We start from the raw sequence: 72,089 nt of genomic DNA on the forward strand, positions 1-72,089 counted from the left end.
AGCTTCTGTCACTCTAGCAACCCATCATCTACTTATTACTTCCCTATGCCTTCCTCTAGGCCCAAATAATGGTCAAGTGTCATGTAGTCGACATTCATATAACACCACTAGAGGAGAGACAACATACATCTCATCAAAATATCGAACGAATACCAAATTCACATGACTACTAATAGCAAGACTTCACCCATGTCCTCAGGAACAAACGTAACTACTCACAAAGCATATTCATGTTCATAATCAGAGGGGTAGTAATATGCATAAAGGATCTGAACAAATGATCTTCCACCAAGTAAACCAAATAGCATCAACTACAAGGAGTAATCAACACTACTAGCAACCCACAAGTACCAATTTGTGGTTTTGATACAAGATTGGATACAAGAGATGAACTTGGGTTTTGAGATGAGATGGTGCTAGTGAAGATGTTGATGGAGATTGACCCCCTCCCTATGAGAGGATCGTTGGTGATGACGTTGGTGATGATTTCCCCCTCCCGGAGGGAAGTGTCCCTGGCAGAACAGCTCCGCCAGAGCCCTAGATTGATTCCGCCAAGGTTCCGCCTCGTGGCAGCGGAATTTCATCCCGTAAGCTTGCCCACGATTTTTTCCAGGTGAAAACCCTTCATATAACAGAAGATGGATGTCGGAGGCCCACTAGGGAGCCCAGGAGATAGGGGCGCGCCCTACAGGGGGGGCGCTCCCTGTCTCCTAGACAGGGTGTGGGCCCCCTGGCCTATTTCTTTTGCCCAAAAATTCTTATTAAATCTGAAAAGTTGTTTCGTGGAGTCTCAGGTCTTTTGGAGTTGTGCAGAATAGATTTCCAACGTTTGCTCCTTTTCCAGCCAGAATTCTAGCTGCCGGCATTCCCCCTCTTCATGGTAAACCTTGTAAAATAAGGGAGAATAGCCATAAGTATTGAGATATAATGTGTAATAACAGCCCATAATGCAATAAATATTGACATAAAAGCATGATGGAAAATGGACGTATCATCCACATACTCAACTATCATATAGTCTTCTACAATTGCTAACACTCACGCAATACTTATGGTTATGGAGTTTTAATGGGACACTAAGAAAGATAGGGGCTTATATTTTCTCTTCCCAACGTATTCACCTTTGGGTGATGTCAACAATAATAATGCATGCTAACTTACATCCAATTGGATATATGTATCAGGATCTTTCCAACACGAGGTGCTTGCCAAAGGATAAAATGAAAAAGGGAAAGGTGAAGATCACCTTGACTCTTGCATAAAGTAAAGACATAAAGTAAAAGATAGGCCTTTCGCAAAGGGAAGCAGAGGTTGTCATGTGCTTTTAGGGTTGGATGCACAAAATCTTAATGCAAAAGAACGTCACTTTATATTGCCACTTGTGATATGAACCTTTATTATGCAGTCTGTCGCTTTTATTACTTCCATATCACACGATCGTATAAAGATTATTTTCTCCACACTAATAAGTCATACATATTTAGAGAGCAATTTTTATTGCTTGCAACATGACAACTTACTTGAGGGATCTTACTCAATCCATAGGTAGGTATGGTGGACTCTGATGGCAAAACTGGGTTTAAGGATATTTGGAAGCACAAGTAGTATCTCTACCTGGTGCAAGGAACTTTTGGGTAGCATGAGGGGGAAAGGCAAGCTCAACATGCTAGGAAGATCCATGACAATATACTTTAACTGAGATGTGAGAAAACATAAACCATTACGTTGTCTTCCTTGTCCAACATCAAATCTTTAGCATGTCATACTTAATGAGTGCTCACAATCATAAAAGTCCAAGATAGTATATTTATATCTGAAAACCTCTCTTTCCTTTTTACTTCCTATTAATTGCAACGATGGCCAAAACTACGTTTGTCAATTCTCAACAACTTTTATGCCTCATACTCTTTATATGTGAAGTCATTACTATCCATAAGATCAATATGAACTCTTTTTATTTCTTTTTGTTCTTTCTACTTTCTCAAGATCATAGCAAGATAGCAAAGCCCTTGACTCAACACTAATCTTTATTATAGATAGCTCACGGACTCGATTACATAAAGAGATCACAAAGCAAAACTCAAAACTAATTCATACCAAAACTTTATTCTACTAGATCAAGATACTACTAAAAGGATTGAACTAAGAAAAACGGTAAAGATAGGAGTGTGATGGTGATACGATACCGGGGAACCTCCCCCAAGCTTGGCGGTTTCCAAGGGGAGTGCCCATACCCATGTGATTATGTCCTCGGAGGTTGTGAAGGTGTTGTTGGTGATGTAGGCTTCCTCCTCAACTTACGCTTGAGAATGGAATTTTGCTCCCTTAGAGCATCGATCTCCTGCTCAAGGGTTAATATCCTTTTGCATAGTTCCTGTTTGTTTTCCTGTAAGAGATGAAAAGGGATAAACTCGATCTTGGGCTTCTTTGCCCTATCAGGGAGGCTTGACTTTTTAAACTCCACATGCATGTCCCAGGTTGAGGTAATGGGGCTTCGTCTTTGTCTAAGCTCGTCTCCTCCTTTCCTTTAGGCTCGTAGTCTTCTTCTTCCTCAGTGCTCAAGCCGCCATGCTCAAAGTCCCCATAGACCTTAGGGTCTGCAAGGAACTTAGCCACATAGCTTTCTCCCTCTGAATCCTGAGATGACATGTTGCTCTGATATGCGGCAGAAACAGCTCGAAACGAAAACAGAGGATTTTTGCGTGATACGGTGGTCAAAACCTTCGGGAGTTTATATAATGATTTTTTACTGACCAAAAGAAGTAACGTGCAAGAAAACGGAGCCCGGGAGGCACACGAGGTGCCCATGAGTCAGGGGGGCGCGCCCAGTAAGGGCAGCCGCGCCCTCCACCCTCGTGGAGGCCTTGTGTCCTTCCCGGATTACTTCTTGCTTCCCAAAATTCTTAAATATTCCAAAACGGAGAAAAATTGCCATTAGAATTGTTTTGGAGTCAGTTTACTTACCGTACCACATACCTATTCCTTTTCGGAGTCTGGAACATTCTGTAAGGTGTCCCTTATGTATTCCTCCGGGGTTACGGTTTCAATAATATTGGTTTTAACATTGATAAGATTACCTGAGATATAATGTTTGATTCTTTGACCGTTCACCACCCTCGGACTTGTGCCTTCGAAGTTGTTGATTTTTATGGCACCGGAATGATAGACCTCCTCGATAACATAAGGACCTTCCCACTTAGAGAGGAGTTTTCCTGCAAAAAAATCTTAAACGAGAGTTGAATAGCAACACATAGTCACTTACGTTAAACTCACGCTTTTGTATTCTTTTGTCATGCCATCTTTTAACTTTTTATTTGAACAGCTTGGCATTCTCATAGGCTTGGGTTGTCCATTCATCAAGTGAGCTAATATCAAATAACCTCTTCTCACCGGCAATTTCAAAGTCATAGTTGAGCTATTTAATAGCCCAATATGCCTTATGTTCAAGTTCAAGAGGTAAGTGACATGCTTTTCCATAAACCATCTTATACAGAGACTTACCCATAGGATTTTTATATGCAGTTCTATAGGCCCATAATGCATCATCAAGTTTCTTGGACCAATTCTTTCTAGATCTATTCACAGTCTTTTGCAAAATTAATTTGAGCTCTCTATTGCTCAACTCTACTTGACCACTAGACTGTGGGTGATAAGGAGATGCAATTCTATGATTAACATCATACTTAGCAAGCATCTTACGGAAAGCACCATGAATAAAATGCGAACCACCATCAGTCATAAGATATCTAGGGACTCCAAACCTCGGAAAAATAACTTCTTTGAGCATCTTAATAGAGGTGTTATGATCATCACTACTAGTTGGAATAGCTTCTAACCACTTAGTAACATAATCAACAACAACAAAAATATGTGTGTAACCATTAGAGGCAGGAAAGGTCCCATATAATCAAAGCCCCAAACATCAAATGGTTCAATAACAAGAGAATGGTTCATAGGCATTTCTTGACGTCTACTAATATTACCAATTCTTTGATATTCATCACAAGACAAGACAAACTTACGAGCATCTTTGAAGAGAGTAGGCCAATAAAAACCGGATTGCAATACCTTATGTGCAGTTCTATCTCCAGCGTGGTGTCCTCCATATGGTTCGGAGTGACACTTGCATAGGATCTGTTCCTATTCATGCTCAGGTACACAACGTCTAATAACACCATCTACTCCTTTGTAAAGGTGTGGGTCATCCCAGAAGTAATGTCTTAAATCATAAAAGAACTTTTTCTTTTGCTGGTATGTGAAACTAGGTGGTATAAATTTAGCAACAATGTAATTAGCATAATCAGCATACCAAGGAGCAGTATGAGAAGCATTAACGACCGTTAATTGTTCATCAGGAAAGCTATCATCAATAGGCAGTGGGTCATCAAGAACATTCACTAACCTAGAAAAGTTTTCTGCAACGGGGTTCTCAGCTCCCTTTCTATCAATAATATGCAAATCAAATTCTTGGAGCAAGAGAACCCATCTAATAAGTCTAGGCTTACCATCTTTCTTTTCCATAAGATATTTAATAGCAACATGATCAGTGTGAATAGTAACTTTAGAATCAACAATATAAGGTCTGAACTTATCACAAGCAAATGCAACTGCTAAAAATACTTTTTCAGTAGTAGCATAATTTCTCTGGGCAGTATCAAGAGTTTTACTAGCATACTGGATAACATTCAATTTCTTATAAACTCTTTGCCCTAGAACAACACCTACAGCATAATTACTAGCATCACACATAATTTCAAAGGGTAAATTCCAATCAGGTGACTGAACAATTGGTGTAGTGATCAAAGCTTTCTTAAGTATTTCAAATGCTTCTACACAATCATCATTAAAGACAAAAGGAATATCTTTTTGCAATAAATTAGTCAGAGGCCTAGAGATTTTAGAAAAGTCCTTAATGAATCTCCTATAAAAACCGGCATGACCTAGGAAACTTCTTATATGTTTCATGTCCTTGGGACATGGCATCCTCTCAATAGCATCAACTTTAGCTTTATCAACTTCAATACCTCTCTCAGAAATCTTGTGCCCCAAGACAATGCCTTCATTAACCATAAAGTGGCACTTTTCCCAATTCAAGACGAGACTAGTGTCTTCACATCTCTGCAAAACTCGATCAAGGTTGATCAAGCAATCATCAAAAGAGGATCCATAAACGGAGAAATCATCCATGAATACCTCACAAATATTTTCACAAAAGTCATAGAATATAGCCATCATGCATCTTTGAAAGGTAGCAGGTGCATTACATAAACCAAAAGGCATACGTCTATAAGAAAAAGTACCAAAATGGCAAGTAAAAGTAGTTTTTGATTGATCCTCCGCTGACACAGGTATTTGAGAGAAACCAGAATAACCATCTAGAAAGCAGAAATGTGTATGTTTGGATAGTCTTTCTAGCATTTCATTAATAAAAGGTAAAGGGTAATGATCTTTCTTAGTAGCTTTATTTAATTTACGGAAATCAATTACCATCCTATAATCTGTAATAATTCTCTGCGGGGTCAATTCATCTTTATCATTACGAACGATATTAATACCTCTCTTCTTAGGGACACAATGGACAGGACTTAGCCAATCACTATCAGCAATGGGATAAATTATACCTGCCTCAAGGAGCTTTAGTATCGCCTTTCTTACCACTTCTTTCATCTTAGGATTTAACCGTCGTTGAGGATCTCTAACTGGTTTGGCATCTTTCTCCACTTTTATTTTGTGTTCGCATAGAGTGGGACTAATGCCCTTAAGATCATCCAGAGTATATCCAATAGCAGCACGGTGCTTCTTCAGAGTTTTCAATAATCTCTCCTCTTCTTGCTCTAAAAGGTTAGCACTAATAATAACAGGATATATTTTCTTTTTATCAAGATAAGCATATTTAAGATTATCAGGTAATGGTTTGAGCTCAAACACGGGATCACCCTTGGGTGGAGGGGGATCCCCTAGGATTTCAACAGGTAAGTTGTGTTTTAGAATAGGACCCTGTTGAAGGAATACTTTATCTATTTCCCTTCTTCCATCCATAAACATATCATTTTCATGTCTAGCAAATATTTTTCTAACAGATCAGTAGGAGGCACGGCAATAAAAGCAGGACCAATAATCTTATCCTTGCTAGGTGATTCTTTATCACGGGGTTGTCTACGAAACTTAGCAAAATTAAACTCATGAGACACATCCCCTAAGCCGATTGTTACAATATCCTTTTCACAATCAATCCTAGCATTAATAGTATTCAAGAAGGGTCTACCAAATATAATGGGACAAAAGTCATCTTGTGGGGAACCAAGAAAAAGAAAATCAGCAGGATATTTAACTTTCCCCCACAAGACTTCAACATCTCTAACAATCCCAACTGGCTTAATGGTATTCCTATTGGCAAGCTTAATAGTAACATCAATACCTTCTATTTCAGCGGGTGCAATATCATGCATAATTTCTTTATATAAGTCAAATGGTATTGCACTAGCACTAGCACCCATATCACATAAGCCAGGATAGCAATGATCTCCAATTTTAACAAAAATAACAGGCATGCCCACAACAGGTCTATGTAGCTTAGCATCTATTCTAGCAATATTAGCAGTTTCACCACAGAAATAAATAACATGCACATCTAAATTATCATCCAAGAGATCCTTACCATAGCAATATTAGGTTCAACTTTGATTTCTTAGGGGGTGTATTAGTTCTAGTATTACTCTTACGAACAACAGTTGAAGTTTTAGCATGATCCTTTATCCTAATAGGAACAGGTGGTTTCTCAACATAAGTAGTAGGAACAATAGGATCATTATAAGTGATAGTCTTTTCTTCAACTGTAATAGGTGCAACTACCTTTACTTCAGTGGGAGGGTTATATTTAAACCACTTTTCCTAAGGGAGATCAACGTGAGTAGCAAAAGATTCACAAAAAGCAGCTACTATCTCAGAGTCAAGTCCATACTTAGTGCTAAATCCACGAAAAGCATTGGTATCCATAAAAGATTTAACACAATCAAACATAGGTGTTATACCTAACTCCTTACCATCGTCGGAACCCCAATCTTCAGAGTTGCGTTTAATTCTTTCCAATAAGTCCCACTGGAATTCAGTAGTCTTTAGCATATAAGAGCCAGCAAAGGAAGTATCGAGCATGGTGCGATCATTGAGAGAAAGCCGAGCATAAAATTTTTGAATAATCATTTCTCTTGAGAGCTCAAGATTGGGGCATGAATATAACATTGAATTAAGCCTCCCCCAAGCTTGAGCGATGCTTTCTCCTTCAGGAGGCCAGAAATTATATATGTAATTACGATCACAATGAACAAGATGCATAGGATAGAACTTCTAGTGAAATTCCAACTTCAGTCGTTTATAGTTCCAACATCCTGTATCATCACATAGCCTATACCATGTCAATGCATCTCACTTCAAAGATAAAGGGAAGACTTTCCTCTTGACAACATCATCGGGAATACCTGCAAGCTTAAATAATCCACAAACATAAGGTGTAAATCGGGATGCAATGTTCCATCTCCCGCAAAGGGATTAGCTAGCAGTTTCTCTATCATACCCGAAGGAATCTCAAAGTAAACATTTTGAGTAGGTTCAGTAGGTTGATGAGAAACTCTTTGCTCTACTAGTCGGGGCGAAGATACCCCAAACAAGCCCCTCAAAGGATTAGTTCCATAGTAACAAGTGACAGAAAATTTCAGCACACTATATAAATGTTTCCTTACCAAGTTCCACTCACCAAAAGGCGCTTCACTCCCCAGCAATGGCGCCAGAAAAGAGTCTTGATGACTCACAAGTATAGGGGATCTATGGTAGTCCTTTCGATAAGTAACAGTGACAAACCCAACAAGAAGCAGAAGGAAATGACAAGCGGTCTTCGGTAAGGTATTCTCTGCAAGCACTGAAATTGTAGGTAACAGATAGTTTCGTGATAAGATAATTTGTAACGGGTAACAAGCAATGAAAGTAAATAAAGTGCAGAAAGGTGGCCCAGTCCATTTTGTAGCAAAGGACAAGCCTGGACAATTTCTTGTAATGAGAAAAGCGCTCCCGAGGACACATGGGAATTATCGTCAAGCTAGTTTTCATCACGCTCATATGATTTGCATTCGGTACTTCGATAATTTGATATGTGGGTGGACCAGTGCTTGGGTACTGCCCTTTCTTGGACAAGCACCCCACTTATGATTAACCCCTATTGCAAGCATCCGCAACTACAAAAGAAGTATTAAGGTAAACCTAACCATAGCATGAAACTAGTGGATCCAAATCAGCCCCTTACAAAGCAACGCATAAACTAGGGTTTAAGATTTTATCACCCTAGCAACCCATCATCTACTTATTACTTCCCAATGCCTTCCTCTAGGCCCAATTAATGGTGAAGTGTGATGTAGTCGACGTTCACATAACACCACTAGAGGAGAGACAACATACATCTCATCAAAATATCGAACGAATACCATATTCACATGACTACTAATAGCAAGACTTCACCCATGTGCTCAGGAACAAATGTAACTACTCACAAAGCATATTCATGTTCATGATCAGAGGAGTATTAATATGCATTAAGGATCTGAACATATGATCTTCCACCAATTAAACCAATTAGCATCAACTACAAGGAGTAATCAACACTACTAGCAACCCACAGGTACCAATTTGTGGTTTTGATACAAGATTGGATACAAGAGATGAACTAGGGTTTTGAGATGAGATGGTGCTGGTGAAGATGTTGATGGAGATTGACCCCCTCCTGATGAGAGGATCATTGGTGATGATGATGGTGATGATTTCCCCCTCCCGGAGGGAAGTTTCCCCGGCAGAACAGCTCTGTCGGAGCCCTAGATTGGTTCCGCCAAGGTTCCGCCTCATGGCGGCGGAGTTTCGTCCCGTAAGCTTGCTTCTGATTTTTTTCCAGGGTAAAAGCCTTCATATAGTAGAAGATGGGTACCGGAGGGCCACTAGGGGGCCAGGAGAGAGGGGGGCACGCCCAGTAGGGGGGGGGGCACCCTCCTGGCCAGGGTGTGGGCCCCTCTAGTATTTTCTTCGCTCAATAATTCTTATTAATTCCAAAAATGACTTCCGTGGAGTTTCAGGATTTTTGGAGCTGTGCAGAATAGGTTTCCAATATTTGCTCCTTTTCCAGCCAGAATCCGAACTGCTGGCATTCTCCCTCTTCATGATAAACCTTGTAAAATAAGAGAGAATAGCCATAAGTATTGTGACATAATGTGTAATAACATCCCATAATGCAATAAATATTGATATAAAAGCATGATGAAAAATGGACGTATCAGGGGGTTCCGATAACCTCCCGGTACTCCGGTATATGCCCGAACTCACCCGAAACTATCCCGGCGTCCAAATATAGTCGTCCAATATATCGATCTTTATGTCTCGACCATTTCGAGACTCCTCCTCATGTCCGTGATCATATCCGGGACTCCGGACTAACTTGGGTACATCAAAACACATATACTCATAATACGGATCGTCACCGAACTTTAAGCGTGCGGACCCTACGGGTTCGAGAACTATGTAGACATGACCGAGACTTGTCTCCGGCCAATAACCAATAGCGGAACCTGGATGCTCATATTGGCTCCTACATATTCTATGAAGATCTTTATCAGTCGAACCGCATAACAACATACGTTGTTCCCTTTGTCATCGGTATGTTACTTGCCCAAGATTCGATCATCGGTATCTCAATACCTAGGTCAATCTTGTTACCGGCAAGTCTCTTTACTCGTTTTGTAATGCATCATCTCATAACTAACTCATTAGTCACATTGCTTGCAAGGCTTATAGTTATGTGCATCACCGAGAGGGCCCAGAGATACCTCTCCGACAATCGGAGTGATAAATCCTAATCTCGATCTATGCCAACCCAACAAACACCATCGAAGACACCTGTAGAGCACCTTTATAATCACCCAGTTACGTTGTGATGTTTGGTAGCACAGAAAGTGTTCCTCCGGTATTCGGGAGTTGCATAATCTCATAGTCATAGGAACATGTATAAGTCATGAATAAAGCAATAGCAACATACTAAGCGATCAAGTGCTAAGCTAACGGAATGGGTCAAGTCAATCACATCATTCTCTAATGATGTGATCCGGTTAATCAAATGACAACTCATGCCTATGGCTAGGAAACTTAACCATCTTTGATTTAATGAGCTAGTCAAGTAGAGGCATACTAGTGACACTCTTTTTGTCTAACTATTCACACATGTACTAAGTTCCCGGTTAATACAATTCTAGCATGAAAAATAAACATTTATCATGATATAAGGAAATATAAATAACAACTTTATATTGCCTCTACGGCATATTTCCTTCAGCCGTGGCAGGCTGGTGCCCCACCAGCCTTTTTAGTACCGGTTCATGCCACAAACCGGTACTAAAGTGTTTTAGTTGCAGCGGTTTTTTAGTCCGACCTCTCTCAGCTAACAGGGTTTTTACCACCTTAAATATGTTATTTCTCAAACTATCACAACCACTTGGTCTTCATTGAACTCTATGTGTAGGATCTGTGGCCACAATAGGAATCTTTGTTGGTTCTTAAACCAGCTAAGATTCCTATTGACAATTCAGATTCTGCAAAAAAAGATCATTGATGATCAATGGTTTTTTGATGTATATTTTTACATTTTACACGGACGAAAACTCATCTGTTAAACCGGCACTTCTCATTTTTTTAAATTATTACAACTATAGACTTTTTTGCATTCAGTATTCACCATTCAAAGTCACGTCATCAACTTTCAACCCTTTCCGCCTTCATTTTTTATTTTTCGTGCATATACTGATTTTTTTGAACTAAATGACCCCGATATTGAAAAGCACTACAAATGAAATCTGAGAAGGTTGAAAGTTGGCATGGTGTCATCATTTCGCCTGCATAGCATGTGTGAAAAAGTACACAGGGTTACGGCAAAAAACTGGATGCACCTCGTGTACAAACTGGACAATCTCTTTTGAAGTATCAGGGTATCGGACAAAAACTCATCTGTTACAGTGGCACTTCATTTTTTTAAACTTATTACAACTCCAGACTTTTTTTGCGTTCAGTATGCACCATTCAACGCCACGTCATAAAATTTCAACCCTTTCTAACATCATTTGTTATTTCTCATGCATTTAAAGATTTGTTTTGAGCTAAATGACCATAAAATTGAAAAGCACTACAAATAAACTCTGAAAAGGTTGGAACTTGGCATGGTATCATCATTTCACCCACATAGCATGTTCGAAAAAGTAGAGAGGGTTACGGCAAAAACTGGATGCACCTCCTGTACAAACTGGACAATCTCTTTCGAAGTATCAGTGTGTCGGACGAAAACTCATCTATTACACCGGCACTTCATTTTTTATACTTATTACAACTTTTTTTGCGTTCAATATGCACCATTCAAGGCCAGATCATAAACTTTCAACCCTTTCTGACATCATTTGCTATTTTTCATGCATTTAAAGATTTGTTTTGAACTAAATGACCCTGAAATTGAAAAGCACTACAAATGAAATCTGAAAAGGTTGGAACATGGCATGGTATCATCATTTCACCCACATAGCATGTGCGAAAAAGTAGAGAGGGTTACGACAAAAACTGGATGCACCTCGTGTACAAACTGGACAAACTCTTTCGAAGTATCAGGGTTTCGGACGAAAACTCATCTGTTACACCAGCACTTCATTTTTAAAACTTATTACAACTCCAGACTTTTTTTGCATTCAGTATGCACCATTAAAGGGCACATCATAAAATTTCAACCCTTTCTAACATGGTTTGCTATTTTTCATGCATTTAAAGATTTGTTTTGTGCTAAATGACCCGGAAATTGAAAGGCACTGCAAATGAACTCTGAAAAGGTTGGAACTTGGCATGGTATCATCATTTCACCCACATAGCATGTGCGTAAAAGTAGAAAGGGTTACGGCAAACACTGGATGCACCTCATGTACAAACTGGACAATCTCTTTCGAAGTATCATGGTTTCGGACAAAAACTCATCTGTTACACCGGCACTTCATTTTTTTAACTTATTACAACTATAGACTTTTTTTGCATTTAGTATGCACCATTCAAGGCCACGTCATAAACTTTCAACCCTTTCTGACATCATTTGCTATTTTTCATGCATTTAAAGATTTGTTTTGAGCTAAATGACCCTGAAATTGAAAAGTTCAACAAATGAACTCTGAAAAGGTTGGAACTTGGCATGGTATCACAATTTCACCCATATAGCATGTGCGAAAAAGCAGAGAGGGTTATGGAAAAAACTGGAGGCACCTCGTGTACAAACTGGACAATCTCTCTCGAAGAATCAGGGTTTCGGACAAAAACTCATCTGTTACACGGGCACTTCATTTTTCTAAACTTATTTCAACTCCAGACTATTTTGGCATTGAGTATGCACCATTCGCGGCCACGTCATAAACTTTCAACCCTTTCTGACATCATTTGCTATTTTTCATGCATTTAAAGATTTGTTTTGAGCTAAATGACCCTGAAATTGAAAAGCACGACAAATGAACTCTGAAAAGGTTGGAACTTGGCATGGTATCATCATTTCACCCACATAGCATGTGCGAAAAAGTAAAGAGGGTTACGGCAAAAACTGGATGCACCTCGTGTACAAATTGGACAATCTCTTTTGAAGTATCAGGGTTTCGGACGAAAACTCATCTGTTACACCGGCACTTCATTTTTTTAAACTTATTACAACTTCAGACTTTTTTTGCGTTTATTATGCATCATTCAAGGCCACGTCATAAACTTCCAACCCTTGTCTGACATCATTTGCTATTTTTCATGCATTTAAAGATTGTTTTGAGCCAAATTACCCTGAAATTGAAAAGCACTACAAATGAATTCTGAAAAGGTTGGAACTTGGCATGGTATCATCATTTCACCCACATAGCATGTGCCAAAAAGTAGAGAGGGTTACATCAAAACTGGATGCACCTCGTGTACAAACTGGACAATCTCTTTCGAAGTATCAGGGTTTCGGACGAAAACTCATCTGTTACACCGACACTTCATTTTTTAAACTTATTACAGCTCCAGACTTTTTTTGTGTTCAGTATGCACCATTCAAAGCCACGTCATAAACTTTCAGCCCTTTCTGACATCATTTGCTATTTTTTCATGCATCTAATGATTTGTTTTCAGCTAAATGAACCTAAAATTGGAAAGCCAATAAATAAATAAAACATCTCAGAAATAAATAAAAGAAACTCTAAATACAGCATAAAACAACTCAGAAATAAATTGAAGAAAATAAATAAAGCAGAAAAAAAGCAACATCAACAAAAACTCTGCGCGCTGCCCAGTGGACCTGCCTGGCCTTGGGCCTGAAAGCAGGCCCATAAGGCCGAGCAGGCCCACAGGCAGCGCGGCAAAGTTAGGCCCAAAAGCCTGCTAAAGAGAGGAGCCTGAGAGAGCTACCGCACTGGGGCTTATAAACAAGTGCGGAATCCTCTCGGCTAACGAGGTGGGACTAAACTTGCCGCACCGGACCTAAGCCTTTAGTACCGGTTCGTGGCTCTAACCGGTACTAAAGGTTTGTCTATAGTACCGGTTCTAGCCACGAACCGGTACTAAAGGTTGTCGCTTCCCGCTGTTTGGTCTAGCCAAATTTGACCTTTAGTACCGGTTTGTGTCACGAACCGGTACTAAAATCCTCTCCTATATATATAACACTTACCAAATTTCAGTTACATTACATCCATCTGCTTCTTCATCTCTTCGTCGTCGCGCCCGTCCTCGCCGCGCCCGTCGCCCCCCGTTGCCGCCCCCGCCATGCCCCCTGTCGCCCCGTCGCCGCCCCCGGCCCCCTCCACGCCCGGTCATCCCCGTTCGTTGCCCCGTCGCCGCTCCGTCGCCGCGCGCCCGTCGCCCTGCCGCGCGCGCCCGTCGCCGTATGTCCCCGCGCCGTCGATCATCCCCGGCCGTCGCCGCTGTAGTACATCATATACAACTCTTATATATTCTTTTTTCTGTTTATTATTTTTTATACTTTTAGTTTATATAAATGCATGTTAGATTAATGCATGTTAGAAATGTTAGATATTAATGTCATAGATGATATTAGATAGAAAATAATGTAGATATATTAATGTCAAATGTTAGATGAATTAGCTAGATATATACATTTGGGTATATAGATATATGAGATTTGATGATCTAATAATTAATTAAAAGATGTAAACGTTTACTATATATGAGATTTTAGTAAGAAGCTTAGAACTAGTTTATTTTTAATAAGTGCTTAGTAGTTGAATTAATAGAACTAGCTAGTTGAATTAATAGAACTGCTAGTATATCAATTCTTTTTATTCCAAGGCGAAGATTGAATCACTTAGCCAACATCCAGAAGCTATTGGCACATTGTTGAATCGAAATAAAGAATACCACTTTTTGATGATTTTGTTGGCATCCAACTGTTCTCGAATTGGTTTATTCAAGAATTCAAAACATCCCAATGCGATAAAAGAATGGAATCCTAGAATTCCTATTCGAGAAATTTTTGGTCCCTTAGGCGCTATTGTAGCTAGTATATCGCATTTTTTCTTCATCTTACTATTTACTAACACATAATAAAATCATGTTAAAAAGATATTTGTTCGTTGACAATTTAAAACAAACCTTCCAAGTACTTCAAGAACTTAAATACTCTTTAATAGATGAAAATAAAAGGATTTCTAATTTCCATATTAACATAATGTTGGATCCATTCCTTTTGAATTGTCACTTTGTCCATCATGATTCTTGGGAAGAGACATTGGCAATAATTCACCTTAGACAATTTATTTGTGAAAATGTATGTCTATTTAAATCACACAAGCAATTATATCAATTAATGTTTCAACTATATATGAACATAGGAAATGTCTGACGAGAATGGTTTCGTTATGTGCGAATACTGCGAAGACAAGTGCGGCACGTGTGACAGAAATTTCCTAGTTGATGGTAGGCGCTTCAGCATCAAGCTGGATGAGACCTTCAAAGTGAATGCAGTAAATCACAACGACAAGTCTTTTTTCGTAATTAAGCATATGCTTCATTTGCTTCAACTTATAATTTTAATTTTTTACTATTCTACTATAGCGTATCCCCTGCCATGCAAGAATTTTTTTTATTGGTTAAGATAGGTTTCAGTACTATGGAAACTATGGAGGTAAAGAGAGTTTACTTGAAGACCAAGCATGGTTATACTTTCCATGCAAAATTATACAATGCAGACACCTACACCTATTTTGAATGCAAAACTTGGCAAGCACTATGCAAGGCTTATGCATTTGAGTCTGATATGGTTATCACCTTTGATATTCGTTCGGAAGATGACATTGAAGGTAATATCGATATCTGGGACGATGTGCAGACGCCTCCAGTTCTACCACTATGTGAGTGTTCCTCAACCATATTTATGTCTTCAATATTGTTTATTTGAAAAAAAGTTGACAACTAATTTCTATTGACAGCTTATTTCCATTCAAGCAAACATGTTCGACGCTTGGTAGACAGGACCTTCCACTGTCCCGGGGCTGAACTAAACTGCGAGGAGGTAAGTCAATATGTTTCATGACTTGAGGATCTTGATGCTGTCAAAAGAAATTATCGTCCTAGACTTGCAAATCTTAGTACTCAAAATGTGCGACCAATAGTGTTCGTATTGAACTAGGGTAACATGTATTTAGGAAAGATGATAAGATATTTACTATTTGTCCTCAGTGCATCTTTTGCATACATTATTTTTTAAGCCAAACTTCATTGCTACTTATGTTACTATACGATGTTCTTCAATAGCGACTCTCGATGATAGTTCTGCCTCAGTGGATCTCGACTAACGGTCGCATGTCAATTGTTAGCTTACGGCCAAGACATCCTTCATTGCACACGAGTGCATTCAGGATTTCTAAAACCGAGGAATGCTTAATACTAAAAGACTGGAGCAAAATTGTGAATGATTACTAGGGGGTAACAATCAGAAGTGCAACCCATGATTAGGAGAGAGGTTCATCTGCATGCTCCAATATAATGAATCAGGAGAGCTACACATGTTCTATGCCATTTGACCGGAGAGAGAGCAGCAGGAGTGATATTAGCTAGTTCCTGCTATTAGTACTTGTTGTCTCATCTCCGTGTTTCGTCCTAAACTTAATTATTAGTGATTTGCTTTTGTGGTCTTAGTTATGAACGCTTATAAATAATCTCATGACCATGTTGAACTCGATGATATCTTTGCTTTTTGTACAAGTGACTGTTTCTTCTTTAAGGTACTGTTGGTGGTGATTACATAATGATGATAAAAATAGTGGTAATGACTATATATATATATATATATATATATACATATATATATATATACATATATATATACATATATATATATATATATGATTATTAATTAGCTAGTGTTGTTGTTGGTGATGATATGAGATGCAAGAGTTTTTATATTAAATAAATAGAAAACAATCTCTAAATTAAATGGAAAACACAAAATTAAAGGGGACATAATTAATAAAAGCAAAATCCCCGAAACCTTTTAGTACCGGTTGGTGTTACCAATCGGTACTAAAGGGATCCCCGCCCCCGGCTGGCACATGCCATGTGGTGGCCCTTTAGCAGCGGTTCGTGCAGAAGCGGTACTAAAGGGGGGGACTTTTAGTCCCCACCCTTTAGTGCCGGTTAAAGAACCAACACTAAAGTGCCTTACGAAGCGGTGCTATAGCCCGGTTCTGCACTAGTGATCGCCGCCGCTGCAGCAGGCGCTAGGTTAGGTTGGGGAACGACCGAGTGGGGACTATGGAATGGATTCGGGTCAAGGTCGAACGAATCAGCGAAACGAGGTGCCGAGGTGGTCGGCCGTGTTGGACTCGCTATGTGGGCTGCAGTACTGGTGGGTTGTAGGCTTGTGGGCCGCTCAATAAGACATATATTGATTTTTCTGGATCAAATCTTGGGTATTCACATGAATATAGGAGAATACCCTTGGCGCCGCCGATGCATGCTTAGCATAGGTTGCTAGTACTTCATCAGTGGCCCTACATTTTTGTCCGTCTGCCATGCTATACTATCAGGCCGTGATCACTTGGGAGGTGATCATGGGTATATATTATACATACTTACATACTATACACATGGTGACTAAAGTCGGGTCGGCTCGTAGAGTACCCGCAAGTGATTTGGATATGGGGGCTGAAAGGACAGGTACGGTGATTCCATCAAGGTAGTGGTGGACCTGGGTTCCCGAAGGCTCCCGAGTATTACTTTGAGGCGGAGCGACAGGGCAGGATGTGACCACCTAGGAGACAGGTGGGCCAGATCCTGGTCAGCCTCCGTGGTTACTTCATAATAACACACTTAATGAGATCTTGGTATTTGATCTGAGTTGGGTCGTTGACCTTATACGCACTAACCGCCACGTGGGATAAGATATGGGCAACCGGCGTCGTGGTAACAGCCGAAGCGTCCTAGACGTCAGCGACTGAGCAGCGCGCGCCGGGTTGGACCGTGTAACGCAACTTCCTTTGTAATGGAGGCTGCTAGGTCTGCTCACCTGTCGCGTTCGCAACGTGCATGTATGCAATGAGCGATGGGCCCAGACCCATGCGCACATAGGATTTAGACCAGCGTGTTGACCTCTCTGTTAGGCCTAGGTAGGGCTGCGGCGTGTTGATCTCCCGAATCCAGACATGTCCCAGGAAAGTGTGCCCGGCCAGAGGGATCGAGCGTGTCGGGTAATGTGGTGCACCCCTGCAGGGAAGTTGATCTATTCGAACAGCCGTGTCAATGGTAACAGGACGACCCGGAGTTGTACTTCGACCTTATGACAACTAGAACCGGATACTTAATAAAACACACCCTTTCAAGTGCCAGATACAACCTGGTGATCGCTCTCTCACAGGGCGACGAGGAGAGGATCGACGGGTAGGATTATGCTATGCGGTCATATTGGTGAACTTACCATCTACTCTCTTCTATATGCTTCAAGATGGAGGCTGCCAGAAGCGTAGTCTTTGATAGGACTAGCTATCCCCTTTTTATTTTGGCATTCTGCAGTTCAGTCCACCGATATTGCCCCTTTACACAGATACACATGCATATGTAGTGTAGATCCTTGCTTGCGAGTACTTTGGATGAGTACTCACGGTTGCTTTGCTCCCTCTTTTCCCCATTTTCCTCTTCTTCTCGGATGTCGCAACCAGATGTTGGAGCCCAGGAGTCAGACTCCACTGGTGATGACGACCCCCCTACACCGAGGGTGCCTACTACTACGTTCAGGCCGCCGACAACCAGGAGTAGTTTAGGAGGATCCCAGGCAGGAGGCCTGGGCCTCTTTTGATCTGTATCCCAGTTTGTGCTAGCCATCTTATGGCAACTTGTTTAACTTATGTATGTACTCAGATATTGTTTCTTCCGCTGAGTCGTTTATGTTCGAGCACTTGTATTCGAGCCCTCGAGGCCCTGGCTTGTAATATGAAGCTTGGATGACTTATTTTACTTTTAGAGTTGTGTTGTGATATCTTCCCGTGAGTCTCTGATCTTGATCGTACACGTTTGCGTGCATGATTAGTATACGATTGAATGGGGGGCATCAGATAATTTGAGTGTTAAAAAATGATTAGGAGATCTAGAGGGATCGCATGAAGGCCACCAGCACAGCACCGCAATGAACTCCTAGTTATAGTATGGCTTTTAGTTTGGTTGACATTGATGTGACATCAATGGGATAATGCCAGCCAGAATACAATTGCTTTGCCGTGCTTGTATCGGATGAGATACTAACACACGCATGCATTTTATTTTTTGGCAACTGGGTCGATATAGGTGCCATGCATCTTGGCCCATGTTAATCGTTCTTGGTAATTTCTACTTTTTGTTCTATTAAAAATCAAATCGGAATAGATGACTTATCCACGTGATGATGGTATTGCACGCCTTGTAGGTGTCCTTCTCCAACACGATTGTGGTTGCACTTTTCCATAATATAGAACATGTACGTGGCAGACATAATATTTGTATGTAATATTACATCTTTAAATCCGAGCCGTTTATATCTAATCTTAATGGTTCTGATAATTTAATCGGTGTGGACAAATGTGACGGTTTGTTTGCCTTTTGTCTTAAGTATATAATAGATGAGAGGTCAGTGAAATCTTGATGTTGCAAATGTGTATGGTGTTTGTTGTCTACTCATGAGTATCCCTACAATGTTGCATATATGTCACCAATATTCCGGATTTATGCTTCCCGAGGATTTTCTCTTAATACAAATGTATTTATTTGTCTTTGCCAGTGTTTTCATATATTGCATACATAGATTTTTCATGTTGAAGGTGTTGTGACACATTTTCAACATTTTTGTTTCAACAATGATAATTTATTGCATCACATAATGATTTGTTGCATGGCCAGACACTCTACAACACTTTTTGTTGTGATGAATAGAGATGCATCAAACGGTGGAGGAGGCGGCTCATTTTCTTTTCCTCGGTCAGCCGGCTAACGTCTGGGGGTAAACATTTGATAACATATGTGTCGAAGAGTACATCATGACACTATAAAAGTTAAAGCACCGAGAATCTACTGAGTATCAAGAAATGTTCAAATCTAAGGCACTACAAACAGTGGTCCTAGTACAATGCACAGTTTCAGCTGCCCATCCCTCACTTGGCAGGTATCGACAGGCTCGACAAGGCTAGGAGAGTAACTCCTATATGTTGCTAGCTAGCCGACAGCAGCTTCTCCAGATGCAGATGCAAATTAGTGGCTGGTGTGATGCATGTCTAGTTTAGATACTACTTGCTAAACCCCAATTGATCAAATCACTTGATTATCATACTGCTTGAACATTGGAAGAAATTTCTCATGTTTTTCTTGCAGATACAAAAGTTTATATGATACATGAGTAATGAGTTACATGTGTATCATAGCTTGATTATTAGCATAAAAATTTAATAATTTTCTCTATATATGATTTACATATATAGAATCTACTACCACTTTGAGAGCCCGTGGATCAGTGTATGCATCTTTATCCTTGTACAAGAAGTCCAACATGCGTGTCGAATTCAACACGGCCTCTAGGACCGGTGTTGTCGGCCGCCCGACAGCTTCCTTGAGGTGCTCCTCAATGATGTCTATCCATGACTCCTCTATGAGCTCATTGAGCTTTCGGTATGCCTCTTCCTTCGTAGTGTAGTTGTTCTCCTCCATGCACGCTTCCACTGTTGACATCACATTCCTCTCGCTAGAGCACCGCTCTTGTTCTCTCTGATTTTTGAGAGAAAATAGAGGGTCATATTAACAAAGTAATCATACCCTTCTATTAATATGGCTACGACCATCAATGTATCAGTTGAATAACTTTTTTATCAATTGAGGCAGAGACCGGGGTATCCTAGTCGAGTTAGATAACTTTTCTATTAGTTAATCTATATTTTATGGCAAGCGGTTTGCATGGCCAGCGAACTATTACCCTCGTTCCAAACTAGATGGCGTTCTAGAAAATATTTTGCCAAACTTCGCTGATTGGGACCGTCGTTATATATGAAATATCATTAGAGTTACGATGTAAAATATTTCAAAGTTCAGTAAGTTTATAATTTATAACAACATATACATATTCATGTTTAGAGTCTTAGATACTATTTCAGAATGGAGGGATTACTTCAGTTTACTTAATTGGCTTTTAATTGGCATGGAGATCGACGATGATGCACGCAACTAAGATTTATTATACTTTAGCATAATACTCGGTGCCAAATAATAGCGATGAGCTACAAAATTAAAAGGATCAAAAACTTATCAATGAAATGAAAACTGCAAATAAAATAAAATATGACATATATTTCAGTTGTAAGTATGTAACCTCATGCGAAGCCACATCATTGATAACACGACCGATGATGCAAGAAGCTTGTATGATTTTGGGATAGGTCATGCCCCACTCAATGGTGTCTCTGCTCACTCCTATGACAACGAAGGCAAGGCATGCAACATGCATGCAGCAAGAGCTAGGCACCGAGAATCGTAGGTGCTCATCGACAGTGACTGGTGTGTCGCTTTCCTCACGCCATTTCGCCTCGTTGTAGTAGCATTTCGTAGCATCGATTAGCTGCACAAGTACAATGATATATTTATTTCTCATGGGGAAGTTGATTTCCTGCATATATACACATATTTCTTCCACATATCAGATTTTTTAACGAGCCAACATTAAGAATACAAAAGCTTCATAGGTATAGGGGTTAACTTTAAGACAAAAAATATTTACAGGTCTCGTGAAGCAAAGCCAACATTTAAGATGAATCACATATCGAATATACTGTTTATGAGTTCAAATATTTTAAATTTCAAATTTATGAAGAGTCTTGATGGTTTCATCATGTTTATCTACTTGTGCACGCATCAAGTGGCTCTGCATCAATTCCTGCATGCGAATCAGGTGCTTTGCACCATAGTTCTAGTTACATCCCTTACATAATGATCCTATGCGAGTATTTATCGATTTATTTTTCTTGAATTGAACATGTTCATGAGACATCAACTTACTAGCTTTTTTACATAGTCTGCATGCTTGTTTCCTTGGCTATCCAAATCTTTTTCAATGGCCTTCATGGTAGCGAGTACTTTGCTGTATAGGAACTTCATGTAACCTGGGAGCTGTTCAGCGGCTTGTTCATCCCACCTAAAAAGAATAGATAGTTGTTCTAGAATTAGCATCAATTAACACATTAAAATTGGTTGTTAAAACATCATAGCCCACATAGATATATAGAGACTTTTTCATTGCCATGGTGAGGAGGGTGCTTTCTTCTAAGGTGCTGTAGCTGTCGTATATGTCATCGAATATTGATATAAATGTAAAGAACTTTGTGAGCACGATTCGTCCATATGAATATTGTGGCTCAAATAAAACTCCTAGCATCCAAAAGTGCATCTCCACCATCCTGTCTCGTGCAAAGCTCAAATGGTCTTGAAGTTGCAGTTCTTTCCACCACCTGCAAACAAACCATGACCTCAGATTGTAATGGTACGACGGACGGATGAAATGAAAACCATTTCAAGAGTTAAGGGGCATAGCATTGTGTCTGGACTTAGAGTTTAGTGGCGAAACATAAATTGCACCTAGGGTTAGAAGCTGAAATGTTGCCAATATACAAGCATATTTCATCATATACAGCCACTTACAGAGTAAGAGCCCTCAGCTCCTCACAGTAGAGAGCTTGCAGTATACTGAAATCCAGCTGTGCAAGCTCCCAAATGGTCTCATTCCTTGTACTCATTCTTTCATAAACAGAGATGAAGTGCCGAGCTTCAACTCTTCGAGGCCTCCTGAATAGAGGCGTTTCCAGCGTGCGCCGCACCTGATCGAGCAATATTGATGGTGGAATTGTTTCTTGCTCCATGGCATGCTGGAGATGGTCTTTTGTGTAAGCGATCGCGCTGCTGAGTGTTTCTTCACCATGGGTTCGAACATGGGCAGCGTTGTACAGTGCCAAGAGGCTTTTTGTGTCATTGCAGATAATCTTTCCTTCGGCATCTATGAACTTGAGGAATACATCTGCGGTGTTGTCATGTATAGTACATGGTTCTATTAGGACAAATGTTTCTAGAAAATATTACCTTCCTACTGTTGGAAATATGCCCTAGAGGAAATAATAAATTGATTATTATTATATTTCCTTGTTCATGATAATCGTTTATTATCCATGCTATAATTGTATTGATAGGAAACTAAGATACATGTGTGGATACATAGACAACACCATGTCCCTAGTAAGCCTCTAGTTGACTAGCTCGTTGATCAATAGATGGTTACGGTTTCCTGATCATGGACATTGGATGTCATTGATAACGGGATCACATCATTAGGAGAATGATGTGATGGACAAGACCCAATCCTAAGCCTAGCACAAAGATCATGTAGTTCGTATGCTAAAGCTTTTCTAATGTCAAGTATCATTTTCTTAGACCATGAGATTGTGCAACTCCCGGATACCGTAGGAGTGCTTTGGGTGTGCCAAACGTCACAACGTAACTGGGTGGCTATAAAGGTACATTACAGGTATCTCCGAAAGTGTCTGTTGGGTTGGCACGAATCGAGACTGGGATTTGTCACTCCGTGTAAACGGAGAGGTATCTCTGGGCCCACTCGGTAGGACATCATCATAATGTGCACAATGTGACCAAGGGGTTGATCACGGGATGATGTGTTACGGAACGAGTAAAGAGACTTGCCGGTAACGAGATTGAACAAGGTATCGGGATACCGACGATCGAATCTCGGGCAAGTATCGTACCGCTAGACAAAGGGAATTGTATACGGGATCGATTGAGTCCTTGACATCGTGGTTCATCCGATGAGATCATCGTGGAACATGTGGGAGCCAACATGGGTATCCAGATCCCGCTGTTGGTTATTGACCGGAGAGTCATCTCGGTCATGTCTGCATGTCTCCCGAACCCGTAGGGTCTACACACTTAAGGTTCGATGACGCTAGGGTTATAAAGGAAGCTTGTATGTGGTTACCGAATGTTGTTCGGAGTCCCGGATGAGATCCCGGCATCACGAGGAGTTCCGGAATGGTCCGGAGGTAAAGATTTATATATAGGAAGTCCTATTTCGGCCATCGGGACAAGTTTCGGGGTCATCGGTATTGTACCGGGACCACCGGAAGGGTCCCGGGGGCCCACCGGGTGGGGCAACCTATCCCGGAGGGTCGCATGGGCTGAAGTGGGAAGGGATCCAGCCCAAAGTGGGCTGGGGCGCCACTTCCCTTATGGCCCATGCGCCTAGGGTGAAGGGGGAACCCTAAGGAAGAGTCCCAAGGAGGGAAGGCACCTCCTAGGTGCCTTGGGGGGGAGGGAAACCTCCCCTGGCCGCCCCCCCCCCCCCCCTAGGAGATTGGATCTCCGAGGGCTGGCGCACCCCCCCTTGGACTCCCTATATATAGTGAGGGTAGGAGGGCCTCTTGAGACACACCTTTTGCCTTTGGTGCAGCCCCTCCCTCTCTCCCAAGTTCTTCTCCTCTCCCGTGGTGCTTGGCGAAGCCCTGCAGGATTGCCACGCTCCTCCATCACCACCATGCCGTTGTGCTGCTGCTGGATGGAGTCTTCCTCAACCTCTCCCTCTCTCCTTGCTGGATCAAGGCGTGGGAGACGTCACCGGGCTGTACGTGTGTTGAACGCGGAGGTGCCGTCCGTTCGGCACTAGGATCATTGGTGATTTGAATCACGACGAGTACGACTCCATCAACCCCGTTCACTTGAACGCTTCCGCTTAGCGATCTACAAGGGTATGTAGATGCACTCTCCTTCCCCTCGTTGCTGGTCTCTCCATAGATAGATCTTGGTGACACGTAGGAAAATTTTGAATTTCTGCTACGTAACCCAACAGTGGCATCATGAGCTAGGTCTATGCGTAGATTCTATGCACAAGTAGAACACAAAGTAGTTGTGGGCGTTGATTTTGTTCAATATGCTTGCCGTTACTAGTCTTATCTTGATTCGGCGGCATCGTGGGATGAAGCGGCCCGGACCGACCTTACACGTACTCTTACGTGAGACTTGTTCCACCGACTGACATGCACTAGATGCATAAGGTGGCTAGCGGGTGTCTGTCTCTCCTACTTTAGTCGGATCGGATTCGATGAAAAGGGTCCTTATGAAGGGTAAATAGCAATTGGCATATCACGTTGTGGTCTTTGCGTAGGTAAGAAACGTTCTTGCTAGAAACCCATAGCAGCCACGTAAAACATGCAAACAACAATTAGAGGACGTCTAACTTATTTTCGCAGGGTATGCTATGTGATGTGATATGGCCAAAAGGATGTGATGAATGATATATGTGATGTATGAGATTGATCATGTTCTTGTAATAGGAATCACGACTTGCATGTCGATGAGTATGACAACCGGCAGGAGCCATAGGAGTTGTCTTTATTTATTTATGACTTGCATGTCAACTTAAACGTCATGTAATTACTTTACTTTATTGCTAACGGTAGCCATAGAAGTAGAAGTAATAGTTGGCGAGACAACTTCGTGAAGACACGATGATGGAGATCATGATGATGGAGATCATGGTGTCATGCCGGTGACGATGATGATCATGGAGCCCCGAAGATGGAGATCAAAAGGAGCAAAATGATATTGGCCATATCATGTCACTATTTGATTGCATGTGATGTTTATCATGTTTATGCATCTTGTTTACTTAGAACGACGGTAGTAAATAAAGATGATCCCTTACAACAATTTCAAGAAGTGTTCACCCCTAACTGTGCACCGTTGCTACAGTTCGTCGCTTCTAAGCACCACGTGATGATCGGGTGTGATGGATTCTTACGTTCACATACAACGGGTGTAAAACAGATTTACACATGCAATACACTTAGGGTTAACTTGACGAGCCTAGCATGTACAGACATGGCCTCGGAACACGGAGACCGAAAGGTCGAGCATGAGTCGTATAGTAGATACGATCAACACGAAGATGTTCACCGATGATGACCAGTCCGTCTCACGTGATGATCGGACACGGCCTAGTTGACTCGGATCATGTGATCACTTAGATGACCAGAGGGATGTCTATCTGAGTGGGAGTTCATAAGATGAACTTAATTATCCTGAACATAGTCAAAAAGACCTTTTGCAAATTATGTCGTAGCTCGCGCTTTAGTTCTACTGTTTAGATATGTTCCTAGAGAAAATTTAGTTGAAAGTTGATAGTAGCAATTATGCGGACTAGGTCCGTAAACTGAGGTTTGTCCTCATTGCTTCATAGAAGGCTTATGTCCTTAATGCACCGCTCAGTGTGCTGAACCTCGAACGTCGTCTGTGGATGTTGCGAACATCTAACATACACGTTTTGATGACTACATGATAGTTCAGTGCGTAATGCTAAATGGTTTGGAATTGAGGCACTAAAAACGTTTTTGAAACATCGCAGAACATATGAGATGTTCCAAGGACTGAAATTGGGATTTCAGGCTCGTGCCCACGTCAAGAGGTATAAGACCTCCGACGATTTTCTTAGCCTGCAAATTAAGGGAGAAAAGCTCAATTTTTGAGCTTGTGCTCAGATTGTCTGAGTACAACAATCGCTTGAATCAAGTGGGAGTTGATCTTCCAGATGAGATAGTGATGTTTCTCCGAAGTCATTACCACCAAGCTGCTAGAGCTTCGTGATGAACTATAATATATTAGGGATATATATGATGATCCTTGAGATATTCGCGATGTTTGACACCACAAAAGTAGAAATCAAGAAGGAGCATCAATTGTTGATGGTTGGTGAAACCACTAGTTTCAAGAAGGGCAAGGGCACGAAGGGATACTTCATGAAACGGCAATTTAGCTGCTGCTCTAGTGAAGAAACCCAAGGTTGAACCCAAATCCGAGACTAAGTGCTTCTGTAATAAGAGGAACAGCCACTGGAGCAGAATTACCCTAGATACTTGGTAGATGAGAAGGCTGGCAAAGTCGATAGAAGTATATTGGATATACATTGTGTTGATGTGTACTTTACTAGTACTCCTAGTAGCACCAGGGTATTAGATACCGGTTCGGTTGCTAAGTGTTAGTAACTCGAAATAAAAGAGCTACGGAATAAATGGAGACTAGCTAAAGGTGAGATGACGATATGTGTTGGAAGTGTTTCCAATGTTGATATGATCAAGCATCGCACGCTCCCTCTACCATCGAGATTGGTATTAAAACCTAAATAATTGTTATTTGGTGTTTGCGTTGAGCATAGACATGATTGGATTATGTCTATCGCAATACGGTTATTCATTTAAGGAGAATAATGGTTACTCTGTTTGTTTGAATAATACCTTCAATGGTCTTACACCTGAAATGAATGGTTTATTGAATCTCGATCATGGTGATACACATGTTCATGCCAAAAGATAGTAATGATAGTACCACACAAATGTGGCACTGCAATTTGAGTCATATTGGTATAAAACGCATGAAGAAGCTCCATGTTGATGCATCTTTGGGCTCACTCGTTTTTGAAAAGTTTGAGACATGCGAACCATGTCTATTGGTGTATATGCATGAAGAAACTCCATGCAAATGGATCGTTTGGACTCAGTTGTTTTTGAATCACTTGAGACATGCAAATCATACCACATGGGCAAGATGACTGAAAGCCTCGGTTTCAGTAAAATGGAACCAGAAAGCAACTTGCTGGAAGTAATACATTTTGATGTGTGCAGTCCAATGAGTGCTGAGGCGTGTAGTGGATATCGTTATGTTCTTACTTCACAGATGATTTGAGTAGATGTTGAGTATATTTACTTGATGAATCACGAGTCTGAATTATTGAAAGGTTCAAGTAATTTCAGGGTGAAGTTGAAAGATCGTCGTGACAAGAGGATAAAAGATCTATGATATGATCATAGAGATGAATATCTGAATTACGAGTTTTGGCACAGAATTAAGACATTGTGGAAATTGTTTCACAACTAATACAGCCTGGAACACCATAGTGTGATGGTGTGTCCGAACATCATAACTGCACCCTATTGGATATGATGCATACCATGATGTCTCTTATCGAATTACCACAATAGTTTATGGGTTAGGCATTAAAGACAACCACATTCACTTTAAATAGGGCACCACGTAATTCCGATGAGATGACACCATATGAACTATGGTTTAGAGAAACCTAAGATGTCATTTCTTAAAAGTTTGGGGCTGCGACGCTTATGTGAAAAAGTTTCAGGCTGATAAGCTCGAACCTAAAGCGGATAAATGCATCTTCATAGGACACCCAAAACAGTTGGGTATACCTCCTAATTCAGATCCGGAAGCAAAAGTGATTGTTTCTAGAATCGGGTCCTTTCTCAAGGAAAAGTTTCTCTCGAAAGAATTGAGTGGGAGGATGGTGGAGACTTGATGAGGTTATTGAACCGTCACTTCAACAAGTGTGTAGCAGGGCACAGGAAGTTGTTCCTGTGGCACCTACACCAATTGAAGTGGAAGCTTATGATAGTGATCATGAAACTTCAGATCAAGTCACTACCAAACCTCGTGGGATGAGAAGGATGCATACTACTTCAGAGTGGTACGTAATCCTGTCTTGGAAGTCATGTTGCTAGACAACAATGAACCTACGAGCTATGGAGAAGCGATGGTGGGCCCGGATTCCGATAAATGGCTCGAGGCCATGAAATCCGAGATAGGATCCATGTATGAAAACAAAGTGTAGACTTTGGAAGAACTACTTGATGGTCATAAGGCTGTTAGGTACATATGGATTTTAAAAGGAAGACGGACAATGATGGTAAGTATCACCATTAAGAAAGCTCGACTTGTCGTTAAGATGTTTTCCGACAAGTTCAAGGAGTTGACTACGATGAGACTTTCTCACTCGTAGTGATGCTAAGAGTCTGTTGAAATTATATTAGCGATTACTGCATTATTTATGAAATCTTGCAGATAGGATGCCAAAACATTGTTTCCTCGACGATTTTCTTGAGGAAAGGTTGTATGTGATACAACCGGAAGGTTTTGTCAATCCTGAAAGATGCTAATAAGTATGCAAATCTCCAGCAATCCTTCTGAGGACTGGAGTTAAGCATCTCGGAGTTGGAATGTATGCTTTGATGAGATGATCAAAGATTTTGGGTGTATACAAAGTTTATGAGAAACTTGTATTTCCAAAGAAGTGAGTGGGAGCACTATAGAATTTCCGATGAGTATATGTTGTTAACATATTATTGATCGGAAATGACGTAGGATTTCTGGAAAGCATATAGGGTTATTTGAAAAGTGTTTTTCAATGGAAAGCCTGGATTAAGCTACTTGAACATTGAGCATCAAGATCTATGAGGATAGATCAAAACGCTTAATAGTACTTTCAAATGAGCACATACCTTGACATGATCTTGAAGATGTTCAAGATGGATCAGTCAAAGAAGGAGTTCTTGCCTGAGTGGTAAGGTATGAAGTTAAGACTTAAAGCTCGACAACGGCAGAATAGAGAGAAAGGATGAAGGTCGTCCCCTATGCTTAAGACATAGGCTCTACAGTATGCTATGTTGTGTACCGCACCTGAAATGTGCCTTACCATGAGTCAGTCAAGGGGTACAAGAGTGATCCAAGAATGGATCACAGGACAGCGGTCAAAGTTATCCTTAGTAACTAGTGGACTAAGGAATTTTCTCGATTATGGAGGTGGTAAAAGAGTTCGTCGTAAAGGGTTACGCCGATGCAAACTTTGACACTAATCCAGATTATTCTGAGTAGTAAACTGGATTCGTATAGTAGAACAGTTATTTGGAATAGCTCCAAATATGGCGTAGTGGTTGCATCTACAAGATGACATAGAGATTTGCGAAGTACATACGAATCTGAAAGATTCAGACCCGTTGACTATAACATCTCTCACAAGCACAACATGATCAAACCCAGAACTCATCGAGTGTTAATCACATGGTAATGTGAACTAGATTATTGACTCTAGTAAACTCTTTGGGTGTTAGTCACATGGGGATGTGACCTGTGAGTGTTAATAACATGGCGATGTGAACTGGATTATTGACTCTAGTGCAAGTGGGAGACTGTTGGAAATATGCCCTAGAGGCAATAATAAATTGATTATTATTATATTTCCTTGTTCATGATAATCGTTTATTATCCATGCTATAATTGTATTGATAGGAAACTCAGATACATGTGTGGATACATAGACAACACCATGTCCCTAGTAAGCCTCTAGTTGACTAGCTCGTTGATCAATAGATGGTTACGGTTTCCTGACCATGGACATTGGATGTCATTGATAACGGGATCACATCATTAGGAGAATGATGTGATGGACAAGACCCAATCCTAAGCCTAGCACAAAGATCATGTAGTTCGTATGCTAAAGCTTTTCTAATGTCAAGTATCATTTCCTTAGACCATGAGATTGTGCAACTCCCGGATACCGTAGGAGTGCTTTGGGTGTGCCAAACATCACAACGTAACTGGGTGGCTATAAAGGTACATTACAGGTATCTCCGAAAGTGTTTGTTGGGTTGGCACGAATCGAGACTGGGATTTGTCACTTCGTGTAAACGGAGAGGTATCTCTGGGCCCACTCGGTAGGACATCATCATAATGTGCACAATGTGACCAAGGGGTTGATCACGGGATGATGTGTTACGGAATGAGTAAAGAGACTTGCCGGTAACGAGATTGAACAAGGTATCGGGATACCGACGATCGAATCTCGAGCAAGTATCGTACAGCTAGACAAAGGGAATTGTATACGGGATCGATTGAGTCCTTGACATCGTGGTTCATCCGATGAGATCATCGTGGAACATGTGGGAGCCAACATGGGTATCCAGATCCCGCTGTTGGTTATTGACCGGAGAGTCATCTCGGTCATGTCTGCATGTCTCCCGAACCCGTAGGGTCTACACACTTAAGGTTCGATGACGCTAGGGTTATAAAGGAAGCTTGTATGTGGTTACCGAATGTTGTTCGGAGTCTCAGATGAGATCCCGGACGTCACGAGGAGTTCCGGAATGGTCCGGAGGTAAAGATTTATATATAGGAAGTCCTATTTCGGCCATCGGGACAAGTTTCGGGGTCATCGGTATTGTACCGGGACAACCGGAAGGGTCCCGGGGGCCCACCGGGTGGGGCCACCTATTCCGGAAGGTCCCATGGGCTGAAGTGGGAAGGGATCCAGCCCAAAGTGGGCTGGGGCGCCACTTCCCTTATGGCCCATGCGCCTAGGGTGAAGGGGGAACCCTAAGGAAGAGTCCCAAGGAGGGAAGGCACCTCCTAGGTGCCTTGGGGGGGAGGGAAACCTCCCCTGGCCGCCGCCCCCTAGGAGATTGGATCTCCTAGGGCTGGCGCACCCTCCCCCCCTTGGGCTCCCTATATATAGTGAGGGTAGGAGGGCCTCTTGAGACACACCTTTTGCCTTTGGTGCAGCCCCTTCCTCTCTCCCAAGTTCTTCTCCTCTCCCGTGGTGCTTGGCGAAGCCCTGCGGGATTGCCATGCTCCTCCATCACCACCATGCCATTGTGCTGCTGCTGGATGGAGTCTTCCTCAACCTCTCCCTCTCTCCTTGCTGGATCAAGGCGTGGGAGACGTCACCGGGCTGTACGTGTGTTGAACGCGGAGGTGCCGTCCGTTCGGCACTAGGATCATCGGCGATTTGAATCACGACGAGTACGACTCCATCAACCCCGTTCACTTGAACGCTTCCGCTTAGCGATCTACAAGGGTATGTAGATGCACTCTCCTTCCCCTCGTTGCTGGTCTCTTCATAGATAGATCTTGGTGACACGTAGGAAAATTTTGAATTTCTGCTACGTAACCCAACACCTACATCTTTGAGACTCTAATTATGTTTGTTATACTTATACCTGGTGAAGCATTGAATCCCTGTTTCCTGAGTAAATAGAACCGAAGGGCCACCGTGTGAAGATCGCGGGCTTCATCGCCGGCATCACGAATCCCACACAGCAAATCATTGATCTCCTTCCCATAGTGGTAGTCCAAACCAAGCTGCTGTAAAGTATCGACAAGCTCAAGCTTCTGAGGAAGATCAACAGAACCCGAATCTACTATCATCGTCCTCAGCTCTTCTTTCATTACTTCAGCCTTGTTTTTCATGGAAAGACACTGCAAGAGCATGTAACATTAGTACTTACTTGGTGTTCAGCTACGTGTTGTCTTAGATATTACACCTGCACGTGTCCGAGGTTAAGCTTGGACAGTCCATTTTGCATGATAATAAGTTTCAACAAAAACATACTTCATGATGTGTGTTATATTGCCCATTAAACCTTTGTTTGTTTAACTTATACATATTGCAAAATGACATCTACTAAGAGTTGGGCAACGGAAGTAGGACTGGACTGGTTCATTTGATGCCAGCCTCCAACAAGAATGTAAAACACTGGTGTGTGTGCTAATTAAATTTAGTTCACCTGCGTCGGAGTGAATGGCCTAAAATCAAGGAAGAAGTCCCCCCAGACGTTGGGGTGGTGCAAGTGGTGGCTGCGCTGGTTGTCGTTCATCACAGGTAGCGGGTGTGAGCGACGGCGAGTCTCCATGGACGATGCCATTCCTGGAGAACAATCGAGCTCAGCTGATCACTGCTCTCTGATAATGCTAACGGTAGTGATGCATGCCTTGTGAACTGGTTGGCTTTATATAAGAATTAGAACAGGAGAGGCCCCTAAATGCTATACGCGTATAATACTGGAGGCACACAGGAACACTGAATACAAAATTCACGTATATTGTAACTGTCACTTTCATTATTGTGCCACAAATAATGTGTTCATTTATTAAGATTTTTTCTTCTAGAAGTCCTTTCGATCGGACGGCAGATGTTATTTAGAGGTTTGAAAATTCTAACATATGCACCTCTTTCATATAGTACGTTGTTCCCTTTCGGCGGGCCACCCAAAAATATTCTCCATAGTATATTTTGTATATCTAGTAACTGGAGGCACTCAGAGAGACACCATGTTAGGTCACGTCATCTAAATTATTTAAATGTTAGGATCTCGAAATACAATGGTGAATATTGTTCCACACATCCACCATACATAGTGAAATAAAATATATCAAAACAATTCAACAAGTACAAAATTTAAGGTTACCAAACTTGATCGATTGTTCTATTCACATGTTAAGTTTCGCGAAGAAATAACACCCGTGATATTCTTTACAGAAAAAAAACGGATCTCCAAATTACTTCAGCATACAAATAATTCAGAACTGTCTGTTTTTTATATCATTCTTGGATTTCACTTTTAAAAATTGGTAAGCGTGGAACCATGTTCCAAAAATCTGTGTGCCTTTTGTGTGCCTTTTGTCATTTAGTCTGTGTCTTGCCCATGCGCACCAATGCATATCGCAAGAATGCTTTAATTGGAGAACCAACTGTTGGCCCACAGCCCAGAACACATTTCATGCACTACACGTAATCATGGTAAATTCAATATTTTTTTATCATGATAAGTCCCACAAGTGTGGCATGAACACATGGCAACTCCAATGGTTTTTAATGGCAAATTTAGTGACGAGAGAATAGCAACTTATTTGTCAAGAATGGCAACTTCCTTTTCGGATGCTAAGTTTTAGTTTTTGTTTGTTTGTTTTTCTTTCTGGATGACAACTTTAGTTGTAAATAACTTCGGACTGCTTTGTGCCACAGTATGACACTTATCATTTGGACCATTTTTTATATGAGGCGGGATCATGGGTTTATTTTTTTAGTATATTAATTAGTTTTCCGCCTTTTCTCTTAATTAATTCTATAGATTTCTAAGAGTGACGTGTATATTATGTAACGTGCAAGTATTTATATAATTAGTTGTGTAAAATATTGTTTAAGCATTTGATAAGATTTTATCTGGCCTAGCTAGTTAAGTAGGGCACAGGTTCCAGCCCCTTGTTGAGTTGGTTTTAGCAGAATTCACTTAACCTTGTTAACACCGGCTACAAGCTTCATTAGTGCGCTGAAGCGCTGCAACCAACTATGATGTATGAGCCATCGTAACAGTGATACTATTTTACGTGATTGTAAAATAGCTATCCATTTTTCTGAGAAAGAAAGAAAAGATCCCAGCCGTTTAGGGTTTCCATGTCTTCTGCCGCGTCGCCGCTGATCTGTCTGGTCTCATGTGGCCGTATGGGCATGGAGGTGTGATGAACTCTGTCGTTGTCGGTGGAAGAGCTCATGCATCATTTTTAGGTGTTCTCGTTTCTTTTGGCAGTCTGATGAAGCCAAGAGGAAATACCGTCTCGCGCGATGGGATATCCTCTGCCGACCTAAAGACCAAGGGGGTCTTGGTATTAAGAACTTAGAAATTAAGAATAAATATCTTATGAGCAAATGGTTATACATGTTAGAGACAGAGCCGGAGGGTATGTGGTCTCAAATCCTGCACAATAAGTATTTGCACTCGAAAACATTAGCCCAGGTTACCATGAGACCGACTGACTCACCATTCTGGAAGGGACTTATGCGAACGAAGGACTTGTTCTTTTGTAGAGTCAAATTCTTGGTTGGCAATGGGATGTCAACAATATTTTGGGAAAATATGTGGTTAGGAGAGACGCCCTTGGCCGTTCAATATCCTACCCTTTATAATATTGTGCAACATAAGGAGGATTACATAGGCATAGTCCTTCAAACCATTCCCTTGAACATCCAGTTTAGACGTGCGTTAGTTGGTGAGAGATGGACCGCCTGGATGCACTTAGTTCGGAGATTGATAGAAGTTCAACTCTCGGACCAGCCGAATTCGACACAATGAAAGTTAACTAAGAATGGGATGTTTACGGTGAAACCACTCTATATGGATTTGATTAATTCTGGCCCACTCTCAAGGTCGTTGCACATTTGGAAGGTTAAGATTCCCTTGCGAATTAAAATTTTTATGTGGTTTGTCCACAAGCAAGTGATACTCACAAAGAACAACTTAATTAAAAGGCGTTGGGTAGGAAGTTCGTGGTGTTGTTTTTGTGATCATGAGAAAACTATACAACACTTATTTCTTGAATGCCCACTTTCCAAGTTACGTTGGAGAACAATTCATATAGCTTTGAACATTAATCCTCCAGTCGATATTGCGTCATTGTTTGAGACGTGGCTAGCTGGGGTTGAACAGATTACTGCGGCTCGTATTCGGATTAGAATATGTGCGCTATTATGGGCTATATGGAACTGCAGGAATGATATGGTTTTTAACAGACAACAAACTTTAACTTTCTTGCAGGTTATTTTCAGAGATACAACTTGGATCCGTACGTGGTCCTTACTCACTCCTATGGCATCCAGGGAGCCTTTGGTTACTGGGTGCAACCAATGGGAGATGGTAGCTCGGGTTATATTCAACCGGTTCGGATGGCGCTCACATAACAGGATAGGAGTCTAGGGAGCTTATCCTTCTTATTACCGTATCGGTTATCTTTGTCAGCATGTAATTTTGCTTTTTTTACTTTGTTCTGCTCCGTTTGTGAGCTGTAAGACTTTTATGACGATACTTTGTGGATTGTTAATAAGATGGCTGGATGCATCATCATGATGCAGAGGCCAGGGGCAATGCCTCCATTTCCAAAATAAATAAATCATTTTAGGTGTTTTTCGAGTTTGTTTAGGGTTTGCGTCCTGCTAAGGAAAACGAGACAGCGGCTGCTTCTTGAAAATGAAATAAGGTTCTCCCTGCCTAGCCCTGGTCCCAACGGTGCGTCGGAGGGTGTGTGGCGGTGTGTCTCCGGCGGATCTCGCGGTGTCCGGTCGATGTATGTCTTTGGTGGATCTGTGTTGATTAAGTCTTCGTTTGTCCGTGTTCATATGTCTACATTCTCTTTGTCGTCAGCAGTTGATGATCTGGCGCGTTGGTTCTTTGAAGCCTTAGCACGACGACTTCCCGACTGTCGACAACAACATGGTTTGTCCGGCTTCAGCAAGAGAGGGGCGACGACAGCTGGGCCTCTTTGGCTAGCTCCTGTTTGTAATTGTTACTAGCTACTGTACGAACATGGATTGTGTTACTTATCATGTCTTTGTATAGCCATAATGTTAGATAAATGGATCAGAAGTTTTTCCAAAAAAATAGGTATCCAATGAGCAAAAGAGTTAAACTACAAGAACGGCAATATATTGAGAATGAGAAAAATCATCAACCTTTGTGACCGATAATTGCTTTATGCTGCAGCAAACGCATTCTTCACGTGGTAATGGCGACCTAACATCTACGATTTCTTTTCTCTGTAAAAAAAATCATCTACCGATTTATTTCCCTTGTACGTCCTTTGACAAGAAAGTAGGAGTATGTACGTGGCCGAAAAATTATATGGCTAGATTCGTAGCTAGGTACGGCTAGGAAGGACAAAGGAAAAGTGTGCAAAGCAAGCGAAGTACGTTTTTTTTGCAGCAGGAAACACATTTTTGGCCGCGGGAAACTCAGTTTTTCCTCAACAATGGTGAGCTCATATCTATCAATTTCGTTGTTCTGGACGTCCTTTGACAGCAGCAGGCGAGCAAACATTTCTATAGGTAGCCTTAGCGTAATCCAACACGGATCACCAGCGTCTGTAAATGTTCTGACCGAACAATCTGAATATTTTTGGTTATTCAACGAGGATCTTCAAAATTGTTCAAACTGGTTTGGACATTTGAAATCCCGCAACTCAGCACCAAACCGGGGGGGGGGGGGGGGGGTGGCTAATTTTTTTAAAATAATACAATTTTTTTATTAAATTTCAGAAATATTACGTCGTAACTATATTTTTTTTAAATATTACCCAGTCGGCCTACTGCTGACCGATTGGATCCAGTCGGCCTACTGCTGGCCGATTGGCCCCCGGTCGGCCCACTGCCCACTGCTAGCCGATTGGCCCCAGTCGGCCCACTGCTGGCCGATTGGCACCCAGTCTGCTTCCTCTAGGCCGACAGCTATGCACACATTTATCTGTTGAATAGGTATTTAAAAAATGTTTAAAAAATGTTGATCATGTATATAAAAATGTTGAATAAGTATTTGAAAAGATTTGAAAAAGTATTTAAATATTTTTGAACAACTATGTAAAAAATTGAACAATTATTTGAAAAATATTTAACATTTGGAAGCTGGTGGGGTGGTTAGCTGCATTGGGGATCGATGCCTGGTCTCCATGGCAATCACCTGCGCAGCTAGTCTCCCCATCACCTTCCAGTTACTGGCTAGAAAGGGGATCTCGACCAACTAGAGGTGACTGAGCCGGTCTTCTCCATTATTTCTTTCTTTTTTTTCTTTTCTTTCTATATTTTTTTTTCAAATAATTGTTCAAAAAAATTTAAATACTTGTCCAATTTTTTCAAATACTTGTTCAACATTTTTATATACATGATGAACATTTTTACAAATATTTGTTCAACATTTTTATATACATGATTAATTTTTTTAAAATACTTGTTCAACATTTTTTGCAAATGCTTGATTAACATTTTTATATACATGATCAACATATTTTAAAATACTTCTTCAACATTTTTCAAATACCTACTCAAAAAATTTCAAATATTTGTTAAACATTTTTAAATACATGTTCAATATTTTTTTCAAATGCTTGATTAATAACATTTTTATATGCATGATCAACATTTTTTCAAATACCTTTTTCAACATTTTCAAATACTTATTCAACAGATAAATGGGTGCATGCACCTGTCGGCCTAGAGGAAGAAGATTGTGTGCCAATCAGTCAGTAGTAGGCCGACTGGATATTTTTATAATATTTTTATATACATGATTAATATTTTTTAAAATACTTGTTCAACATTAAAGGATTTGGGGGCTAATGTTGGGGTCACATGCCATCAATAGGGTCATAAGAGGTGTATTCCAAACTGGATGAAAGGCCAACAACCTCAAAACGTCAAGACCTCAGGGTCCTCAATCCAATCGGATACCAACCACAGTCGTCCACTTGAACAAACTTTGTTCACTCGGACGCGAAGATTCCACTTGGCCAGGCCGAGTCCATTCGGCAAACTCATGGTCACTCGGATGAAGGGAGGCGAACGGTTAGCGTGGGATCCAGAGTGACGGGAGACGCACGTCTGCATCCGTTACTAGCGACCGAAGCTTCAGTTACCATATGTAATGTTGAACCTTGACTTCATCATTGAAACCCCCTATAACGTTGCTAACCGAAGGGGCGGCGCGCTCTATATTAGCCACCCCATAGAACTTAGATAGGGCTTGGGATCCATTGTACTCCTTGTATACAGGAAGAAAAGCAAAGCTCCAAAGCTTGAGACGTAGGGTCGTTACCTCCTCCGAGAGGGCCCGAACTCGTAAAACCTTGTGTCAGGCCTTCGCCCTAGCTAGGATCAGCCTTTGTTAATACCCCTATCCCTTAATGTCAGATTAGTTCCCACGCCAAGGGGGGCTAGCGCGGAGGCGCGACAGGGCGGCAAGGGCGCAACCACCATTGATGCTTTCGGCGGCGGCTCCTGGGCACGTCCCAAGGCTCCTCCAAAGTCGGGTCGATGCGGTGGATCTCCACCCGCGGTCCGGTGCAGCGAGGGGGGATGGGGCCAAGTAGGGGAGCGTCGTTGGTTGGGGAGGCGGGAGAGGCGAGTAGGGCATCGCGGTATGAAGCCGCCGCCGAGCCAGATCCAGCTGAAGAGGGGTTGGAGGCCAACCAGTGTGGCAGGGGTACGGGTCGCCGGAGGGAGGGGCAAGATGTCCATTGGAGTGGGAATGAGGGCGCCGGGACTGGAGCGGCGGCTGGCGAGGGGCTGGCTGGTGGCCGCCAGTGCCATAGTGGCCACCGGTACGGCTAGGAGTGGATCGGGGATAGTAGAGACATTTCTATAAGTGAATTGTCTTATTTATCTAGAGATATTGATATGACGTAAGGAAGAAACAAAGAAGACATTTGATGCATGGGGTTGAATGGTCTGCTCCCTATCGGTGTCGTTCGTTATGTGGATATCGATTAGTACTTACGAGTATAATTTGAAAGAGGAGATATGGTGAACGAGCTCGCATGCTCCCGCTAAGTGGACCAATGGAACAGTTTGATGTTGGAGGTGTCATTTACTGCTTTTTTCCCAATCTAAACACACTTGCTTTATTCAAAGTCAATGTTCATGGGAATACAATCGATGTCTGGCAGGTTTAGAAGACACACATGGCGCCCGGGCCCCAGACCAAAAGCATGTTTAGGAAGGATATTTGCCTCGACATGAGACTCTCATCCTTCAAAGATGAAGGAGCACTACTCGAAGTTTGTAGTTGTCTCATTGATTTCCCTTACTATAGGAGCATACATACATCCGGTTCGGTCCTGAATATCTCGTAATACGCTTTGGCAGTCAGATGTTATCACAACTCGCGCCAAATGGAGATCTACTACTAGCACCAAAGCTTCGCGGCACACCAACGCCTCCAGAGTAGCGGGATCGGAAATACCTCTGTATTTTATGCATGAAGCCCCCAAAAAACCTCCATCATCTGAGCTCCCGCAGACAGCACTATGAAGGATCCTTCACTTAGGTCTGTCGCAATGGCGCCATCTACCCTCAGTTTGGTGACTCCAGGCGTGGGAGGAATCCACCGCACCCGACTGTGAGATGGTTGGGCAGCGGCCAGCCGGAGCAACAGTTTAGACTTCCAATCTTGTAACTATCGGAGGTATCTCATGATGAAATTGTGTGTTGACAAGGGGCTCTAAAAAATATTTTCAAGAATGGCTTGCCTTCTGGCATACCAAATAGCCCATAAGGTCACCAAAACTTGGGTGAATTCAGAGGGGGGGGGGGAGCATCTCCATGAGTAAAAAGATCCATCTCTTCGCATCCGATTCATTGTTGTTATTGAGAGCTTTGAAAAGATCGGAATCCCGTAGAGTCCATACACATCTTGCAACGCTATAGTGAAGGAGTGAATGTTGGCAAGAATCCCCAGCCCCACACAACTTGCATGAGGTAGTAGTCGACATGTTTCTCTCATGTAATTCATCAGCAGTTGGCATGGAGTTTTGAGCTAGTCGCCATAAGAAAATCTTGACCTTTGAGGGGACATCGACCTTTTACAGCTTTGACCATGCTCTCTGCTCGCCTTCATTATTCTAAGCATCCGCTCGGCCCTCCGGACAGGCTTCTCTCCGCATCTTAGTGTCTATGAGCATGCGGTAAGCCGGCCGAACAAAGAAGACAACATTTTTCTCATGTACCCATTCCCAAAGTCCACAGTGTGTCTTGTGCATAAAGGAATCGTGCAAATGGCACTCACACCTGTGGCCAAGAACACTTCCTTGATCATGGCTCTATTCCATTGTGCACATAGTAACATTAGCTCGGTAACCCTGGACGGAGGGGTTTGAACTCTGCAAACGATCGGCCTCATATTATGAGCTCTCAGAAGCAAAGTTTTGTGGCCAGATCCTGGTATTTTTTCCATCCCCAATTCAGCAGATAAAACCTTGAACAAGGACATCACGGACTTCTATGCATGTTTCAATTTTTGTTTGTAAATTTATAAAATATTAGAATTCAAAATTTGTTCGTGTGTTTGAAAATTTGTTGACAAACTTAAATATTGTTCTGGTTGTCAAATTTGTACACAAATTTAAAAATGTTCAATCTTTTAAAAAATGTAATTTCCAAATTATGTTCAATCATTGACAATTTCTTCCTGTTTTCAAAATTTTGTTCAGAAATTTCATAAAAGTCTATAATTTCAAAAAATGTTCGCTTAATTTTGAAAATTGTTCTAAATCTCAAAAAGTGTTCGACTTTTTAAATTTTGTTCCCCAACTAAGAAATGTTCGGTTTCAACAATATGTTCCCGTTTTCAATATTGTTCAAAATGTTGAAAATATTAACAATTTAAAATTTGTTCACAAATTCAAAAAATATTTGCGTTTTAAAAATTTGTTCACAAATTCGGTATTGTCCACAAAATTAAAAAATGTTCCCGTTTTCATAATTTGTTCACAAATTCAGAAAAATTCCACGTTTTTATTTTTTTTCATCTAAAAAATTGTTCCTCTTTTTCTAAATATGTTCACAAATTCAACAAATGTTCAGGTTTCCAAATTTGTGCAAAATTAAAATATGTTCAGGAATTTCAGGAAATATTCATGTTTTCCAAATTCATTCAGAAATTCAGAAAATGTTCCTGTTTTTGAAAGTGTTTCAGTTTTCAAAATTTTGTGTTTAATAAACAACTCAGGTTTTTAAAAAAAATTGCTTTCGAAATTTTAAATATATGTTGCATCTCTGCTGGATGTTGGTTCTAAAATACTTACGCTGCATCTTGTTCAGTAACCTTCGGTAACTCAACCGGTTAGAGTGTGTGGTCTGTTGCGTGAGATCTTGTGTTCGATCCCATCGTATGGCGTCTTTCTTTTTAACTATTACGGTACGTGCTCGCTACCGATTTGGTTCCTTCATGGGCCGGCCCAGGAAGAGACCTACCTATGCGAAACTGCAGCTGTTTGCCGCAGAGAGCGGCGTATAGGAGCTCCCGTGGATTCGTGCACGGGCGAGTAACGCGCCAGCGGGCAGCGGCCTAGCTCCATGCGCGGCCCAACACCTCAGGAACATAGGCATATAAATTTTTTGGGGCCCCTCAAATGTATGGGCCCTGTGCGGGCCGCACAGTTTGTAAAACTATGGGCCCGGCCCTGCGTCGCAGCACCCGCTCGCAACTTGTCAACGACTGTCACAGCACTGGCTCGCAGCACGACAGCATCATCGGAGCAGCCCGAAAACGCCGTCGCAGCACTGGCTCACACCACTACGGCGCCGTCACAACATTGCCAGAGCAGCCCGAGCCGCCGTTGGCAGCAGTTGAGCCGCCGTCGCCAAGATGTCGTCGCAGCACCACTGAAGCGGTCCGAGCCACTGCCGCAGCTGAGATCCCGTCGCAGCTTCGTAGTGGCGCTCGCAGCAGCCGAAGCGCCCCCTCGCAGCCGCTGGATCAGCCTCGCATCACTTGAAAAGAGAGCTCATGGAGGCCATCCATGGTGGATGAGATCCCCACGGGATGGAGGAGAAGAGAGAGATGGAGGAGAAGAGAGAGATGGGGAGAAGACGGTTTAACCAGAAAGATGGAGGACGTGTGGCTGAAAAAATATCCCACCAAAGGCTAAGAAGATAGTATATTGGTGGTGGGGTCCATGGGACGCGTGGCAGTTAGAGGAGACGGCTGCGCGCGAGTTTGCATCCGGATGAAACAAAGTAGTTTCCAAAATATACCCGTGTGGTAGAAAACGAAAAGCGTGTGATTGCCCATCCATTTTGACCGACTTTCAGATGCAAACCATGTGCGATAGGAGGCACGTACCAAGGTATAATGTTGCGTGTGCGGCACGTACCAATGATTGGCAAACGCTTTATAAAAAGCAAATACTTCCTCGGTCTCAAAATAAGTGTCTTGAGCTTAGTATAAATTTGTACTAGAGCTAGTACAAAGTTGAGACACTTATTTTGGGACGGAGGGAGTAGTATGCAATGACATAGGGCATCACACACGTTGCGTAATATGGTTACGCATATGACGAGTTGAAAATAGCGCGCATAGTTTTTAAAGTTTCATTACTGGAAATTTCGTATACGCCGGGTGTGAGGATCTTCGCCGAGAGCCAAAACACGGACACTCGGCAAAGTAAGAAATGCCAAAGTAAGAAACGCCAAGAGCAGCACACGGCAAACCTGGCTTCACGGCAACTAGCTGGCATTGCCGTCATGGGCTCACGATGAACAAGCACCGCACGGCAAACGAGGCAGACACCGAGAGCCACACACGGCAATGGGAAGCCATCTGGCCTGCCCGATTGGAACTGACGGCGCCATCACTTGGTTTACCTATACTAGAGCCACGACGTCACCCTCGGTAAAAACACGTCACATAAACAATTTTCCTTCCTGACATGTGGTCTCATGTGTCACATTTATCAGCAAAAGTTTTAAATTATTTGCTAAATATATAAAAAGAATCATTTGACAATGTCTTTGCCGAGAGCAACTCTCGGCAATGCTCGATACACGACTCTGGACTAAACCCTACGGAACTGACCAGTTGCACCGGGTGGCCAACATGGCAGCTGACCTTTTACCGAGGGTCACGGCCCTCGGAAAAGAGTGGCACCACTGTAGTAACTATAAAATTACATTCAGTTTAACTATAAAATTATGATGCTCATGCAATGCCGGTGCAACTATAAAATTACATTCAGTTTCTAGTTTGGGAAAAACTCTAGGCTGTTAAAAGGAGCATGTTATGAATTACCAACAATCAATCAAGGGGCATCGAGTGTTCAACGGGAAGTGGGCATGGGGGCATTTGATGCTCATGGATGACTACTTCAACAAAGATGCACTATTCGAGTCTTTTCTTCCCCATCGGTTTTGGATGCACTGGATTGTGTTCGATTGCCTTTACAATGTCGTTCAGGATTATCTACTATGAGTACTTTATCTTGTAGAAGGATGTCACTGGAAGCATTGGCTTCTCTGTTACCAGAGGGGTAGCAACTGCCTTGGGGATGCTTGCCTGTAGCACGCCGCAAATTAGTGGGACGAGGGTCTCCGGATGTCTGAAAGCACATGCCTCGAAGCCATGGTCAATTTTTTTACTGCGCTGGTCATGGTGTTTGGCCCGGAGTATTTGAGAGAACCAACTACAATGGACACCCAAAGGCCCCAATATTATCAGAAGAAAGAGGGTTGCTATGTATGCTCGGATCCCTGGACTTCATGCACTGGAAATAGAAGAATTGCGCATATGCTCAACAAGGGAAATATTTGGGCCATAGTAAGAAGTTCATCATTATTCTTGAAGCAGCTGCATAAGACGACCTTTGTGTTTAACACTCTTTCTTTGGCATGCCTGAGTCGCACAATGACATCAACGTTCTGCAGGGGTCTCCATTGTTTGTTAGGTCGACTGCGGGACAAACTCCTCCGTGCAACTATACCATCAATGGTCATGACTACAACATGGGCTATTATCTTTGTAATGGTATCGATCCTTCGTGAACGACCTTCGCCAAGATCATTTCCGAGCCAAAGGGTCAGAAAATATCTCACTTTGTCTAAAGACAAGGAGCTAGAAAGGATGTGGAGAAGGCCTTTGAAGTGCTGCAAGTCCTTTTTTGCTGTTGTTCGGGGGCCTACAAAAATATGGGATCCAAAGATGTTGTGAGAGGTGATGACAACTTGTGTAATCATGTACAATATTATTGTGCCGGATGAGGGTGAGGCGGTTCGCACCGGTCTCAATTTTTAGCACATGGGCGACCCTATCCTACTTCACCACAAAATCCAATGATGTTTCAGGATTTCATCCAAATGCATAAAAAATTAGGCATGGGCGAACTCATGGGCAGCTTGAGAATGATACGATTGAGCATCCATGGGCGCTTCAAGGAGATAAATAGAACATACTACCTTTGTATCAAAATATAAGACCGTTTTTTGCAGTTCAACTTGAAGTGTGAAAACGTCGTATATTTTGGTATGGAGGGAGTATATATTAGAATAAGTTGAATTCAAATTAGATTTTTGTATTTAAATACTTCGTGTTTAATTTGTAATATTTATATTTGAACTATTGTTGCAATGAGTTATTTATATGATACATGCGCCTCTTTCGGAGTTGTTGGGTGGTGCCGTTCGCCGGCAGGTGAAGCCACCGGTGGATGTGCTGCCGGCGGATGCTATACGCACGACGTCTTATGCGGAGACATCAAGTCATGCCTACTACAGCCAGGTGCTGCACAGCGGCTCTGGCGGAGGTGTCATGCTTTGCCTGTTGCTGCTGAATCGAAGGTGGTGCAACAGTAGCGGGAGGCAGGTGGTATGAGACGTCTTTGTCTTCCATTGTCTTCTCCAGAGGTATCCGACTATCAAGCTGTCGATAGCAGGATAAGGGTGGATGGTATAGATGGCTTGAATGACGAATTTATATTCTCTGGTGGAAATAAAAGATCTCTGATCGGGCTATGTCGACGCGCGTCTGCGTCGTGTCTTTACTGAAGGTGGTGGATTGGGTATGGGACATGTGTTGCCACTTCATATATGATTCTCGAGTTCACTTCCTCTTCTAATACTCCCATGTAAGAAGTTCCCATGCATGTGTGCATCGTTCTCTCCTTGCACTGACCAAACATTTTCTAATTACTCGTACCTGAGAATGGAAGGCAACGGAAAGTTCACAACACGAAAGAGCAAAGATGTAAGTGGTTGTCCTTATGAGATCCTGTGCCACAAATCAGATTTCAGAAGCCTTTAATTCCCTTGGACATCAATTTCCAAAGAGAAACTTCAGTAGTAGTATACAAGTAGTTGTACTAAGGGCGTGTTCTGATCTCCTCCAGCATCTAACTTCACAAACTTCAGAAAAGTTTTTGAGGCGAACGCTTTTACACTAAGAAGCTAACTTCTAGAAGCCAAACGAAACCACAGTGCAAAAACTTGGAGCTCCATCTACCCAGCTCCATCGATTAGAGAATCAGAAGTTCACCCCTATTTACAAGGAGTTGCCACCGCCAAAGAAAACGGTTCCCTGCCCCTCCTTGAAACAGCGCTACAGTAGCGATACCAACGAATCGCTAACCCTCCCTCCCCCTCGTATCGGTGCACTGGGTCCGAGTTGGGCTGCCATCAGCCGGCCCAATCTGTGCTAAACAGGCCCCAACCCTCCAAGTTGGGCTGTAGTAATATGAGAAGCTGGCGATCGAAGCAGAACGATTCTGGATTGCCAGGTGAAGCAAGAAGTCACAGAAAGAAGCTGGATATATGAAGTTGTGTGAAGTTGGAGGAGATCAAAACACACCCTAAACCTTAGAGCATCTCCACAAGATGATGTAAATGTTGGTGCCAAAAATGGTTTAAGGGCAGCAAAGAAAGTTATTGTGCATCAGAAATTTTTCTGTCATAACGTATGCTGTAAAATTGTTTCCCTAAACAGTCGAACATTAACATTATTCATTGCATATTCCAAAATTTCAAATTCTAATACAAAATGTTAACCACACTCCTCATCCTAAAGTCTACACTAGTCCATCACGAGGAATGAGTCTTTGTACGCAACCCCCCCCCCTCCAGGTGATCTTGGCGGTAAAATGGGTCGACGGCTGACGCCAAACGTCGTGGTGCGGCATGGTGCGCACGGTGGGGCACATAGGCGTCAGTGGCTGGCACCGCGGCACCTTCCGCGCAACGGAACCAAGCGGTGGAGCGGCAGGCAAGTCGGCCGATGGATCTACAGCGGCAAATGAATCAGGCACCCCATGGCCGGATTGGGTAGATCGGGTGATGGCGACGATGGATCTGGCTATGGGGGGTGATGGAGCAGCCGTATTTTAGCGGTGACGGGGTGGCGGCTGTTAAAAGACACCAGGGATGTGGCGCGAGGAGGGGGGAAATGGGTCAGAAGGTGGCCGGGAGGCAGGGTGGCGCCTGGCTAGTGGTGGCGTCGACCTTCGGCGACGCGACTGCGGTGGGAAACTTCAGCTGGTGGTTGGGCGTTTGTGTGACGGGTTTTTTATTTTGCGGCAGCCACAACGATGCTGCAAATATACAACAACGCATGCTCAATTTTTTCATCATCATATGCGGATGTGCATCCGCTGAAGCACCGTTTTTGGTCCAAAATGGCCTAAACGATAGTCTTCTAAGCACGGACTCATTTTTTCATTGTATGTCGGAGATGCTCTTAGGAACTTGCATGTTACACGAAGTTAATACTAATAACATAGAACATGTGTGTGGTTGAAACACAGCCACAAGATCCAGCCTCCTGGAGATGGCATCCTCCCTCCGCCGCCTTCTCGTGGTGCGAATCGTAACTCCTCTCACTCCCAGGTTTCCAATCCCATCCTCACCTGCTTCGCGTGTCATCGCCCTGGCCATTTCCAGTCTCGGTGCGAGAACCCCCCTTTCTGCCTCATCTGTAGGGAGGATGGACACCTGACGGTGGACTGTCAAAGTAGGATCAAGCCCCCCTCCTTCGTCCATTATGGGATTGGCCTCCCGGGCTGCTCCTTTTTTGCCATGGACAAGGATGTCCCCGCAGCCGCGCCCATCCCCTCCCTGTCCAGTGTGGGTGTCATTACTGTCCAAGACAAGCGTATCTCTCCACAAGCCCTCTTGGATGAACTTCGTATGTGGGATGAAGGTGGTTGGGACTGGCAGATCCGCCAGCTCTCTGAGTTCGAATTTGCGGCCACTTTCCCTTCCAAAGAGAGTCTTCGCATGATGTCTTCCTGTACCAGTTTCACTCTCCCTATGAATCAACTTGTTGTGTCGGTCAAAGCGGCTTCCAACGGATCCAAGAACATACCTCCTCTATCTGATGTCTGGGTGCTCGTTGATGATGTGCCTCCCAGCTTGCGCACCGCGTCCTTCTTGATGGCCTTTGGGGTGCTTATCGGGAAACCTATTGAGGTCGATCTTGCCTCGCTGTCGGTTCTTGGCCCTGCTCGCCTTCGTGTGTGGGTGGTGGATCCGATCTGCATTCGTGGTTCCGTTGATGTTTTTCCGGCGGCTGGTGGTTTTCGTCTTCGAGTCCGGGTGGAAGGCGCTCCTGGTGCGGCCGCTCCTCCTCCCCCCCCCCTCCTCCCCTGGCCTCAGGTGACGATGCCAAGAGCCGGGAGGGTGGGGGGGGGGGGTCCTGAGGACTCGCTGAATGGCACGGATCCCCGCTTCACCAAGTCTGCTTGGGATGGGCTTTCTCCTGCTGAGCAGGAGTTGATGAAGGATTGTGCTCCGGCTCCGGCGGGTGGTGGGGTTCAGGGCACGGTGTCTGGTATGGTGGCTGGTCCTGCGGCCGCGGCTGCTTCGAAGGGCACCCCTTGTCGGGGGCATGCTCCAACATGCCCGTGCGCCCCACCTCCCCCTCGCTGTCCGGCATTGAAGATCTACCTCCTGTGGGACCTTCGGCGGCCAAGAAAAGGAAGAAGTCCTCGGTGAAGAAGTTTTCCGCGAAGAGCCGGGCCTCGGGGGACTCCAGGCAGTCGGCGACTAGGCTCTGCCGCCGTCTGGAGGTGGACCTGGGGGCGGCTTCGGGTCCTTCTTCGGCGGCGGCTTCCCCTAGTCGGGTCCCTCCGGTCCCTGTGCACTCTCCTGCCTCGACCGCTCGCAAGAGTGGCCGCGTCTCCAACAGTGGCGAGCGCGTGATGGATCGGGCGGCTCGGCGTGCGGCGACGCGTGATCTTCCCCCCTCAGGTTTGGATACACCCTCACCTCCTTCCCCCCCTTTGGCTCAGTCTCCTGTTAGGCTAGTATTACCCTCTCATTCCGATGAACACCTCTTTTCGATATTAGCTGATGTGGGGATATGTCTAGACGCTAGCGTGGGTTCTCCCTCCTCTCTGTTGCAGTTGATTCGTGCTAATGAACGTGCTCAGGCTGATATCGCCAAGGCCAAGGTGGCCGGGAATGGGATGGTTGCCCCTCTGGTTGTGGCCGGAGGGGAACCGGACGAGGTTGCTAGGGGGCAGCTTTCTCCGGGGCAGAAACACGGGGCCGGGAAACATGCTAAAACCTGCAAGGCTCCGTGCAGGTTGAGCTTGAGAATTAAAAACCTTTCCCTAAGATGAAGGCCCTGTTTTGGAACATTAGAGGGTTCTGCGCTAGGGGGCGCAGAGACCAATTGAAGGACCTAATGCGCGCTGAAAGAATTGATTTTATCGGGCTTGTTGAGACTCTTAAACCTTCCTTTTCTCCTTCTGAACTATCGGTGATTGCTGGGATTGATAGATTTAGGTGGAATTTCGTGGCCTCCGTTGGTCAGTCTGGCGGCTTTCTTCTAGGCACCAATAATGACACCTTTGATTTTGTGGCTTTTGATCATGGTGTATACTGGGCAAGTATGGTAGTTTCCCTTCGTTCCAATAACACCCTCCTTGAGCTTATGGTAGTCTATGGTCCGGCTGATCATTCTTTGTCACAAATTTTCTTGGATGAGATTTTTTCTAAAATTGATGCTTGCCAACTGCCACTCTTGATTGGGGGTGATTTTAACCTGCTTCGGTATCCTTCTGATAAGAGTTCTGCCGATTTTTCAAGGGTGCTGGCCGAGGCTTTTAATGATTTCATCAGGGACACGGCTATCCGTGAGATCCCGAGGGTTGGGGCCCGCTACACTTGGGCCAACCGACAGACTTGTCCTATTCGTTCGGTTCTTGATAGAGTTTTTATCTGTCCTGCTTGGGATGGCCTTTTTCCTCGCTGCTCACTTCGGGCCCTCCCCATCGTCGGTTCCGATCACGCTCCTCTTATCCTTGACGATGGTCTCTGCCCAAATGGTTGCCAAAGATTTCAATTTGACGCGTCCTGGCTTTTAGTGGAGGGGTTCCCTGATATGCTGGCTCAGAAGATCTTAGGTTTTCTTACCTCCCCCCATCGTTCATTTGGCCCTATGGATGATTGGCATTATGTTTCTTACTCCCTGCGCAAGTTTCTTAGAGGCTGGGCCAAAAATCACTTTGCTGAGGCGAGGCGCGACAAATCTAGGCTGAGTGCTCAAATTAGTGCCCTCGACTCCCGTGCGGACAACAGTGGGCTCTCGGCTTCTGAGTGGCAAGTTCGATATGGCCTTGAGAAGGAGCTTCTGGCTATTCATCGCCAAGAGGAAGTGTATTGGAAGCAAAGGGGTACGATTAATTGGACCCTCAAAGGTGATTCTCCCACGGCTTACTTTTTCGCCATTGCGAATGGCAGACCACGTAGATGTTTGATTAACAGCCTCATTTATTGATGGTGTTAGGGTCTCGGAACCGCCGATCATTCTCCGTCACGTAGTACGGTTCTTCTCTAACCTGCTTTCGGCTAAACCAGACCTCGGATTCGCGCTGGCCCGGGGCTTCTGGGCTCCCCTTGATAGGATTTCTCACGCTGATAATGAGCTTCTGTTGACTCCTCCTTCTGAGGAGGAAATTTTTGATACTATTCGGACGGCTAATTCTAATGCGGCTTCAGGTCCTGATGGTTTCTCCATTCCGTTCTTTCGACAGTTTTGGCCCCAACTAAAAGGTTTAATCTCTGCAGTCATCCAAGGGTATTGGCTGGGATCGGTTGACATCTCTAGACTTAACTACGCGGTTCTCTCCCTCATACCTAAGGTCAAGGGTGCGGATATGATCTCTTAGTTTAGGCCGATTGCTTTAATCAACAACTTCGCAAAGATGCCTGCAAAGGGCATGGCTACTAGACTATCTCCCATTGCACATCGGACCATTAGCCCTTTCCAGTCTGCTTTCATCAAAGGGAGGTTCATTTTGGACGGGGTACTTTGTTTACATGAGATTGTTCATGATCTGCGGGTGAGAGGGACCAAGGTTGTGGTCCTCAAACTTGACTTTGAAAAGGCCTACGACTCGGTTAGCTGGAAATTCCTTCGGCAAGTTCTTTTGGCTAAGGGCTTTGAGGGGCCTGTTATGCAGCGCTTGATGCAATTGGTTTCTGGGGGGCACACGGCTGTGGCTGTCAATGGCCAAATTAGCCAGTTTTTTGCTAATGGTAGGGGTCTCAGGCAAGGGGACCCAGCGTCTCCTTTACTTTTCAACTTTGTGGCTGATGCTTTATCTCGCATTCTATCTCGAGCTGCCTTGGCTGGTCACATAACTCCGGTGAGCTCTCATCTTATCCCTAATGGTATCTCTCATCTCCAATATGCGGATGATACTATCATTCTGATGGAGCTTAACGAAAACAATCTCACCAATCTGAAATTTCTTCTGCTTTGTTTCGAAGCGCTCTCAGGTCTTAAAATCAATTTCTCTAAGAGTGAGGTTGTAGTGACTGGGGTCTCGGGTGAAGAGGCGCAGCGGGTGGCCCATCTTCTGAACTATTCTTTGGGATCCTATCCTCTCAAATATCTGGGCCTTCCCATTTCCCTGCTTAAACTTCTGGCTAAAGACTTCGCACCGGTGGTTACCAAAGTTGGCAACAGAGTTCTCCCTTGGCGAGGGCGATACAATACGCAAGCGGGCAAGGTCGCCCTTACTAACTCTTGTCTGTCTTCGTTACCTATGTTCTTAATGGGATTCTATCTTCTCTCTAGTGGGGTTCATAATGGTTTTGACAAGCATAGGGGTGCTTTCTATTGGAATGCAGCGGACAATAAACGTAAGTACAAGATGGTCAGATGGGACATCATATGTCGCCCCAAGGCCAAAGGGGGTCTGGGCATTATTAATACGCGAGTGATTAATAATTGTCTTATGATCAAATGGTGGTGGAAGATTATGACTCTTGAGGAACTGCCACCCTGGCTCTCTATTCTAAAAGCTAAGTATTTCCCTTCCTCGAGTCCTATGTTCGCGCCAGCTGCGGGTGGGTCGCAATTTTGGCATCAACTGGTTAAAGTCCGGCCGATCTTTCGGTCCCTTGTTAAATTTGTAGTTAGGAACGGTAAGTCTACTCGGTTCTGGCTTGATTGGTGGGTCGGGGACTCCACGCTGGCCGTTGCTTTTCCGGTTCTATTTTCATATTGCGATGATACTGAGGTTTCTATCTCTGAACTCTCGGCTAGAGGTTGGGTTCTGGATTTTCGTGGTTCTCTTTCTCCTGAAGAGTTGGAAGATTGGCAGCGCCTTACTGCTTGCTTCCCCCTACTCTCGGAGGAAGAGGATGCCGTGGTGTGGCCCCTCTCCTCTTCGGGGCGCTTTTCAGTTAAATCTGCTTACTCCAAACTTATTCCTGGGGGGCGCCCGGTCAAGTTCAAGCATATCTGGTCGGCTCGAATTCCTCCTAAGATCAAGATATTTCTCTGGCAAGCTGTCCGGGGTAAGCTTCCGGCGGCCGATCAGATTAAGAAAAGAAACGGGCCGGGGTCCGACAGGTGTGTGCTATGTGGGGCACTGGAGAACACCGAGCATATTTTCTTTCACTGCTCTCTAGCTAAACTTATGTGGTGTTGCATCAGACTTTGGTTACATGTAAATTGGTCCCCTTCCTCCTTTGAAGACCTGAGGCATTGTGTTAATATGCTCTCTGGCCATTCTAAAAGAGTATTCTTAGTTGGATGGGCTGCGATTGGTTGGTCGTTATGGACTACTAGGAATAAGTTCTCGATTGAACGTATTTTTCCGGCTAATCCTGTCAATTGCTTATTTAAAGTCAATGGTTTCTTGCAGCAGTGGAGATTATTGACTAAAGAAGGGGACCTCCAGGCCTTCGACGCCATGCTATCCAAGATGAAATCTACGGCGTCTGGGCTTCTTCGGCTTTCTTTGAGGACGGCTTCCTGAATGTTCTTTTGGTGTCTGGTTTAGGCTGGCCTGCGTGCCATGTGAGGCCGCTGGCCTTGTAATGATATTTTATCTTCCTCGTGTGATACTTTGTTGGGTGCTGGTTGTTGGTCATTTACTCTGCCTGGTGGCTTTATCTATAAAGTCAGGCTCTCGCTTTTTCTTTAAAAAAAAAAGATCCAGCCTCCATGCCTCTCAATCCACCAGCAGAAGTGGCGTTAAGGTAATTTCTGGCATCAACCCTTCTGAATCTCAGGCACTTACTGGTGCAAATTTTTCTGCATGTTCAAAAACGTCAAGGAGTCTCTCTAACCAGTGTAACATGTCCTGCAATAAATAACTACGGCATGGATTCCTTGACATGATAGGAATGCATGCCTGGCTCCTATTGTACAAAGTGACCCATTGGGCCAATGGCGCAAGGTTCAAATGCAACCAAGAAGTTAGGTGAACTATACGAAACTTATTCCTCAAAGTGCTTATTCGAAAAGAGGCAAAGCATTTCTAAAAGAATAGTAGACAAAGAACTTCAAATTTGCTTTACATAAACTCATATTTTAATGCACCAAGAGCAAACCTTTTTAGCTACCAACACATTAGTTTGACCACTTATATAAACAATCGTTTAACACTAGGAATTAAGATATATATAAATTATTTACAATATCATGACTTAATACAAACATGGAAAGAACAGAATTCCGTAAAGTGAAATAACATCGTAATTCAGCATAAATATTGAATCAGCACTGGCTTACCACCAGTAGTTTCCCTTACAACGCTTGCATCCACTTGACCATCCAATGTTTCTCTTGCATCGGGGGCGAAGCCCTTCCAGGCTGTAGACATGCTCTGTTCTTAAGATTGAGATGGTGACGTAGCCTGTCGTTCATGGCTAGGATCCTTCGGCATATCTCATAGATCACATAAGCGTCCTTTGCCGCATAATGGAGGTGTTTCAGATAGTGCCTTCCATTCCCAGAAAATGAGGCGTACCTTCCAAATGGATGAACTATCAGAGACAATCTATCACATACTCTCTCCGTTGCTAAATACTTGTCTTTCTAGAGATTTCAACAAGTGACTACATACGACGCAAAATGAGTGAATCTACACTTTAAAATATGTCTACATACATTCGTATGTTGAGTCCATTTGAAATGTGATGTGAGCACGCTATCATCAAATTTTGATGTTACTCGAGGTAAAATTGTCGAAGCAGTGAACACCAATTTAATTTCCAAGTTAGATTACAATGTTGGTGCAGAACAGAAGAAGGCGAGCATCAATGACATTGTTGTCAGGAAGGTCGTTCATATGTCTAATCTACGCGAGGTAGAGATGGAAAGATACGCTTGATATGTGGACCTGGGTTTGCGGACATGGCGAAAGTAGACAACTTGAAACATAATCAGATATATCAACGTGTCATGCCTGTACAAGGATTATGGAAAAATAGAGCTAAAGGCGAATCACATCAAATATTGCCAAAAATGTTTGTCACGTATCAAGGAGATCACCCGACAATCAAGCAAAATCCAACGCCTGCCAAGGTTGTTCCAAACTTCCGTACACCTCCAGGAAATATCAGGATTGGCCGTTTCCTTTTAAAACTGCATGCATGCAGTTAATATTTGAGAGGATCTACGTACAACTAATGCTGAGAGGATCTTTTTTCGTAGTGGCCGTGAGCCTTTTAACTACCTTCTAGAGATAGAGATTAGCACTAATAGTTTTTTTCCTTCTACTAGTACGTAAGTACCTAGGAGTCCAGGTTGTGTGGCCCTTAGGCCATGTGCGTGCACCAGGCTAGATAAATGCCTTACGTCCATGTAATTGAGAGGAGTTTTTGAGGTTTGTTTTCAGAGTTATGAAATATACAGAAAAACGTCCAAGTTGGGGACGACCATATCGTGTATATTATCTGTGATTTTCTCATCGAGGAAATTTACTAGCGATGGAGGGTTGATCATCACATCGACGCCTACGTGTTGATCCAAGGGGATCATTATTTTTGTTTGTGTATTTTTGTACGCGGGTGAAAATTATTCCTGAAGGTTGCAAGGAGGAACAAGGGGACGAACTGTTGATCAAGCATCGCTGTGAAAGATCAGGCCATCTACACGCGCGAATTAGCATCTCGCTAGTCCGTGCCTCATCAAGTGGTATTCAGAGCTAAGGTTAGTCACAGTGATTTAGTTTGCAATATCGTCTATGGAGGCGAGTATGGATGCGTTGAGCAGGAACGTATTGATGGAGGAGGAAGGCATCAGCGAGGTTGTCCTTTTTCACACACGTTGCGTCGTGAAGGAACGGTGTGCCAATTTGACGATCGATGAAGGTTCCGCGGTCAACATGGTGAGCATCGAAGTGGTGGAAAAATTGGGGCTGAAGATGGCACCTCTTGAAAGACCATACACATTAAAGTGGTTCAAAGGTGACATCAAAATTACTCATCGGATTTTGCTAATTTTCGATTTGGGGAAATATTGTTGTGCAGAATTTTTTCACGTTTGTCCAGTACCCATGGTGTCGTGTCATCTGCTACTCGGGAACCCATGGTGCACGCGCGTCGGAGCTGTTCGGAACGTCAGGAAAAATACTTACTCTCTCTCATGGAAGGGTCAACGAGTATGTTTCACTCCAATGCGAACGGATTTATTCGTTGCAGATTGGAAAAGTCGTTTAATGAAAAGAAGAGAAGAGCAAGAAGAAATAAAGAAAGAAATCGATGCACCGATAAAGGGGCTGAATCTTTTGGTGGAGAAGGTGAAAGATGATTGTGGTGCAAAGGGACAGCGGTGGAGTGTTTTTAAAACACTTTGCAAGATCAAGGACCGTGCATGCAAGATGATAATTGACGGTGGAAGTTTTACCAATGCCATTAGCAAAGATCTTGTGAAAGAATTGGGTTTGTCGATGTGGAAGCACCCTCAACCGCACCATGTGGAGTGGTTATACAACTCCGGTAAATTAAAGATTACACACAAGGTACGTGTAACTTTTGCGGTTGGAGATTATATTGACAAGGTGGACTGTGACGTTGTACCGATGGATGCGTGTCAGTTGCTATTGAGAAGACCATGGCAATTTGATCATAATGCAGTGCATGCCGGAAGATCAAACACATACACCTTCATGCATGATGGAAGGAGACACATGCTGAAACTGATGGCAGACAGTGCAATCACCCTAGAGGTGCAGATTCCAGAGAGAAAGGCGGTACGGAAATTGGACACGAAACCGAGGACGGTTTTTCCTCCAGAAAGGGAGGATGATGTGAGCACGCTATCATCAAATTTTGATGTTACTCGAGGTAAAATTGTCGAAGTAGTGAACACCAATTTAATTTCCAAGTTAGATTACAATGTTGGTGCAGAACAGAAGAAGGCGAGCATCAATGACATTGTTGTCAGGAAGGTCGTTCATATGTCTAATCTACGACGAGGTAGAGATGGAAAGATACGCTTGATATGTGGACCTGGGTTTGCGGACATGGCGAAAGTAGACAACTTGAAACATAATCAGATATATCAACGTGTCATGCCTGTACAAGGATTATGGGAAAACAGAACTAAAGGCGAATCACATCAAATATTGCCAAAAATGTTTGTCACGTATCAAGGAGATCACCCGACAATCAAGCAAAATCCAACGCCTGCCAAGGTTGTTCCAAACTTCCGTACACCTCCAGGAAATATCAGGATTGGCCGTTTCCTTTTAAAACTGCATGCATGCAGTTAATATTTGAGAGGATCTGCGTACAACTAATGCTGAGAGGATCTTTTTTCGTAGTGGCCGTGAGCCTTTTAATTACCTTCTAGAGATAGAGATTAGCACTAATAGTTTTTTTCCTTCTACTAGTATGTAAGTACCTAGGAGTCCAGGTTGTGTGGCCCTTAGGCCATGTGCGTGCACCAGGCTAGATAAATGCCTTACGTCCATGTAATTGAGAGGAGTTTTTGAGGTTTGTTTTCAGAGTTATGAAATATACAGAAAAACGTCCAAGTTGGGGACGACCATATCGTGTATATCATCTGTGATTTTCTCATCGAGGAAATTTACTAGCGATGGAGGGTTGATCATCACATCGATGCCTACGTGCTGATCCAAGGGGATCATTATTTTTGTTTGTGTATTTTTGTACGCGGGTGAAAATTATTCTTGAAGGTTGCAAGGAGGAACAAGGGGACGAACTGTTGATCAAGCATCGCTGTGAAAGATCGGGCCATCTACACGCGCGAATTAGCATCTCGCTAGTCCGTGCCTCATCAAGTGGTATTCAGAGCTAAGGTTAGTCACAGTGATTTAGTTTGCAATATCGTCTATGGAGGCGAGTATGGATGCGTTGAGCAGGAACGTATTGATGGAGGAGGAAGGCATCAGCGAGGTTGTCCTTTTTCACACACGTTGCGTCGTGAAGGAACGGTGTGTCAATTTGACGATCGATGAAGGTTCCGCGGTCAACATGGTGAGCATCGAAGTGGTGGAAAAATTGGGGCTGAAGCTGGCACCTCTTGAAAGACCATACACATTAAAGTGGTTCAAAGGTGACATCAAAATTACTCATCGGATTTTGCTAATTTTCGATTTGGGGAAATATTGTTGTGCAGAATTTTTTCACGTTTGTCCAGTACCCATGGTGTCGTGTCATCTGCTACTCGGGAACCCATGGTGCACGCGCGTCGGGGCTGTTCGGAACGTCAGAAAAATACTTACTCTCTCTCATGGAAGGGTCAACGAGTATGTTTCACTCCAATGCCAACGGATTTATTCGTTGCAGATTGGAAAAGTCGTTTAATGAAAAGAAGAGAAGAGCAAGAAGAAATAAAGAAAGAAATCGATGCACCGATAAAGGGGCTGAATCTTTTGGTGGAGAAGGTGAAAGATGATTGTGGTGCAAAGGGACAGCGGTGGAGTGTTTTTAAAACACTTTGCATGATCAAGGACCGTGCATGCAAGATGATAATTGACGGTGGAAGTTTTACCAATGCCATTAGCAAAGATCTTGTGAAAGAATTGGGTTTGTCGATGTGGAAGCACCCTCAACCGCACCATGTGGAGTGGTTATACAACTCCGGTAAATTAAAGATTACACACAAGGTACGTGTAACTTTTGTGGTTGGAGATTATATTGACAAGGTGGACTGTGACGTTGTATCGATGGATGCGTGTCAGTTGCTATTGAGAAGACCATGGCAATTTGATCATAATGCAGTGCATGCCGGAAGATCAAACACATACACTTTCATGCATGATGGAAGGAGACACATGCTGAAACTGATGGCAGACAGTGCAATCACCCTAGAGGTGCAGATTCCAGAGAGAAAGGCGGGACGGAAATTGGAGACGAAACCGAGGACGGTTTTTCCTCAAGAAAGGGAGGATGATGTGAGCACGCTATCATCAAATTTTGATGTTACTCGAGGTAAAATTGTCGAAGCAGTGAACACCAATTTAATTTCCAAGTTAGATTACAATGTTGGTGCAGAACAGAAGAAGGCGAGCATCAATGACATTGTTGTCAGGAAGGTCGTTCATATGTCTAATCTACGACGAGGTAGAGATGGAAATATACGCTTGATATATGGACCTGGGTTTGCGGACATGGCGAAAGTAGACAACTTGAAACATAATCAGATATATCAACGTGTCATGCCTGTACAAGGATTATGGAAAAATAGAGCTAAAGGCGAATCACATCAAATATTGCCAAAAATGTTTGTCACGTATCAAGGAGATCACCCGACAATCAAGCAAAATCCAACGCCTGCCAAGGTTGTTCCAAACTTCCGTACACCTCCAGGAAATATCAGGATTGGCCGTTTCCTTTTAAAACTGCATGCATGCAGTTAATATTTGAGAGGATCTGCGTACAACTAATGCTGAGAGGATCTTTTTTCGTAGTGACCGTGAGCCTTTTAATTACCTTCTATAGATAGAGATTAGCACTAATAGTTTTTTTCCTTCTACTAGTACGTAAGTACCTAGGAGTCCAGGTTGTGTGGCCCTTAGGCCATGTGCGTGCACCAGGCTAGATAAATGCCTTACGTCCATGTAATTGAGAGGAGTTTTTGAGGTTTGTTTTCAGAGTTATGAAATATACAGAAAAACGTCCAAGTTGGGGACGACCATATCGTGTATATTATCTGTGATTTTCTCATCGAGGAAATTTACTAGCGATGGAGGGTTGATCATCACATCGACGCCTACGCGCTGATCCAAGGGGATCATTATTTTTGTTTGTGTATTTTTGTACGCGGGTGAAAATTATTCTTGAAGGTTGCAAGGAGGAACAAGGGGACGAACTGTTGATCAAGCATCGCTGTGAAAGATCGGGCCATCTACACGCGCGAATTAGCATCTCGCTAGTCCGTGCCTCATCAAGTGGTATTCAGAGCTAAGGTTAGTCACAGTGATTTAGTTTGCAATATCGTCTATGGAGGCGAGTATGGATGCGTTGAGCAGGAACGTATTGATGGAGGAGGAAGGCATCAGCGAGGTTGTCCTTTTTCACACACGTTGCGTCGTGAAGGAACGGTGTGTCAATTTGACGATCGATGAAGGTTCCGCGGTCAACATGGTGAGCATCGAAGTGGTGGAAAAATTGGGGCTGAAGATGGCACCTCTTGAAAGACCATACACATTAAAGTGGTTCAAAGGTGACATCAAAATTACTCATCGGATTTTGCTAATTTTCGATTTGGGGAAATATTGTTGTGTAGAATTTTTTTCACGTTTGTCCAGTACCCATGGTGTCGTGTCATCTGCTACTCGGGAACCCATGGTGCACGCGCGTCGGGGCTGTTCGGAACGTCAGGAAAAATACTTACTCTCTCTCTCATGGAAGGGTCAACGAGTATGTTTCACTCCAATGCCAACGGATTTATTCGTTGCAGATTGGAAAAGTCGTTTAATGAAAAGAAGAGAAGAGCAAGAAGAAATAAAGAAAGAAATCGATGCACCGATAAAGGGGCTGAATCTTTTGGTGGAGAAGGTGAAAGATGATTGTGGTGCAAAGGGACAGCGGTGGAGTGTTTTTAAAACACTTTGCAAGATCAAGGACCGTGCATGCAAGATGATAATTGACGGTGGAAGTTTTATCAATGCCATTAGCAAAGATCTTGTGAAAGAATTGGGTTTGTCGATGTGGAAGCACCCTCAACCGCACCATGTGGAGTGGTTATACAACTCCGGTAAATTAAAGATTACACACAAGGTACGTGTAACTTTTGCGGTTGGAGATTATATTGACAAGGTGGACTGTGACGTTGTACCGATGGATGCGTGTCAGTTGCTATTGAGAAGACCATGGCAATTTGATCATAATGCAGTGCATGCCGGAAGATCAAACACATACACTTTCATGCATGATGGAAGGAGACACATGCTGAAACTGATGGCAGACAGTGCAATCACCCTAGAGGTGTAGATTCCAGAGAGAAAGGCGGGACGGAAATTGGAGACGAAACCGAGGACGGTTTTTCCTCAAGAAAGGGAGGATGATGTGAGCACGCTATCATCAAATTTTGATGTTACTCGAGGTAAAATTGTCGAAGCAGTGAACACCAATTTAATTTCCAAGTTAGATTACAATGTTGGTGCAGAACAGAAGAAGGCGAGCATCAATGACATTGTTGTCAGGAAGGTCGTTCATATGTCTAATCTACGACGAGGTAGAGATGGAAATATACGCTTGATATATGGACCTGGGTTTGCGGACATGGCGAAAGTAGACAACTTGAAACATAATCAGATATATCAACGTGTCATGCCTGTACAAGGATTATGGAAAAATAGAGCTAAAGGCGAATCACATCAAATATTGCCAAAAATGTTTGTCACGTATCAAGGAGATCACCCGACAATCAAGCAAAATCCAACGCCTGCCAAGGTTGTTCCAAACTTCCGTACACCTCCAGGAAATATCAGGATTGGCCGTTTCCTTTTAAAACTGCATGCATGCAGTTAATATTTGAGAGGATCTGCGTACAACTAATGCTGAGAGGATCTTTTTTCGTAGTGGCCGTGAGCCTTTTAATTACCTTCTAGAGATAGAGATTAGCACTAATAGTTTTTTGCTTCTACTAGTACGTAAGTACCTAGGAGTCCAGGTTGTGTGGCCCTTAGGCCATGTGCGTGCACCAGGCTAGATAAATGCCTTACGTCCATGTAATTGAGAGGAGTTTTTGAGGTTTGTTTTCAGAGTTATGAAATATACAGAAAAACGTCCAAGTTGGGGACGACCATATCGTGTATATTATCTGTGATTTTCTCATCGAGGAAATTTACTAGCAATGGAGGGTTGATCGTCACATCGACGCCTGATCCAAGGGGATCATTATTTTTGTTTGTGTATTTTTGTACGCGGGTGAAAATTATTCCTGAAGGTTGCAAGGAGGAACAAGGGGACGAACTGTTGATCAAGCATCGCTGTGAAAGATCGGGCCATCTACACGCGCGAATTAGCATCTCGCTAGTCCGTGCCTCATCAAGTGGTATTCAGAGCTAAGGTTAGTCACAGTGATTTAGTTTGCAATATCGTCTATGGAGGCGAGTATGGATGCGTTGAGCAGGAACGAATTGATGAAGGAGGAAGGCATCAGCGAGGTTGTCCTTTTTCACACACGTTGCGTCGTGAAGGAACGGTGTGTCAATTTGACGATCGATGAAGGTTCCGCGGTCAACATGGTGAGCATCGAAGTGGTGGAAAAATTGGGGCTGAAGATGGCACCTCTTGAAAGACCATACACATTAAAGTGGTTCAAAGGTGACATCAAAATTACTCATCGGATTTTGCTAATTTTCGATTTGGGGAAATATTGTTGTGCAGAATTTTTTCACGTTTGTCCAGTACCCATGGTGTCGTGTCATCTGCTACTCGGGAACCCATGGTGCACGCGCGTCGGGGCTGTTCGGAACGTCAGGAAAAATACTTACTCTCTCTCATGGAAGGGTCAACGAGTATGTTTTACTCCAATGCCAACGGATTTATTCGTTGCAGATTGGAAAAGTCGTTTAATGAAAAGAAGAGAAGAGCAAGAAGAAATAAAGGAAGAAATCGATGCACCGATAAAGGGGCTGAATCTTTTGGTGGAGAAGGTGAAAGATGATTGTGGTGCAAAGGGACATCGGTGGAGTGTTTTTAAAACACTTTGCAAGATCAAGGACCGTGCATGCAAGATGATAATTGACGGTGGAAGTTTTACCAATGCCATTAGCAAAGATCTTGTGAAAGAATTGGGTTTGTCGATGTGGAAGCACCCTCAACCGCACCATGTGGAGTGGTTATACAACTCCGGTAAATTAAAGATTACACACAAGGTACGTGTAACTTTTGCGGTTGGAGATTATATTGACAAGGTGGACTGTGACGTTGTACCGATGGATGCGTGTCAGTTGCTATTGAGAAGACCATGGCAATTTGATCATAATGCAGTGCATGCCGGAAGATCAAACACATACACTTTCATGCATGATGGAAGGAGACACATGCTGAAACTGATGGCAGACAGTGCAATCACCCTAGAGGTGCAGATTCCAGAGAGAAAGGCGGTACGGAAATTGGAGACGAAACCGAGGACGTTTTTCCTCCAGAAAGGGAGGATGATGTGAGCATGCTATCATCAAATTTTGATGTTACTCGAGGTAAAATTGTCGAAGTAGTGAAAACCAATTTAATTTCCAAGTTAGATTACAATGTTGGTGCAGAACAGAAGAAGGCGAGCATCAATGACATTGTTGTCAGGAAGGTCGTTCATATGTCTAATCTACGACGAGGTAGAGATGGAAAGATACGCTTGATATGTGGACCTGGGTTTGCGGACATGGCGAAAGTAGACAACTTGAAACATAATCAGATATATCAACGTGTCATGCCTGTACAAGGATTATGGGAAAACAGAGCTAAAGGCGAATCACATCAAATATTGCCAAAAATGTTTGTCACGTATAGGAGATCACCCGACAATCAAGCAAAATCCAACGCCTGCCAAGGTTGTTCCAAACTTCCGTACACCTCCAGGAAATATCAGGATTGGCCGTTTCCTTTTAAAACTGCATGCATGCAGTTAATATTTGAGAGGATCTGCGTACAACTAATGCTGAAAGGATCTTTTTTCGTAGTGGCCGTGAGCCTTTTAATTACCTTCTAGAGATAGAGATTAGCACTAATAGTTTTTTTTCTTCTACTAGTACGTAAGTACCTAGGAGTCCAGGTTGTGTGGCCCTTAGGCCATGTGCGTGCACCAGGCTAGATAAATGCCTTACGTCCATGTAATTGAGAGGAGTTTTTGAGGTTTGTTTTCAGAGTTATGAAATATACAGAAAAACGTCCAAGTTGGGGACGACCATATCGTGCATATTATCTGTGATTTTCTCATCGAGGAAATTTACTAGCGATGGAGGATTGATCATCACATCGACGCCTACGTGCTGATCCAAGGGGATCATTATTTTTGTTTGTGTATTTTTGTACGCGGGTGAAAATTATTCTTGAAGGTTGCAAGGAGGAACAAGGGGACGAACTGTTGATCAAGCATCGCTGTGAAAGATCGGGCCATCTACACGCGCGAATTATCATCTCGCTAGACCGTGCCTCATCAAAATGCCTAGAAAGACAAGTATTTGGGAACGGAGGGAGTAGATTGGGCTTCTCGTCTCATATGAATGTGTGAAGAAGCAATGGTTTATTTATTTAGGTCGGCGTCCGTTCTTTTGGACGAAAGGGAATAAGCAGTTTTCCTCCAGTCCCTGGCGGCTGGAACCCTAGCCGCCGCCAGGAGACCCAATCTTCCAGCACCGTCCTCCGGCGGCTCCCCTTCGCCCGCGACCTCGGTAGTCGGTGGTGGAGGGGGTCGCCGGATCCACGCATGTGGATCGTTTTTTACTTCCTCGTAGTTTAGATTTTTAGGCTGTTCATCGTTTTTGTTTCGGTGGCGATGGTGACAGCGCTGAATAAAGATTCTTCGGATCCTTTCTTGACAAATCCATCGGTCCTATGGTTGGAAATAGATTTAGAAACCAGTCTGTTCAAGTAAGGATGGCGTGGCGGCGACGACATCCTCGTGGTGGACCTGTGTCCTCGGGTTCCGCCGTTGCGACGACGTTTGCTCCAGCGTCGGCGCGGAGCTTGGGAGGTAGCCCAGGAGCGGATGCAGATTGTGGTCTGCATCGACGACATCTGAAAGACGGAACATGTGCTGGGTTCGTGGTTCGTGGATGGCAGGTATGGTTTCCTTCTGCGACGTCTTAGTCGCGGTGGGGTGCCAGATCTGAAGTTCGATGGCGTGTCCGGGGTGTTGCCTCGGTCTGATTCGTTCAACGGTAAGGGTTTCACTTTTTGTGAGCCACCTTGGAGGTCCACAAAGCTACATATCAGCGATGGAGCCGCGTCGAGCTCAGGTGAAGAGGTGATCCATCATTCTTTTCTTCGGTGGGATGTCGTGGTGCTGGAGGCAAGTGATGGGCGTTGGTGTCAAGCTCAGAGATGTTCTGCTATCTTTTTAGTTTTGTCGTGTTAGTCCTTACGTGACTTGTACTTTAATCTTTATGATATGAATGAGACACGTATTACCATGCAAAAAAAATGGTTTATTTATTTGTACACCACCTTCATTCTACTCAGAACAAATGTTGCCAGCAAGAAGTGTATAGAACAGGTAGCGACGATGGGGAAACCCTATTCCCTGAGCCGCCTATAGGAGGGAGAACGCAAGGGTCAGGAGTGTGGTACTCGTGGGTACACTCTGAAAAATGGCACTGAATGTTTGCTTGTCGTGTTGATGTAAACTAGGCATTCAATGTTTGCTTATGTAAATGACCGACCAAGTGATTATCATAATAACACTTGTGAACGTGTGTGGGTGCACGCATGTGTTTGTGTGTGCGTGGGCGCTCGCGCCTGTGTTAAGGCATCTACCCAATTCACTAACCGTGGTCCTTATCATCTTCCTTATTTATCGCATGATAGCTTAGGATCTGGATCCCTTCCCCATATATTTATACGAGCGCATGTTCTAGCATTGTAGGTCTATGCCTTGCTAATCCCGAACAGTTTTCTCTACAATTCTCATTATCTTACCATTTCCTTCATATGCTTGATCACTTGTAGGCATGGAAGACAATAGGAAGGTTTCGACAATGTCGGAGACAAGTACTTTGACTGGCCCTGAGAACTGAGCTCACACTGCTTATGAAAAATCGCAACTTATAGAATGATGGAGTCTTGATATACAAGCAAGACACTTTCCTGACACTTTTTTCGCTGCCATATCTTCTTGCACGCATACCTTCCCCAATGTTGAACTCCTTAGCCAAATCTAAAATTTTACTCATCAAAGTTCCCAATCCCGCTACCTGATAGTGCTGGTTTCCCTATATACTAGATAATTGCTGCAGCATGTTCCCGCGCCCGTCTATTTGAAATTTGTCATGATAGAGCTTTACAAACTTCTGTAGGACTGAAAGGAGTCACAAAAATGCGCGCGCATGTGTGTGCACGCGCTCTTGTCTAGGAGAGTGAAAGTGTTAGTGTGTCACATGGTGAAGTAGAATACAATTTGTTGAGTGCTTGCTGAAAGCTATGCATGACCTGAGGGTATATATAAAGCAGAAGGCTAGAAGAAAAATGCAAACACTAATACAAATTATAAAATGGTACCTACCTGAAGAAATAAAGTATAGCTGAGTTGAATCCAAGAAGATTAGATGGAAAACAATAAAACCACATGATTTTACATATACAGATGAAGCAAAGGAGTAACATACTAATCAGCTCATAGAAAGAGGTCAGAGGGTTTTTTTCCGCAGGAAGAAAGAGGCCAGAGGTTAGTTTACCTTGTCATGCGTTGTGCAAATTACCTAAGTTTCCCATAAATTAAACTACCTCTAAGATTTGTAATAAGCCTGACAAATTATCATGACTGATAAATATAAACACTATGCTAGCACATCAATATTATAGTTTCTGATATGATATTGAAGCATCACCTTAGCAGGTTTGTTTTCGACAAGGCAATTGTTAGTATGTGCTAGCTGGAGCTCTTCATCCAGACCAAAAATATCTGATCCACATAATGGGCAATGCAGTTTATAGGATGCCTTAGAGCTCCTAGAATCCATTTTATTCCCTTCAACGAGAGATGCCCTATTGTTGTGATCATTGTATTCACCTGATCATCCGTGCAACAGCTTATCAGATCATTAAGCTGGGACCAATCTCAAAATTATCACAATCACGATCTTCAAAATGATGAGTTGTGTAATTGTGTGCGATTCCAAAAGCACCAATACAAATGAATTCGACGAGTGATGTTGTACACATTGTGCAGTTAAACTTGATTTCTTCTTCCTACTATCAGATTTGGAAGTAGCAGCATCGTGTACGACAACTTTTTTCTCTTTAGAGGCGAAACAAAGGTACGAGCTCCTAATCCAGGCACCTGTAGTTCTTCGCAATCTGGAGCAAGTTGCGCCACCACGTTGGCACCGGGAAAGCTGACATGCCGCGGTGGGCGCCGCCAATCAAGTTGAAGATTAGAAGAGGAGCGTTGTGGCTTGAATGCCCGTGAGAGAGAGGTAGAAGGAAGGTGAGGTAAATTGCTGCAAAAGGGTACGGTGGGCGCCGCCAATCAAGTTGGCACCATGGAGGAGAGGTCGAGGAGCGGAGGATGCACCACGAGAGAGTGGGGCTGGATCACATCGATCGCCTTTGGTTGACTCAATAGATTTGCTAGTTGGGCCATGAGGGATGCTACACCTACCTAAGGTTTGTAACGTGATGAACGTAATAGTTTAGGTGGCATTTTCTAGTTGAAAGAAATTAGGTGAGGAGGGCCCACCCAGTTGAATTCAGGGGGTGGTGGAGAGATTAGTTTGGAAAATTACGTAACAACATCGTAAGAGATTCGTAGGTGCATAGGCCCAATCAAAAGCCAAACACAAGTTTTTACACTATAGTAGTGCCTTTCTAAGACAGTTGGCCTACTGGATGAGAGATGAAGTGCTAACGGAGACGAACAGCTAGAAATGATATATCATAAATGGATGGACACAAATGTAAAGGGCATGAGAGGGCTGGGATAAGTCTCAGCTTTACTGTCCCAAAATTAATACCTTCTTCCCGTGAACACTTCTCATATAATATATTTCATCTACAATCACTTTGCTTCTACTCAATTGCTCGTTGGCATGGAAGGCACATGGAAGCTTAGACTAATTAACCTTACAGACCAATGAAAACCATGCATGATGCGATGTCGTCGAGGTGCCAATCCAACATTGTCTCACACATGGGTTTTGGCATTTTAGTGCACATGGTGTGAGGGCGTGCCTAGACGAGACAATTGACAATCTAACATTTTTCACGCACATAAGATTTAAAATCGTAGCACATGCGGTATGCATAGAGGAGACAATGCCATGAATTGATCGATCAATTTTTTATTAAGAATATGGCTTCCGAACTACGCATGGTCACCTAAGCTGCTCATTCCTAGCTAGGCCATAAAGGCATCTGGCATGGAGAGCTACCAAACATGCCCTTAATTATGACAGCTGAGGATATTTTCTCCTCTAGTACTTTTGGTCTATATTGTGAGCCTGAACATTTTGTTGTACACTTTCACAAGCTTTTAGCTGTTTGATCACTTGTAGACGTGAAATACATAGGGAAATCTACACATGCATGTCTATTGAAGCATCATGTAACTAAAAGAGCAATGGTTTCCTTGCCATCTACATTTACTTAATGCTTCATGATACCCGAGGATCTTGATCCCTTCCCCATATGTACTGAGTTCCTACTCTAGCACTGTTGGTCTATGCCATCATCCCAAGCATATTGCCATTCACTTTGTTGTTATTTGATTGCTTCAAGACATGGAAGACATTGTGAAGTTCTCAAAGACCTCAAACCTAATCATGCCGACTCAAGCATGCCTATGAAGCATCGTTTCAGTACAAAAAACATTGTCTGCAATGTCATAATGTATAAAAACATGCTCACTTGAGTACCACAAAGACAACAAAAGTTAAGATGATTCATCAAGTAGAAAAGGTGCGATTAAAAAATAAAATAGCATTGTGTAGGAACAGATCCAATGTCACAGAAATAATTTATTCTTGAGCGTGAAACATAACTCTAACAGAAAACAACTGAGATTTAGGTAGAATGGCCGGCACGAAACACAATAGCTTTTCAAAACGTCCGTAGGAAGGACTGTGTCACCATGGCACCGGATCTTTCATTTATCATCTTCGCAGATGGCTGCAACATGAACAAAAAAAAGTGTTCAAGAGACTAATACAATATAAAGAGAACGATATAATATACTAGATGGTATGACGCAGTCTACCGCACCCTTGTATAGCTGCATCCATACATGGAATGAAATTTACGTGAGCTTGGTCCCATAGTTTTTGTTGGTCACGCCCTGATAGATACCATTTTTAAAAATCTTTTTTCTTTTGCTAGAGAAGGACTGTATACCCCTGAAAATTACACGAGATGTCTTTTGCTATAATTAAGAAAGATTATACCAAGCAATCAGTGGTTGAATGGTTAGGAGGGTGGTTGTATCACCGACTCACCAGGAATCAAACCCTAGGTTTCACACCTGTGTGTCTCATAAAGGCAAAATATTGTTTCAGTGAGAAGTGACGTTTCAGTCAAAGTGAGGTGTCTTTGGTGTACATCAATCTCAAGACATGTTGGCTCAATCTCTCGAATGTGCTCATATGGGTAGGATTTGGATACACGAGTGTGTATATATGTACGTGTATGTGTGTGTCTTATTTTGTACTCTCTCCATCCCAAAATAACTGTCTTAAGCTTAGTGCAACTTTGTACTAGAGATAGTACAAAGTTGAGACACTTATTATGGAACGAAGGGAGTACTACGTTTTCAGAAAAAGAGCAACAACCATGGTGGAGAACGCACGCACCATAGACAAAGGAAAGGAACGGTTCAACCTCACCGAATAACCCATGCTGGTCAACCCACGACCCGACAGCTAGGCCCACCGGACAGAGGCAGTAGCCTAACCAACCAGAGAGTGAGTGCCATAAGACCAGCGGTGGTGCCAGCAACAAAAAGTTGCGCGTTCAAGTGCACTAATCTTTCTAAAGTATCTTTTTTTTGGCACAAATATGAATAAAACTAATCTTGCAATAAAAAAATAACCACCCGTGCACAAGACCACAACTCAAGAGGAGGTCCAGCAGCCAGCCGCCCCGATCTCCAGATGGCACGGACAATCGGTTGGATAGCCATGCATAAAGTTGGAGAAGATTCAAAATCTCATTTGGTTCTACTTAGTTTAGTACTCACCATGAAGAAATGAAGACATTATTTATGCCAACACGAAATTATCACATAAATTGGATAACAAATTATTCAGAATAACGTAAATTTTGGATGCCACACTTAATATAAATCACTCAAAGAGAAACTATAACAGTCACTTGAGCATCCCAAAATTCAACTACATCTACTTTTGCAGTTCCTGCAATCACAACATAGATGCGTCTTATATGAATGAAACACAAAATCAATATGTTATAGATCAGTTCTAAGTTCTAACCAAAATTCACCTGTATATCCAGCTGTTTTACTCAATGTTCACTATGCAATCACGCCGCCGAATAAACTCCCTCTGCTTTACTACCAACTCTGTATCATGCAAATAGGGCATGGCTAATCTTGAGGCATTTGCAGAGCTATGGGTACTGATGCATTGACGTTGGAAAGTATATGTGCTAATTATTACCACACCAGCCCTCTATTAGTAAACACGGATATGTCTTGCCTCGCAAGGTTTTCTTTGTCATTAGGATGAGTTTGTGAATGCTCTTTTTTTTTGCGACGATTTTGTGAATGCTCTTGTGCACACAGCAGACATGGGGTGCCACAGATTAAGCTCATGATATTTTTCCATGCATCATGCAGAAAAAAAATCTATCGCAGAAAGCTCGTAGATATTAATCAGTTTTTGCGGCGTCCAGTGAGATTAAGCAATAACCCATGACTTGCAATAGAAGTTTGTGTGGGATTTCCAACAGCTAATCTTAAACTACAGTCACCCGCAAAATAAAAATAAAAATAAACTGCAATCAACACTATTGAGCTTCTCCTAGTTTTAATGGAACAGATCATTTATTTTCATCTGGTAGAGTTATGCATATATAAAACAGAGACGATAAGCACCATGATTTTCAGGGTAGGATCCTCATTAATTATTTTTGAATTCATGGCTTAATAGTTATTCATCAATAACATTTCAGCGGGTAATAACAACGTACTCATATTCTCCATACATAACTAACAAAGATGAACGAAACATCTCAAAATCTTAAAATGCGGTTCCAAATTAAATCATAAAACATCCTTTTGCGTAGGTCAGTTTACTTCCTCATCCTCTCCAATTCCAAAATACATTTGCGCGAACAAAAACAAAAAAAGGCGCACAGTAGCTAGATTTGTGCCATCGTAGTCAGTTACCCACATCCAAAAGCAGCAAGCAGAGTGCACGAACCCTAGGATCATCTATCCCGTACATACGTAACCAGGAGGAAAACAAAATAAAATCGGATGGACGTGGCGAGAGATTGGGCGGGCGAGGAATTAAGGAACTTACTGGGCTTGGGCTGCTTTCCGTCAGACCACTTGGAGCGGGAGTAGTGGACCTTCTCGACCTCGGCGGCCTCGGACTTGTAGGGCTCCTTGAGGCAGCTCCGCACCATGGACGCGCAGAGCCTGGAGTAGCCGATGTAGGTCATCCCCGCCGTTCGCCAGAACGGCACCGCCCCCGTCGTGGCCGACATCGTCCTCGCCTTTCCTCTGCTCGATCGAGCCGCCGACGCCGATCTAGACGAGAGAGGAGAATGGACAGATCGATCAGGGGACACCTACGTACTCATCAGTCTTCACGGTTATATATAGAAAAAATGCAAACCGATCAGTGATCCCGGTCAGAGGGCGGGCTGCATGCGCTTGCATGGATCGCACTGCATTGAGTGGATGTACCTACGGCCGGGCCTGCAATTACGGATCGGATTAATTCCACCTCCTTTTTTTGCGAGAGGAACGAACTCCTTCACGAGAACTTGGATCGACGACCGTGTCTTGCGTTCCGCCAGAACACTGTTAAACGCGGTTAACGAACGAACGTGCACCTCGGATCCAACAAACTAACGTATTCTTTTTTCCTTTTCCTCTCAGAAAAAAGAAAAGAAAAAGGCAACGACCAATGCAAAAGAAAGAATAAAAAGTGATGCAAAAATGAACTCATCAAAGGTAGGGGCGTAGGGCTGCAAACGAATCGAGTTCGAGCGAGTTGCACTAGGCTCACTTCGACTTGTATTAAAATTTGAGCGAGGTCAAACGGAGTGAATCTCAAGGTCGAGATGTATAAAGTGACTCATGCTCTGCTTGTATCGATCTCGAGTTGTTCTCGAGCTAGTTTTGATCTTAATTAATAATCTAAGGCAACTTTTCAAACAAGATAGGCCACTACACAACATAAAAGGCCACTATCCCGCAAAAAAAAACATAAACACTATAAAATTTAACTTATTCTCTTTCAACTGAGAATAATACTTAATAGCAAGAGACACTAGTAGAAAAAGGTCCTAGTATGAGACACATTAGTGCCGGTTTGGTTTTGAGCCGGCACTAATGTGTCCAATAGTGCCGGTTCCAACGGCTAGCCGGCCGTTCTCATTAGTATCGGTTCGTGGCAAACCTATAGTACCGGTTCGTGCCACGAACCGGTACTAAAGAGGGTGGTGGCAGGGTGTTGTCAGTCTGGGGCCCGTCCAGCACCTTTAGTACCGGTTCGTGGCACGAACCGGTACTAAAGGTCGACGTACATAAACCCTTCGTCCCCCCTGAGCCACTCTGTTCTCCCCCTTTCCCCTCACTTCCTCTGTTCTTCCCCCTCTCTCCTCAAGCTCCTCACAAATTTTGCCCAAAATTTGTCAAGATTTGAAGGCCCCCATCCATTCAAATGATCACAAAGGTTAGCAACTTTGTCCTTTCAACTCTCATTGCTAGATTAGCTCTTGCAATGCTTTGTATAGTGATTAATTTGGGAGGAATAATTATATTTGCTAGTATTTGATTTATATGCAATTTGAGCATAAAAATAACACTTAGTTTGCATATGTAGGTGTGGTTTACTTAGTGCCTTCTAAATCTCCGTCGTAACCACCGCCGATCGCCCGCACCGTCCCGTCGCCGGCACCACCTTCTGGTGAGGCTCTTGTTCATGAATGTTTTACATTACTAAATTGATGTTTATGTGATTTGGATATATAGTTACTCGTATAATTATCTTACCCGTACGTTGTTTGTTATACATAGTGCCATGGTTTTGATATCCGTCCCCGTCGGCCCTCGTCCTTGTTATGATTCGGATGTGGTATATTCTCTTTTAAAACTAGTTGTTGCATTTCGTTCTTATGACAAATTATGCCCATCAAGTTGACATAGATATTTTTATCTAGGAGGTATGTGAACCGGAAATTCCAACCGACCCTATTGTCGAGAGGTTAAATTTAGTTGAAAGAGAAAACGAGTATTTGAAAGAAAAATTGAAAAGAATTGTGAGGGAGAAGATGGAATTGGAGTTGCATGTTGCCGATGTCGTCGATGATCACAAGATCAAGATGGAGAAAATGAGGTTGAAGATTAGAAAGATTAGAAAATATGCCATTGATGGTGTGGCTTGGTATCATTATGCTGTTGGATCAATTGTTACCTTAATTGCGATCTTCATCGCATTTGTTGTTGCATTTAAATTCTTTAGCTAGAGAGTTATTTGTATGTTGCATTTAATTAAGTGTTGTATATGAACTTTATGTATGAACTTTATGTATGAACTTTATGTATGAACTTGTATTAATTTGGTCTATTCGGTGTTGTGTAATGAAGATGAGCCGACAATGGATGTATAATGACAGATGCTCTCCCGAGTTCATAAATGGTGTGCATACTTTTCTGCTTGCCGCTGAGGCAAACAAGCGGGCAGATGGTTTTATGCCTTGTCCATGTGCTGGCTGTAAGAATGGTCACAATTACTCTACGTCAAGAACCATTCACGTCCACCTATTTGAGTCCGGTTTCACGCCCCACTATAATGTTTGGACCAAGCACGGAGAAATAGGGGTTATGATGGAAGACAATGAAGAAGAAGAGGACGACGACGGCTATCCTGGCCATGGGTTCCCTGAATACGATGATACAACAATGGGGAAAGAAGCTGAGCCGGCAATGCAAAAAGAAGCTGAAGAAGAGGCATCAGATGAGCCCGCTGATGAT

The 72,089-nt window shown here is 43.0% G+C and overlaps 1 protein-coding gene across 1 annotated transcript; it reads right to left on the minus strand.

Moving 5' to 3' along the window:
• Positions 1-19,995: 19,995 nt before the first annotated feature.
• Positions 19,996-32,163, minus strand: LOC123115451 ((E)-beta-caryophyllene synthase-like). The gene is made up of 7 exons (XM_044536609.1): positions 31,983-32,163; positions 31,416-31,674; positions 22,222-22,594; positions 21,813-22,031; positions 21,583-21,718; positions 20,900-21,145; positions 19,996-20,301 (listed from the first exon to the last, which is right to left on the minus strand). The coding sequence occupies exons 1-7, from the start codon at positions 32,118-32,120 to the stop codon at positions 19,996-19,998; spliced, it is 1,677 nt and encodes a 558-aa protein (XP_044392544.1). The 5' UTR covers positions 32,121-32,163.
• Positions 32,164-72,089: the final 39,926 nt, after the last annotated feature.

Source organism: Triticum aestivum, chromosome 5B, assembly GCF_018294505.1.
Source record: "Triticum aestivum cultivar Chinese Spring chromosome 5B, IWGSC CS RefSeq v2.1, whole genome shotgun sequence".
Classification (NCBI taxonomy): Eukaryota; Viridiplantae; Streptophyta; class Magnoliopsida; order Poales; family Poaceae; genus Triticum; species Triticum aestivum.

Bases quoted from the DNA above. Each gene is read 5' to 3' on its own strand.
- LOC123115451 (XM_044536609.1), bottom strand. From the start codon at position 32,120: ATGGCATCGTCCATGGAGACTCGCCGTCGCTCACACCCGCTACCTGTG. The intron at 22,032-22,221 runs GTAAGTGGCTGT...GTTTGTTTGCAG, and splicing joins GAGCTGAGGGCTCTTACTCT to GTGGTGGAAAGAACTGCAAC. The intron at 21,146-21,582 runs GTAAGTTGATGT...GTACTTGTGCAG, and splicing joins CAGACTATGTAAAAAAGCTA to CTAATCGATGCTACGAAATG.